This window comes from Medicago truncatula, chromosome 6, assembly GCF_003473485.1.
Source record: "Medicago truncatula cultivar Jemalong A17 chromosome 6, MtrunA17r5.0-ANR, whole genome shotgun sequence".
Lineage (NCBI taxonomy): Eukaryota > Viridiplantae > Streptophyta > Magnoliopsida > Fabales > Fabaceae > Medicago > Medicago truncatula.
In genome coordinates, this window is record NC_053047.1 from 33,116,442 (window position 1) to 33,188,374 (window position 71,933).

The window sequence follows — 71,933 nt, forward strand, 5'->3', positions numbered from 1 at the left end:
TTCTTCATGAAAGTCTCCAACATCCTAGCATCAGCATTCGCACCAGCATTTGCGTTAGGTTGTTGTCCCACAGCTTGGACAACAGCTTGTAGAGCAGCAGCTAACGCATCATCGTTTCTTCCAGCCATTCTGATATTCTACAAAAGTAGCAACAACAACATAAGATAGTAATATAAATATTACTAAGACTCGACACGACTCTTCTAACTGACCGGACGGACCGACCTGCTCTGATACCAATTGTAACACCCCGTTTTCCCAATATACAAATTTCTTAAATCATTTATCAGAGTAAGCATCATAACAACGGGATATCACATATAACATAATCCAAAACAGTTAAATAATAATTTAACCAAATATCTTAATCATTGCAGCGGAATTCATATCATAGTCATAAACCGCTTTGGCACGCAGGCCCCATCAAAACAGTTCAGATCATAATCCATATCATTATAAAAATAACATATTAGTCACGTAAGAGAATGAAGCATGCATAACATTAAACCCCATCCCGTTACGTATCAGAGCAACCTTGACGACACAGTGAAGGCAAGGCCACTCACGACGGAAACTGCACACTAAGCACGATCACCTGCAAGTTACCCATACGAAGGGCAACATTTTCAAGCAGAAGGGGTGAGATTTCATAACAAAATAATGTTAATCAAGTAATTCGAATCATAAATTAACATTAACATCATAATCATTCTTGAATAACTTTGCATATTCAAATAACAAGTATCACGTATTCACATATTCAATCGTCATCAACAACATAGCATTTTGGACATGACAATGTGACAATGCTCTTAGACTCCTTATATGCATGTGGTACCAATCATCATCATAAGTATTAATATACTTTAATCATGCGGAGGACAAAGCTCCTATAAAACGTGCGGAGGACAAAGCTCCTAATAATCGTGGTGAGGACTAAACTTAATGAAATGCTATGCATGGACTCTTATGAACAAAACATCGTAATCATCATATCAACATGCATCTAATAATTTGGAGCTAAACTTCATCATTTCATCATACTCATATACAATATGCACTTAGTTAAATAACGGCAGCAGCATAAATAAGTCACATAACAGGATGATGTCATTATATCATTAGCACAACAATTGCATCATAATTAAACTTTCATATCTTGCATAATTGTACAATACATTAGTTCATGTTCAATTAATATCAACATATCTTAAACAGCTTTACAGACTGCATTAAACGTCATCATTAGGTCTCATTACCATAATGGGGTTCACTCTTGATCCAAACGTGCGACACAGATCGCACAAACACTCAAGACACTCAAAGCTGGAAGTGCTCGCGAGGCGAGAGTTCTTACTAGCCATGGCGAGTACCAAACATTTCCCAAATTAAAGTTGTTCTGGGTCCAATCTTGCCCTACATTCATTCCTAATCACTACTAGGTATGTTCAGGCACTCAAAGGCACTCAAGGTCCAACTAAAAAGGTCGAAACACAAAATCTAACATGCACTCTGCCTTAGCTCGCTATGGCGAGTAAGGTTGCTCGCTATGGCGAGCGATACCAAAGGAACTCGCGAGGCGAGGAAAAGGGGTTCGCGAGGCGAGCGATGAACGTTCATCACTCGCGAGGCGAAGTTCATAGCTCGCCGTGGCGAGCGATGAATGTCGCTACGGCCAGGCTTCCTAATTTCACAAAAATCCGACGATTCACATGGTTCTAGGCCTAGTATTGATTCCAAAGTTTGTCCTAAACATATTCTAAGGTCCAGGAACACTTTTCACAACAGTTTAATCAATTCCTACCGTTTAATCATCAATTTTAAGGTTTTGACCTAATTCCAAAACTTTTCTAAAACAATCCTAACTTTGTCAATTAATCATCAGAATTACAACAACTAACATTATTGAATTATTAGTCTCACCCTTACCTTAATTTGCAGAAATCGCAGCTCTCCCTCTTGGTTTATATTCTCTTGACTTTTTCTCCCTTTTCTCCAAAAACAATCGTACGTACGTTATGTTTTTTCTAAACTAGGTCTCTCCTATTTATATCTCCTCTTAGTTACTTATCTTATCTCACTTTGTCCCCCAAAACTATCTAAAATATCAAAACAGCCCTCAACTAAATATTTTATATTATTTTCAAATCTTTATTTTATTTAACAATAAAATAAATCCCTTAATCTTATCAAATCTTCCAAAACTCATAACTTATCACAATATCGACTAAACCATCAATATAACGTAAATCATTCAAATCATACCATAATCATGCATATATTATATAGATATAATATAATCACCTAAACTCAATTTAAATAAACAATTAACGAAAGTGGGCGTTACAAGCAGCATCCAAAAAAATGTTATATAGTAGACTCCCACAACATCACAGCGGCAACACCTGCTAGCAGCCCTCAAAGTACAACAGATGACTTACTCAATTGTTATAATTAACTACATCACAACCAAGAAAAATCAAATCAAAAAGAAAAATCAAGTCACCATACCTGACGTGGTACTGGAAATAACGACAATTCTCACGATATTTGGAATCAAACGAATGACGACGATTCTCACGAAAATTGAAAAATGCGACAGTTGGGAACGAAAAAATTGAACAATCAAAATGGGAAGAAGAAATTTTATGAATATAACTGATAAATTTAAGGACATTCAGATGAAAGAAATTTGGGCTGCGGTTATGGTGCATAAGGAAATTCTTATGCACCCTGCATAAATTCAGAAATGGTTTCTGTGAGTTGTACTCCAAAACCATTAGATGTACTTAATGGTTTCCAGCACCCTGCATAAATCTCAGCCCATTAACCGGTAGCTCAACATAATTGCTTCCTATGCCCCCAAGCGAAACCAAACGAAACAAAACGAAACAACACTACAACCGCGGAAATCATCATTTTAGTTCAATGATGATTTAAGAGTGTTGATTTGGTTCAATGACAGTCACAAATGTCTTTATTATAGTATGTTTTGTATAAAATTATGCCAAAACCATTTTGCTGTGTAAATGGTTTCTGTCAGTTGTACTCCAAAACCATTTCTGGATTTATGCAGGCTGCATAAGGATTTCCTTATGCACCATAACCGCACCCAGAAATTTGATGTGAAATTTTAATTGTTCTAAGCCAGTCATGTAGTGTAAATTAATTAAGATTGAACACCTAAATATAATTAAGGCAAGATTACATTATGGGTCATTTATCTTATTTATTTGTAACACTTTGGTCATTTATCTTTATTTTTTTCCGTTTAGGCCCTTTATCTCTCTTAGAAGCACATATACATCTTTTTTCTCATTTTTTTTATTAAAAATGAAAAAAAAAATCCAAAAATATGATGAACATGTTCATCATCTTCATCTTCTTCCTTTGAATCTTCATCATCTTCTTTAAATAAATAAAAAATCTACTAAAATATATGTCCAAATATTATGAATTAATGTTATATTTACCTCAAATATTCTTTTAAACACAAAAATCAAAACCTTAATTTCACAGATGTTGGAGGCTTAGTCACTGGCGGAAGGGTTAGGCTTTACGAAAGTTAAGATTGTTCTGAAACAACAAAATTGATGCGCAAAGCTACTCTCAATTTTGGGATTATTTTTATGCCGGTTTGAATATTGAGTTAGAAAATAATAATAATAATAATAATAATAATAATAATAATAATAATAATAATAATAATAATAATAATAATAATAATATACGGTGTGACAACTTTTTTTTTTCTCGATGAAACTAAATCTTTTTTTGTACAGGGTTTTGATTTTTGAGTTTAAAAGAAGATTTGAGGTGAATATAACATTAATTCATGATGTTTGGAGATATATTTGTGTAGAAATTTTTTTGATTCAATGAAGATGATGAAGATTCAAAGGAAGAAGATGAAGATGACGAACATCTTCATCATATTTCTGGATTTTTTTCATTTTTAATAAAAATATATTTAAAAAAATAATATTATGTATTTTTTTTTTAAAAATGAGAAAAAGGATGTATATTTGCTTTTATAAGAGATAAAAGACCTAAACGAAAAAAAATAAAGATAAAGGAACAAAGTGTTACAAATAAATAAGAAAAAGAACTTCTAATGTAGTCATGTCTTTAATTAAATAAAAATTAAAAGTATTAAAAGTTACTTTATGATTATAATTGATTTTTTTATAGAAAAAATTGACTCATTTATGACATTTAACGTTGTAAATGTATAATACATTTTGATTAGTTATATCATGAGATGGTAAATCCTAAACAAAAGAGGGTAATCTAGAAAAAACCAGTCTAATCTTGAAAGTTTGAGACACCTTCATTGAGGATGGTCTAACAAGATTTGTTTGCTTTAAATTATATCTTATTTTATAATCATAATAAAATCATTAATTTTTATTTTTTCCTATTATGTTCTATACCACGATTGATGAATGATGTTTTAGTAAAATTACTCATAATTGATTTTTTCTATACAACATTAAATACATTTTCTTTTAGCAAATTAAATACATTTTTTAATTTACGTAAAATTGTTAAAGTGACACATAATTTACGACAATGGAAGTATATTTTGTATTGAAATAGATAGAAGTTTCATGTATTTTCATAGATACAATGAAAATAAAATTTTCTTCGTGTGTTTTCTAGTAGTGATAAATTCTACGTTGGTATGGGATTTATTTCTATAAGTTGAACCATGCTCTCTTTTAAGCTAAGTAATAATTTCTTCAAAAAAGAAAAACCTAACTAGTAATAAAATGATAGGCTAAAATATGGTTTTCATCCTGCAAATATGTCTCGTTTTGGTTTTAGTCTCTTTAAAAAAAAATTGTTGTTTTTGATCCCTGCAAAATATTTTGCAGAGACTTTTTTAAAAATCAAAAGATTTTGCAGGGACTATTTTTCTAATAAATGGGTCAGTCATCATGTGTCACGTGTGCAAATCATCACAAAAGTGGGGCCAGGGACCAAAATCAAAATGAGACATATTTGCAGGGACCAAAAACAAAACAAAAAATTACAGGGACTAAAACCAAAACGAAACATATTTGCAGGCACCAAAACCATATTTTAGCCTAAAATAATTCATGTATGTGTTTTTTTTAGGCAAAATTACACGTTTAGTCTCTTAACTTAATTTCAGGTAACAATTTGGTCCTTTTTGTCCATTTTTATATACATTTTCAAGTTTCAAATCTAATATTCTTATGCAAACATAGACGATGATCATAGATTTGAAGATTGAAAGACCATAAGAAAATAAAATCATGAATTTTAAACTTAAAAAATCATATGAAAATGGACAAAAAGGACCAAATTGAAATGCAAAAAAGATAAAGGACCAAACTGTTACCTGAAATTAAGTTAAAGGACTAAAAGTGTAATTTTGCCGTTTTTTTACGATAGGTGTTTAGAGGAGCCAAATGCATGGTTGCCATTGAAATTGTTAGGCCGAATGCAATGACTAGGGTTCGAACCCCGGTACCTCCACTTGTGTGTGAGAGAGTTTATAATGGCTTTGTCATTTCGTCTATCTACCAAAAAAAAAAAAAAAAAAGATATATATGCACTTTATTCACTTCTGATAAACCAAATCCCTTTTAGGCCATTTCAAATTCTAAGGATGAAGAAGTTGCTTTTCCTTAATGTTTTGTATAAATAAAGGTATATTCAAGTAAAACTGCAAGATTCCTCAAAACAAAAAGCACAAATGTAAGACTAGTAAATAAGAAATATAATAATTTATTGAATTCAAGGAGATATAGATAATGAATTAACGATGCTGTAATATTCTTTATTAGAAAACTACATAAGTTGATAGTTACACCATTAATCATAACAAATGAATTTGTTGATCATGCCTTTCCTGCTGAACCAAAGAGATGCATCTTTTCTGCTACTACAGCTTTCATGGCATCTCTTGCAGAAGCCATAACATTAACTAAATCGCTTTTTGGAGTATTTAGGGAGTCCATGTATGCTTTTCTTACTTCAGTGTTGACATTGAACTTTCTAACACCAAGATTTATGCATTCCTGTCATGAATCAAGAGGCTCTTACAATGTTAGCAATATAAACTTTTAAGAGCATGTTGCTAGTATTATTCAATTTTCAAATCTACATTGCCAATCACAAATAAAAGTTATTTTTATGAATAAGAGGTTCGACATAAAGGATAACGTTCAAATTTCCGGTTTGAATAAACAGCATAATTAAGTACTAATAGTAAATTTATTTCTATTAACAAAAATAAAATAAAGTCAAAAATTTGTGATATACTGCAGCTGTATCCTAGGCTCGATGCTCATAGCATGTAGATGTTACTTGAAAGACAGACAAAAAATAAAGTTAACTTCCAAAAAAATTATGTAGATTACTGTACCTTAACAAGTTCTGTGCCCAAACCAGATGCACCATGAAGCACCAGCAAAACTCCTTTCTTCTGGCTCACAGCACGCAGCTCCTAAACATTGTAGAATGTCAAAATCTTAATATGAAAAGAAACCTCAACTATGGTTCAAATGACTGTCCATTTGGACAAATTAGGCATCCACTGCCACCGAAATTTTGTTTTTTGAAATGGAAAAAAAAAAAAGGAGGAAGACATGGAAACCTAGAAAATCAGCTTCAACCAAAATAAATTCTATTAAGGCAACTCAGTATCACCAAGCCTGTAAGGATGTTACTCCATAAATACAGATCAAATGCCACATTGAATTATACATATTGAAAAGATGATTACTTTATAGAACAACTTGAGGAACTAAAAGTACTTCCTATATATATTTCAGAGGTTGAAAAAAAAGTTGTTTTCACTTCTATAATATGCTGATTTCTGTTATTATTTTTTTTTTTAATAGGGGCACTTCTGCTGAAAAGTTGATTTAAGAGCTTTTCTTTGTCTTTTATTTTTTGGTAAATGAGTAACTGAATGGATATTTTCTGTCTTTTATATTTTGCTAAATAAGTAAGTGAATGGATATTACAAGCAGGAGTATACTATCACCTTAAGCAAATCTAATCTGAGTTTTGGTCCACTTGCCGGGTACTTTCCATGCACATTACCAATACACACTGCTAAAGCATCAATGCCAGTCTCATCAATGAATTTCTCCGCCTGAAATAAATGAGACCATCATTAGTAAATTTAGCAATGGAAAGCACAGAAGAATACTTTGAGATCTTATTATAGAGGAGTGAGCGACCTTATTAATATCTGTTAGCTTGGCTTCATACTCTTCGACAGTCAAGTCATCTTCTGTCCCTGACAATCTTCCTAGCTCAGCTTCAACCAACATATCTTTTGAGTGAGCCAATAATGATATAAATTTTGTGTATTTAACATTTTCTTCGAAAGAAAGATGTGAACCATCCACCATCAAAGAACTGACTCCCTGGAATTGTTGCATTCAGACATACAATTTTACTTTAGAGAAATGTAGAGATAATAAAGCAAACTATAAATGCATGCCGGATCATCTTTGAGATTGAATTTGTGGTTTAAGTATGAGTGTTTGCAAGTAGAAATGAAAATTACCTGTTCAAGAGCTTCCACAAGATCTTCCTTTGAAGTTCCATGATCAAAGTGAACAGTGATGGGCACCTGCAAGAAATATAGGTAGTGAAATCAGAAAGTTAGTAAAACCCTCATTTGTTTTGTTGAATGATACTGGTTTCTCTTGACTCTAACACAGCATCCAAAACCATAAGACCCCGTTTACTTATTGAAAACATTTTCAGGTTTCATTTAATAAAATTTATGTTCTTTTTAAATTGCTAGAAAGGAGATGGAAGACTCATGTAGTGAATAATTGTGATAGAGAGGTGATGGAAGACACACTAATGCATTTTCAAAAACAATATATTCACATTTTAAAAATTTATGGAAATAATAGATGCGTTGTAAAAAATTGTAATAAAAAAATGGTGAGGGCAAACATTTGATAAGGCATGTCTTTGTTTGTTCCATCTTGACAAAACAACTTTTCTTTCTGATTACCAATTAGATGTCCATTCACTTCAAATGATTTCTTTTTTATTAAAAACAAAGGAAATTCAAATAAAACACTTCAAATAATATCATTGCCACTTACACTAGCGCGCTCTGCAGCAGAAATGCAACAAGAAACCAAGGGAATTCCTCCTTGCTTCAAGGCGCCGGGATGAATCTGAAAATTATATAGGTTATACAAAAACTTTAGAAACACCAAGTTTTAAAAATATTAAATAAAAGAATTTCAAGTCATCTAAGAAGCCTATACATAAAGTGATACACATATACAAAGACCGGACATACTAAATAGTAAATACTAATATGAAACAATCATTCAACAATGCAATAAAGTTTAGTTGTTTTGCAAATAATTCAAAACTCTGAATGCCATGATATTTCTGTTATTTCCTCAAAATAGTTTGAATTGTGTTCATAACAATGAAAATGAACACATGCAAATCAATATTTTCAACTGATTGCTTCTGACCTGTAATATTGCAGGACTTTGCGTTTCCTCTGCAGCAGAAACAACAGCGTCAACTCCTTCCAAATTATAGACATTAAATGCCCCAACAGCGTATCCCCCTTTTTCTGCATTCTTTATGCCAAAAAGAACAAAAAAATCAGTATTTGTGAAGAAGCAGATGCAAAACCTTGAACCATATTATCCTTACGTTTAGAATCTCTTTTGTTGATGAAATTGTTGATGGACAAGTCCAAGACTTCACGACTTGTGCCAGTGCTCCACTGTCACCAACATTGCCTACCAAATACAAATTATTTTTGAAAAAATGAGATGAGATTTAGATTGAAGAAAGATATAGATTTAATAGTACCAGATACTCAGACTTGATACAAAATGTAACGTAAAAAGAAGGAAAACGACAACTGCAAATGACATGCCTGGGAAGACAATGTAAGGAACTCCAGGATGTCTACTTTCAGGGCCTAGTTGCCACAAGGGAATACCGGCGAGTGCTTGTCCAACAACCTTGGCGCATTTTGCACCAAGGGCTTTTGTAGCAAGGTCTGAAGAGGTAATACCACCCTAGAAAAGGTACTATTTGTCAGTGTTTGATTAAAACTTTGGACATAATTTGAAAGAAAGGATAAGCAGTACATTTTTTCAGCACATAATAAATAATCTTTAAATATTATGTCTTATACAAACAAGTAACTAATTAAACAGCAGAATGCAGGTTCACTAAGTCATTTAAGTCATTTAAACGTAGATTACCTTTGCAATTATATAGCGAGGTTTTGTAGTAATTCTTTTCATTATTTCCACCAAAGCAGAACTCACTTTATAGTTAATGTCCAAACTCTCAGAGGCAGCTGCAAATTTGAAAATAAACTGGAAGATTAGAAAGAGGGACATAAACATTATTTCACAAATTTAAATGCACTAGCTTTCTTTGAATGGTCATAACAAGAACAGAGAAGCTATCTTAGAGATGATCTTGAATGCTAAAATAGTTATAAAATCTTGACAAGAAAGAAGCGGAGAGAATGGATAAAAATCACAAAGCAGAGAGACAAACATTTCCCGGTTATGAGATTTCGGCTGGTCATTACAAGCGTGTCTTTACGATTTTTAAGATATACATCTGCTAATTCAGCTGCTCTACTGATTTCATCCTCCCTCTCCTCAATAGACCCCATTGCAAGTTTTTCAACGGAAGCCTATTACAAAAGATTCTTAATCAGACCAGCAAATAAAATTTAAAAAGAAAGATTGCATTAGGCATAAAAGTGAATGTTTTCACTAAATAGATTCACATTATTGTTAACTACATGAGAGGATTTAAATTAACAACAAATGATGAAAAGAAAATTAGAATGTTTATCACCTCAATGCTTCTTAAGAAATGACCGCACTGTAATTTAAGCTGTTCAACCTGGGATTATAAGCATGAGGAAAAAAAAAATTAGAAAATGGGTTTCCTTGGAAAATTTGATATCAATAACTTGATTCAATTTTTCACCTGCTTTGTTGTTTTCGGAACATAAGATCCCACAATAGTCAAACCTCCATTCCTTTCTCTACCTATTCCTAGATCCTTTGGCAACACCGGAGGTTTAGAAATGATTCCGATACAGGCAGATACAAAGCTAGCAGCAGTCCGACACAAGAAACGTTTCCCTGACAACTCTGCCTGTTAATAAGTCAGAACAATACAAGAGCATTTTCATCAGTAAAAAAACATGCAGAAAGGGAAGAAGAAAAAGCAAAATGTAGAAGAAAGAATTTTTGCCTTGATCATTCCAAGTGCAAATACAGTCATGTCTCTTTCACTGGCCGCATTTACTATGCATACTGACCCCTGCTTAATGCAATATACGTAATCTCGGTAAGTAGATTGAAAATCTCTACTTATTCATAATATCTTGCGTAGGCAAAGAAACCCTACATGTTTTTAGAAACTAAAGAGAAGAAACCATATCTCAAATTTAACATACCTTCTTCAAACTACATAGATGCTTACAAACTGCATCTGGCCCCCCTTTCCTCAAAAGCTGGATAGAAATAGATACAACACTACTTGCAAGTATGCGACCATTTGTCTTTTCCTCTACCCACTATATCAGGACAAAAAAGCATCTCAAATCATTATTATTCTTATGAATAATATGAAAATATAAATTAAATTGATCAAGTCAAAGGAAGGGACAAAAAGCTTTACATCACATAAGTTTGAAGATTTGTAGCCAAAGGAAGCATCTTTAGCGAACTCCGTGTCCCCTGCAGGAACAAGCCTGGAGACAAAAAATAAGTAGGATTATAACTTTGTATCCGTTCAGGACTCCTTATAGCAAGATTATGAATGGAAATACATACATTTCGGAATCAGCAACAAAATGTGTATCATTAATAGTGTAACGGCCCCCTTGAAGGAAAAATGGACAAATTATCCATGCATCCATTTCACCCAATACTGAAACAACTGCATCTGTTTCCTGTAAAAGACAGCCGTGTCATTTTCCAAATTGAAGCATAAGTCCCAATACCATTGAATACAATAACTACTGATCTAAAATAAATCATCCTTGCCTCTGGAAAATGCCCGCGCAAAGTTGAATCACCCCTTAAAACAACTGTAAAATCGATCTTGTCAACTGATTTTGCTGCAGTGTCTAGATTTTTGCAAATCTCTTTTATCAATATAGTGGCCTGTCAAATATCAAATGTAAATTATGAACTTCATTGAACTCAATATTTCTGATCATTGAAATATCTAATAGTTTGAACTCTGGTCTGGAGAACAGCTCATGCATCAGGTTTCTTTTGAAGTATTTTATTATAGAGGTGTGTTATTTGAACAACCATTTGTGCGACAAATTCTGGGACAACCATAAATTTACAAAGAAAAGTAGGTATTGACACGGAAACCAAAGCAATAGAGAGAGAGAAAGTAAAAACATAATGTGAGTATCAGAGAGAAAGTTTTCACAAAAGTTGTTACAAAATGGTTGTACAAATATCATTTCTCTTTATTATATGTCACTAAGATGCTAAGTGCTACAACTATTACACAGCTCAGGTGGCTTTGGAGGTATTTTTATTGGATGGCACCTAGATACAGCTCAAGACGTTCAGCTCAAACCTTGCATGTCCATAATAAAGACACAAACACTTCCTCTTTGTACTTCGTATCGCATGCTTTACCAGTTATAGGGAAACAATAAAACACAGTGTAATGCTTTGAAAAACATAAACATGTGGCCTATTTTATCTTTGAATAGTATTTTAAATTTTCATCCATGGTCATAATTGAGAACATAGGAGTAATAAATACATCTTGTGCTTGAAAACTAAATAAAAATTTGTAGATTTATTGGTACATGAGGACTAAGCTTCTACCTTGTCAGAACTCAGTGCCCTGGAGTTTGTCAAAATGAAAAAGCATTTTGGAGATCTTTTAAACTGCCCAATCAGTGAATCAACAGTCCTGCACAGGAATATGTCCAATTGATAATAACTTGGGATTTTTACTTCTGAAAGAAGTCACTATTTGAGAAATGACAAAAGGGAATGAATAGCACGTACCATTCTGTTAATACCTCAATATCATGAACAGTTTGTGTTCCTGTTGGATCATCATCCAGAACAACTAAAATCTTTGAACTGCTTTCTTTTAATTTTTGTATGTCAAGAACATGATCTTGGGGCCACTCGGGTGGAAGAGATTGCAATACAGCATCTTTCTTGAAAGACTGGACCTTTCCTTCAACTCTAACACCAGTTAGAGTCTCATAAACCTATAAAAGTGATAAAACCATCCATGAGACTTCACCCAACAACTCAAACTTTTCAGGTAGTTGGTTAGTGTTGGTAAGCACCAATAAAGATGCAATAATACAGAAACTAGGAAAACCGTAAGTACAAAATTCTTCCTTAGTTTGAAAAAATAGTTTATTCAACTATAAGGTAAGCATATCAAACATAGAGTTACTGCTTATTGTTGAAAATGGAAGAGCCTAAAATTGTTGTTTTTGTCAAGCTAATTGCTTTCTCATTTGATTCCGATAAAGCAAAAAGAATTAAATACCAAACTCAAGAGGTTCTATCAATCAACATTAGGTTCTCATACCTTGACCACACCAGCATCATCTTTCCGTCCCCAGCCAGCAGCAGAACCTATACAACAATGTTGCAAGTATGAGCAAGTGCTTCTTATAGTTTCTAAAAGTCCTTTTTTCCCCGTTTCTACTTTGCATCATTTGTTGAAAACTATTTACATATGAAACAGGATAGGACATTACATTTTTGTTGTTTGATAACTGACCCCGACTTATGGAAAAGGACTTTTGTAGTTGTTTTTGCTATAAACTATATAGCTAAATTGTATTGCTTACATGCTTTCTATACGGGCGCCACAATAATATGAGTGTTAGAACTTAAGACCCCCGTGGAAATAATTCATTAATTACCAAGTGGCTTGGTATGTACATATCAGAATAGATGTACCCTTCAGTGCATTGAGATGCACTTGCAAGGTAGGAGTGAATAATTTGAATATTGTAAGGAACATTGTACGTAATTATTAGCATACATTGTATTTCCTTATTTTCTTGATAATAATTATTTACTTGGTGCAGTGATTATATCAGAGCTTGTAACTTTAACTATTTCAATAATATTCAGAATTTTATTTTCATATGGTATCAAGAGCTTCCCATCTTGAGGGGTAAACTAACATTCACAAGAAGTTAAACTAATTGTACTTTTGTAGTTGTTGATTATCTTAATATCAAAGGAGATGATCCGGTTGAGAGGCAAATGCTCACGGAGAAGTGAGTGGCAGAATTTTAGATGAAAGACCTTGGGAAATTCAAGTAATTCCTTGGGATTAAAGTGACCCACTCAAAACAGGGCATTTCTAAAGAAAATGTGATTGACCTTTAGATGGAAACTGGCAAAGAAGGATGAAAATCGACAGCTATTCCCGTCGAGCAAAATCATTGAATGAGCCCCAAAGATAAGAGTGTTAAGGTTGATAAAGTTCAATATCAAAGACTAATGGGAAAATTGATTTACTTGGCACACAAAAGACCAGATTTAGCATATGCAGTTAACGTAGTGAATTAGTTCATGCATAATCCAAGAGTGAGACACTTGCAAGTTGTGGATTGCATTCTGCAGTATCTCAATGTCACTCCATGAAATAGGATGAGATTCATTTTAAATAAGAGCATGAATAAATAGATCCTAAATGCACCACCCTTCATCATACCGACAAGCTCATCTCCACCCTCTTCTTTTTCTTCCTTTGGTTTAATGTAAATTGAAATAAGGCTTCCTATCCCCTGCCCCAGAATAGGATTATGCTTTATTCATATTTATTCTTTTTTTCCAACAATTAAAGTCTGCAATAGGAATGATCAAATTGAACAAAATAACCTAATAATGTATTCATCATAAAGATTCAAAGTGATATACGGAACCTGACAGATACAGTTGGTGAACGATAGTTGATAGTTGAAGTGGAACTTTTAAAGAAGACGATTCACGAGTAACAATTCCCTGTGAATGAAAATATATTTATAAAAGAAATCTTAAAATATTATTCATATCGAGTGTCTCACAGTGCTCCTATGACACAGGAAAAAATAGATTATTTCTTACCATATCTTTCACAAAGATATCAAGCGCTGAATAAGGAGTGTAATCATTGTTTAGCATGTGTGGAACACGGTTTTCAAGCATCCTGAAACAGGATACATCTCTTAAGCACGGCATTGACACTTGCTATTCAAATCTATGAATGTGTTATTATATAGAAAATAATGAAAAAAAAGGGAGTGGACAACTAGGGAGAAGAAATCGTCCAAATTAAGAGATGAAAATGACAATCCTTTGAAATATCCATGAGCAGAGCATGAGAAAGAAGCCATCAACACAATCATAACCTCAAAAGATGAATATGAAGAAAGAAAAGAAAAAAAACTTTGAAATACTTTGATTTTGTTTCTTATGTTTCCTTATTAGGCCAAGGGGAAGAGAAGGAAGGAGAGATTGATCACACCAAGGAAGAGACATACCAGGATGTTCCCCCACTAATTGTAATAAAATCAAACAACAATCTTGTATTCAAACCCAATCTCGCAGCAAATGCCATTGCCTCAGCAGACGATGCAATATGAACTCCGGCTAGCAATTGGTTAACCATCTTTATACCACTGTAGAACAAAATAGACCAAAACGATACTGTAAAATAGTTCGCATTAATTTAATCTCATTCACTTAATTTTACAGTCACCTTCTATCAGAGTTAGCATCGAATTACATGTTTCAAGCATATGGAAAGTAGTACTAGTATGAAACAAAAGGACCAAAATGGATAAAAAAATGATTGACTTATATAAATTGGAAAATACCTTCCAGAACCACAACCACCTTTGATAACATAAAGCTTTTCGCTCAAGGCTGATCAAAATGAACAACGTGAAATAACCAGAAAATTATTTCAAAAATCTGTAAACCCAGATACAGAATTGACATTATTCACTTCTATGCTAAGTACGTGTTACCTGATAAGACATTGCCGACACTCTTGAGAGCATCATCAGTCCCTGAAGCCATTATCTGAGAAATATACATGACTTCAGTGCCTCAGTTCACAAAATCAAAAGAGCAGTTTAACTAAAAACCAAAGACGTACACCATACCGTAAGTGTTCCGTCGGAGGCCCTTTGAACACCACCGGAAACAGGGGCATCCACCAACTTTAAATTCTTACCTTCATCTGTGTTATTCCATGTTAACAAATAACAATTAGTCAACTACATCCTTCGTTAAAGGAATAAAAGCATGCTGTAAAATGAACTCTAAAAATTATTCAATATAAAGAAATAACATTCCTTATGAACATCATACAAGTAACCATGAATGACCAAGGTTAAAATAACGGAACTACAGATTATATGTATATCTACTATACCATGTCCAATTGTCAGTTCACAGTCATTAGACTCAAAACAAACAAAAAATCAAGTGCGAACTTTTACGTAAACACATTTCTCTATTTGATCAAAAGAAAACATTAAAATAGAAGATTCTGCACATTTAGAGTAATGTTATCTCACATTTTTTAAGAATTAGATATATTTGATGGGAGGGAAACAAACATAAACAAATCTTCTTAAGAGCTTTAAGCATTACCATTGAACGCCTAACCAAGTACATCAAATCAAGATATTGACATTTGACACTACATATAACTACAGTAAACTATGATTTTGTAACAATACAAACTTATGTGTGTCATACTAGGACAATTAAAACAGTCTATTTCTGTTCACTCAGGTCTTCAGGTTATTCACAAGTGGAAGGGGGCAATTGTTGCTAATCGAAAATACAACCTCACGGGATGGTATACTTATCCATTTTGCATGACACCAATAAACCAGAAGCTAACATTAATCTCTTGAAGATTTTCTAAAACATAGCATGCCTTCGTGTCTCGTACGTGGCCAGAAACATTTACCCAATTGTTGAATTATACTAGTTTGCCTCCTACTTTTATTGTTACATATTCATTCGATTTACAACTAGGCTAATAAACGTTGCGATCTACTTTTACTTCTACCTGAATGTCACATGATTCAGGCATAAAAATTCAAGCCCAATTGTAACAGTTGTGAGTTGACAATCCCAAAACTCAATTGTTCTTGCATAAAAGAGGAAAGGAAAAAGAAATTCTGAAACATAATACATATTAGATAACCATCAGAATGGAGTAGTAACATACTATGCAATCTACGCTCTAGCTGACTCACATATGCTGGAGAAACTGTAGAAGAGAGAATGATAGTTGCACCAGGAGGAAGAACTACAAAGTGAAGAAAGACGGATTAGTACAGTTAAAAAGATGTATCATAGTATGGGCTATCGAGATATGTTCGCACCTAAAACAGCACCATGTTCTCCATATAAAGCATTCTCTGCTTGAACTTCATTCGCGACCATGATTATGAGAACCTCGGCATCTGTAAGCAATAATATGTGAATAACTGGTAGGTCTGGAGGACTTGAGATTGATTGACATATTTTTATTTGTATGAATCTAGAAAAGTCATTTACATAAAAAGAAAGAATAAAAAACATACATTTAAAACAAAAAGAAACAAACGGGTTCAATACTTGGCACAGACAACTCATCTGTCCTGTGCTCATGCACACAGCTAAATTACTAATTACCACAAAAGATCATTCTGTGCTCTTAGAACTTACGTAGAATTTCTTGATTCTAATAGCAAATCTATTCAGGTTTTATTTTATCATATTCCCATTTGTTTCTTCATTATCGTTGATGCAGGCAGCTTGTATCAATCATATTAAATGCTCATTGAGAATATCACCCTAACTAGTTACACAAAATGGACATATACAGAACCCAGATTACATAAATAGTGCAAGAAACCTTGAGGATGTTATTGATCCTAAAAATAATCAGATTCCAAATAAAACAGGCTGATTCATCGGCCTACTTTCTGTGGCAACATTAGCACACAATGAACTGATGGTAAGTTATTATCAATGATTAATTTATTAAAGCTTGCAATAAATTTGTCTCTTGATGCTGAATGCTATAAATTTTCTATCACTGAGCTCTACATTAAAAACTAATCCGATTTTTATTTGAGAAATGATATGACAAGTGAACTTGGATACCAAGAATTGAGAACTTCTCATCAAGTCATTAGTTTTGAAATTCATCACAGCATAAGTGTTTAGTAAGTGTCATTTAAAGAGAACAAGGTGAACTAAAAGAAAAGTATGGTAAAGTTTGACTTCATTTAGATGAGATACAGTTGGAAAACAATTCCTAGTTTCATCTTTTTATTTTTACACAAGGGAAAGAAAAGTCACTTTATTATTAATTTTATTATTCAATATTGTACTAAATCATTTGTAGCTCTATAGGTAAGTACCAATTTGTTTGGGTACATAGTATGGCATGTAAAAATTTACCTTTACTCACTTCAGCTGGAGAGTTTCCAACAAATCCACTGGCATCTGAAAATCGGACTCGAGTTGGTTCATACACCTATATGTAAAAATAAAAATAAGGATTTGAAATGCTTATAGTGGTCATTCAACTTTAAACAAATGATATTCAATAAATAATTTGATGTTTACATTAACGTCTAAATTCTAGACCGTACACAAATTGCAATCACATAAACAGGTAAAAGTAAAGAGAGATATATGAACCCAATCACACATTCCAACAATCATGATAAATAGGATAAGTTAAACCAGCTTCAGTCAGAATCAGTGACTGTCCATCATGGCTAAGATCAGCTTTGAATCTTCAATTCTGATGCATATCATGTTGCCACTTCACTGGATCTTTTCTTAATGATTACCAATTAAGTTAAAATACTAGTACCTCATTAATGATAACTCGTTATTTTCATTCAAATCTATATCAAGACATACAAACGAGGTAAACTTCAAAAACAACTCATGTATAAACTTTTATGTGCCTCCAAAAGATTAATCTTGGACCTGACTTTTGATTTTCTGATTCCTAATAGAAAATGGGAAATTTCTTATTAATACTAATGTGGTTGATGATGTGGACAAACATTTGAATCATTAATTAATAAAGCAACCAACTAACTTATATGATACCATTATCAACTTGTAAAGCAAATTTAACATTTGTTTAAGGTAATATAGATTAAGATCTCATAGAGAGAGAGATATTACATCATAACCGAAAACGGAGAACTTTGATTTGACCAACTGAGTTGCCATGCCAAATCCCATAGCTCCAAGGCCAATAAAAGCAACCCGCTTCCTACTCTCAGAAGCAGTAATGACTTCAGATGCAAGTTTCTCAGGTTTATATGCATCTGCATTTGCAGCATCAGAAACTTTCACGCCATAAACTTTTTCCCAAATCTGTCATGATAATGAAGAAGAAAAAAAATGTTAATATTGAAAGATATCAGAAACAAAAGGCATATGATGAAATCTGTGTCAATAACACAAGAAGGATATAATAAATACAATCACAAGAAACTATGATTACAGTAATTACATTACATAATGATAATAATATAAAAGAAAAAATCAGCCCATAATGTTTCTATTTACATTCTTTCTAACAGCATAGAAAAATTCACTACATGTGTATAACGAAATTAACCTTAATTAGTGCTGTGTCATCATTATCTTCATGGCAAACATGTGAAACCCCTGAAAAAAAGAATTTGCTAAACCATGTCAGCTGTAGATGGGTTTCTTTTTATAAACTTGACAGCAGATGAGTACTACTCCCTCCATGTTTTATTACATGTCACTTTGGAAAAAATATTTGTGTTTGATTATATGTCACTTTACAATACCAACGAAACATCACCGTTTCTTTTCTTATCATACCCTTTATTATTTATTACTCTCTTCTTTCAATTCTTTTAATCTCTCTTTCTCATGTCATTAATTAGGCATAAATTTGTAAAATTACTCCTAATTTCTCTTTCCAATATAAAATAAACTACATTCTTAATATGTGTGAAAATGACAAAATGACTTATAATAAAATCCAGAGGGAGTGCGTAGTTTACAGGATTCAGTACCATGAATAAGTTGCTGGTGAGCTGTTGCCAAAAGTGGAAGTGGAAAAGTAAGTGACTTGGCCATAGCCAAAATTGTTTCCTGGAATAAAAGCAAATTCAGTTACCATCGAGAAATGTTTAGAAAAGAATAACAAAAGCAAGATGTGCTACTGTAAACAAACAAAACGGTAATTTTGATAACAAGAACCAAATTAATACAATTTTTAAGAAGCTACTGAAAACAATTTTTCATTATAATTGGAAGATCATGGATTTTTTTTTTTCACATTCTGACTGTTTCTAAAAGTTGAAACGAACATACAGAAAAATCTAAAAAGTGGTTGTTATTTAAAGAAAGTGTTTTATATCTAATCTAATAGATAATTTCCATTCAAAAAGTTTCCTCCCAAAGAGATCAGCAAAAAATTAGTTCTGATTCTAAACATATGAATATTTAATTACTTCTGATTCTAAACATCTTACCATTTCCTTAACCAAAGTGTTCAGAATTTGACGCTTAACCTCTCCCTTTAACAAAAGTGGAACATTATTCTTGAATACCCTACAAAATAAATGAAATATCACTACCTTCCGATAATTGAGAGGGAGGGGTTGCAAATTAGAGAATATTTGAACAAAATTGTACATGGCACATTTTAATTATCAGCATTCTATTTGTGCAGAAACCAGAAGATTTTAGTTTATAGACATCGAAGAATATTTGTGATAGCAGAAAGCCTCCTTTTTAAATATTGTTTAGTCACTCTTCCTGCCTTCAAAAAACTTCATTTTCAAATAAATAGATAAAAAAAATGTAGTCCAAAGCATCAACAACTGTACGTGTGTATGCAAGAATTTGCTTAATGTGAAGTTAGCTGTATAATATTGACTAAAAGCATACCATGAATTTCCAGCGGCATTGGAAATTATATCATAGATTATCCATGGATGAATTCCAGCTTTTGCACCAAGAGAAAGAGCCTCCACAGAGGCAATGAAATGAATACCTTCAAGCAATTCAGAGACCATTTTAACCTTGCTGCAATGAAAAGGAGTGGTAAATATTTTAAAATTAAAAACACCCAACATAACACAAAATAGTATAACAGTAACTTTAACGATATAAAGCGACTTAGGATTACTATCTAAGTAAATCATGAAGCATGTAATTTTTCAACACTATTTGGGGGATGGGGAGCTCTGCAAGGTATGAACATATAGAACTGGCGCATTTAAGGATTTTCTCATAATGAAAAAAATTAGTTTTAGCAAGAGCAAGAAAGAAAGTGCACCTGCCAGCACCAATTTCACCCTCAAAAGTGAACAGCTTTTCACACATTGCTGTCGACAAATAAAAAATATTAACTAATATGAAGAAGCAAAAAAATATATAATATAAAACAAAGATAGTTATCTTCAATGCATATCATGTTTGTATATTGTATAACCAAACACGTCTAAACTTTACCCGAAAGAAGAGGTCGTACTCTTGCAATGGCATCTGATCTTCCAGATGATACAATCTATGTAGTACAAGCAGAAACAGTTGACACAAGACATGATAGTCAAGCAGTTGATCAAAAGCTGGAACTTTATTCTTAGTTGACAAGACATGCAACGTATGATAAATATAACAATGTTAAGACAATAACTTACAGTAACTTTTCCATTTAAAGCATCAGACCTCCCATTAGAGGCATATGCGTCAACAACATAGGATATCTTCTGCGTTTCTACAGGATAAATAAACAGTTACTTTTGGCCAGTAAACCCCTATCAGTAAATCATTCCAGAATACATGTACATTGAGCGTGCAATGGATATAGTTGATATATTTGAGAAAATGGTAAGGAAATCCTATCAGTAAATCTGTATTTGTGAATTTATATATGAAAAGAAAGAAATACAAGGAAAGTAGAGACAATGTTATCAACTCAGAGTGTGCCCTCTAAACTCCCAATTACAAAAGTAAACTTTCTCATGCCCCCCATATTATTCATTCCCTCCTCACTAAACAGACTCGGTTCGGTTGTCAACCTTAATGTTGTTTGACTTAAGCTGTAGGAAACATAAAACAGTATTAACATATGTATATCTTGACCCCAAAGAAATCTGATAGCTTCATATCCTCAAACGTTCACCTAACATGAGAACTGCTAAAAGCATCAACTGGCGGCTAATTATACATTATGAAAAGAATACGCGTGATTTTTAGGAACTCCTTTTACAAAGAACCAAACATTTAAATTATCCAAAAACAAGGAAGGTATATGTTACCCTCCAGATCTTTCTCCAGTTTATGGAGAGCTGATGGTAGTATGGTTGAACGAAGTATAAGAACGGTATCTGGTGTTAAACCTGCATATTCAAAACAAAGATTATTTTTTACATGAACCTAGATCCTTAAAAATAAATAATGTCAAAAAGTTCCATGCAGACCTTTCAAAGCACCCTCATTCCCAAAAATCAGATCATTAATCTGATCCGTGTGAGATATAAGGACAACTAAAGCTGCTACCCCTGCAAGTGAGAAAAAGATATGCATTAGTGGAGGTGATGACGGAAGCAATATTCCATTCATTTTTTGGCTATGATGACTACCCAATTATAATGGTAACATTTAATCTAAGGCTTGTCTTTCTCTAGATGATGTTTAGTAATTAGCTGCAAAGTCAGGTAACATAATGAAAGTCTGGGCTCAAAGAAACTTAAAATATGGAAAAGCAGATTGTTTCCGATACAGATGTTCACCCGAAAAAAGTTCAAAACCTAGTGATCTTTTCTTTCGTGCAGTAACTTCCAATCTGCTAAACGTAATAGGAATCTTAATATGTTGTCTAGAGAAGGATTGATTTTAGGAGAGACAAGTTTTCTATAAGATTTGTTCTATGAAATCAAAATAGTAATACGTAATAGTTTTTTTAGAAAATATTCCATCTGAAATCAATTGAACTATTTAGTTTCCAGTCTAACGGTGAGAGATAAACATCTTATGATTCTTGCCTAGTATTCACCGGGAAATTCTCCAACTAGTCCGTGTATACAAGATTAAGCTTTTGTTGGTTATAGCCACGCATAAAACAAATATTCTGTCTGCATTAGAAAAAATTTAGCTTGCAAATGATGCAAGTGCTTCTGGCCACTCAAACGATATTTATGCAGTTCATGTTCATATCCAGCATTTGATTTTAAGATATTAAAAGCACATAAATTCTGAAATTTGTATCATATCTTACAATTATTTTATGTCAATTTCAAGTGGCCTACTGCAACAAACCATGGTAAAGGTTGTCAAACAGCGTAAAGAATAACTTTGGATTACGAAATAGTCAACTAATATAGCTGAAATATCAATCACCTTTCCCTGCTTCTAAAGGGCTGGCAGATTTAATTCCTCCAAGCTTTACAAATTCCTCTATAATGGGATCACTTATCTACAGGAAAATTTATTTCAATTAAACAATTTTAAAGTAAACATAAAGTTGCTGTCAAAATAAAAGTCTAATTATATTGAAGAAGCACAAACAAATTGGAAGAAATAATTAATTATACATGATGTCTGATTTATTGGCACAAGCAGGTAAGTACTGCTGGCCTGACAAGAAGTCAATAACATTATTTCGCTAGAAAGCAATTACATTTGTCTTACCACATTCTTTGATATTATCATCATCAAGATACTCATATTCAATTTAGACCCTTGACAACTAAAAGCTTAACAGCATTTGCATTAACTTTGTGATACAAGTTTAGTGTAACCTCAACAGTAAGTTCTTGGACATTTGAAGCCATGATTTGAAGGTCTCGTATATGAATTATTGCGAAGATCAAATTTTCATTCATTGACAAATTTATACTGTTCTACCATGGTTTATTTAAAGGTGAAGCACGCATATTAAGGAAAGGTGAAAGCTGGGGTAACCAACAAAAGGAAAGGATTTGCACAAAAATTATATATATATATATATATATATATATATAAAACTATATGCTTCTTCAAGTAGCATCTCAAAATAAAGTTATCATCTAGTGAGATAAGTTTGTTAACCCAACTCTTTTTGTTTCAAACAAGCTTATAATTATAAGATAGTCTAATAAACTAGCTTTTTGACCTCCCAAACAGAGCCTTAGAAGTTAGATGTGAGTGTGCCGTTTTAGAACCGTGACCTAACTCAACCTTACAAGATCGACTTTTAAGGGGTGATTGATGTCACTTTTTATAAACTCTAGTCGGGCATTATATTTAGTCTATGTGGGACTTGGTGGTTTTTTCAATATGTCGAGTGTGTCAATTTTTTTTTAGAAAAAGTTAACATAGACCTAAAGTCTTATTTTTTGAAAATTTTAACGGCGGTCTAATTAATTTAAATTGAACACAATTCCACATGAACATTTAAAGTCTTGTTTATTTTGCGAAAATATCTTTTGTTTTTATTTTCTAAAATGTGTTTATTTTAACTTGCAAATATGCGACTCTTGAAATAAATCATTGTGATGGAGAAAAGATGAAATGATAATTACGGATTATACATTTTTGAAAATCATGAAAACAAGTTTTTGCCATTTTCATTGTTTCTAACTAAAATACAGTACGCAAATTGTTCATTTAAGAGTGTATTACCTCCTCCTTTTTTTTTTTTTACAAAAGTTCCTCCTTTTTTTTTTCCTTCAAAAAAAAATTACCTTAGTTTTTAAGAAATGATAAATAGAAAATGTTTTCATAAAATAAACAGGACAAATAACGTATGAACCCTTTTTTTTAAAAGAAGGTAGTGTATGAACCTAAAACTTATAATTTGTTTTTTTACAGGAAAAAACATATAATTTTTCATTATTCGTTGTCAATTTTTGTATTTAAGTAAAAAGTAAAAAAAAAATAAGTTTGTACCAAAAAAAGTAAAAAAGATCGATTTGCTCCTTCGTAATTATCACTCTCACAATTTTTTTTAGTATTTTAATAAAATATTTGATTTTGTTTACAAATTTAAAATAATACAAAAGTAAAAGTAATATATCCTTAAAAAAAAAAGTAAAAGTAATATAACCCAATTTTATTTAATTAAGTTGTATAAACATATAACTCTTTCTGGTCTTACCCGCAAATAATTCTAGTTACACTCAAATTTACTTAAAATTTTACAATAATACCAAAATTGCATTAATTTCTAAAAACCCCTTTTTTATTATCATTATGAGTTCTCACCCCCTTTCATCCACAGACCACCATAGATGTGCAACCAAGATCAAAGATTGAATCAACATTTTTTTTATTGATATGTACTCTATTCATAAAGGTCAGTGAATTTTATGAATTTCACTATGCAGGGTTAGTGTAAATTGAGTTTACGTATGTATATGAGAGGTTAGTGTAAATTCAGTTTACGGATATATATGAGAGGTTAGTGTAAATACAGTTTACGTGTGATTTTAGTGTACATTAAGTTTACGTATGTACAATTACTCACTATGGGAGGTTAGTGCAAATTTAGTTTACGTATATACAATTACTCATTATGAGAGATTAATGTAAATTAAATTTACGTAAGTGCGCGTGATTTATACATACACGTAAACTCAGTTTACGTTAACTACTTAGTTTGCTTAAAAGGTATATTAGTCATTCAGGGGTGTATCTTGGATTTTTTGGGGTGTGAATAGTATCATAATTGAACTAAAATGCGCCGACAATAGAAAGATTTTTACATTGTCATTCAATTATTTGAATTGGTTCACTATAAATATTTGACTTTAACTCTATTTACCTTTTTTATCCTCTTATTTTTAGTAACTCTGAATTTTAACCCCTACTTTATTATTCGGAATTTTAGCCTCTATTTTGTACTTTCCAGGAGAGTGCAACATTTTAATATATATTGCTACATCAATTAATAATGTACGTCAATTCTGTTTTTTAATACATAAATGTGATACGCATCATTTAATGCATGTGATTCTTAAAAAAAAATAAAAAAATTAATGCATGTGATCGTTTGCTTACAAGCACCCCAAAATATACTATAACAAAAAAAAAAATAGAAAAGCAAAGTCAAAATTATATAGGTAAAATTGTTGAGAGCAGAAGCTTTAGAAGAACACTCAAAGCAACAAACAACAATTAACACAGAAAGTTCAAAGCAATTTTCTGCACATTTATAATTCTGAATCAACATTCAAAAATTCAAGTAACAAAAACTGAATCATATTCTATTCCGATTTGCAAGAGAGAGAGAGAGAGAGAAAACTGACCTCGAAAGCTTGAACAGAATATCCATGGCGAAGAAGCGAAGACACCATCTGTAATCCTAATTCATCCAATCCAACAAACCCGATCAACTTCCCAGACTCCATTGTTGAACCTTCCAATTCGAAGAAATTACAATCAAATCCTGAATAAACAAACTTCTATATAAGAGTGTGTGAAAAGTGAAAAATGAAAATGAAAATTGTTAAGATGAAGAATGAGTTAAAAAAAAGGAAGGTGTAAGGAAATTACGATTTCTGTTAGTGTTCGTAAAAAAACGAAATACACGCTTGAGTTTTGTCTATATATAGATGCTTTCTTGTTCAATCAGGACACACACATGGTTGTAGTACAAGTCGTTAACAAAATTCTACCAGTAATAGTGAACTTTATTAAGGGTATTTTTGGTAAGACATAATTATGAGTTTATATCTTATAAATTTATTTGATTAAAAAAATGATATTTGGACGATCATTTTATAACAATTTTTGTGACAATTTTCTCTCTCATGCTTGCATTATATTTTTACTTTCTTTCTCTATTAGTTTGATTTTCGTGTCAATATATATTTTTCTCATCTATTTGTTTAAATAACACAACTTTATTGAAAACTATCACTTTATCATGAACTTATAGTTTTTTTACCTGCTTAAAATGTTTTTTGGTAAGTTTGATTCATGTAGTTTATAGCTCACTGTCATTTATCTCAGTTTTACCTTTGTAATTTAGTTGAGAAAAAAATTATTAAATATATCACTTTTATATCATTTCATATTTATAAAATAGTTCAACCATTAATTTTATCAAATATTACAAATTCAATCAATATTTATCCGTTATAAGCTAATTTATCATCTATTCACCGATTTTCAGCAAACAAACCCTAAAATATGAAGCAAACAAACCGAAAATGACTTATATTACAAGAGAGTAAAACACTATTAACCCTATGAATTAAATAACACAAAGAAAGATATGAAGCAAATCATATTTTTGACTAATGATACTCAATAAAGAATTGTAAAATTGTCTTATTATATTGTCCAAAAAAACATGCAATTGGTCACAATAAATCCATTTTTTTAAAAGATCGTGTTAACAAATGTCATTGTAATACTTTTTTATGTGATTGTAACACTTGTTAAAGAACACAAAAGTGGTAGTTTTGTATTTTAAAAAGAGTCATTTTTAAGCATATAAAAAGTTAAATTTGCTATTTTTCAATATATTATTTCTATATTAATTTTCTTAATCAATGTTTTAAGGCATTCTTAGCATTTTCTTTTATACAAGGATTTTTATAAGACAAAAGCAAATGACATAAAAAAGATGGCTCGCAATTAAATTAGTATCCAACTCTAACTTATCTCAAAATATATTATTAGAAAAAAGAAAAAAAAATACATAAAAAAATTGGAAAACATAAATCTAACCAGTTTATTAACAAAATGGAAATCTACCCAAACGGATAATATGAAAGTTAAAAACGTAATGCGTCATATGTATGTAAGGATTCTTCATATCTGCGTAAAAAATGCAATATGCTTATGAGAAAATAGTAATTAATCATTATGAATGACAGTGAAGCATGCAAAAAAGATCTTATCCATGATCATGCTGAGTCATTTTAAAGTAATCCAATGTTCATTTACTTGTCGTATACGCATTTAATAGTCGTATGTTGGAACCAATATATATGTGGCATCCATTCATCACATCAAGCTCGCCTCACATTTTCGCTTTTGTTGGAACTTTGCCACGAACGTACGAACATTCATGCAAAGATGGTCCAAACTTGGACAATTTTTTGAATTTTTTTTACTACAAGATTAAACTTTCACACCAAATTCTTCTAGAGAATTGTTGTTGACACATTGCATAAGGCTGAGGCACACGAATAATTTATATTTTTGTCCATTCGGCAGTTAACTGTCGAGGAATTCAAATACCAGCTACAGTTAACTGCCGAGGAAAACAATTATGGAGACAGTGGGTTCTGCATAATTCTAAAGCATTTTCAAGCCATTTTTCGGCCAAGTTTTACCTGTAATTAAACCAGAACATTTCCAAAGGCAATATAAATCATACAATATTGAAACTCGGCCATAAACAAGAAAAATACAATATCATTTACAATTGTCCATAATTAAATCAAACCGACATTTGGTTCAAATTAAACAAACGTTTGAAATTCATCAACACGTTACAAAGTGTCCATAATTAAACAACTCATTACACATCATTAAATTAAATCCCTACTTACATTCAACGCAATTGCATATGGAACGAACATACATTATATAATATATTATCTTTCACCATATTCCGAAACATAAATGCGACGTCGCTATCGTCACGAATAAGCCAAGGCATATAGCTTGCCGTTTTCCATGTGTATTCGTCTCTATCTTCTCCTAGGTCTATGCATGGCATTTGACCAAACAAGTGACGTGTATATTGATTTTCACCAAGATGCTCAAAATAAGTGTTAAGTTGTGCCTTCAAATCATCAAGAGAGTCTGTCGGCGTTATCATAACCTTAACCGTCTTTTTAAACGCGGAGTACCTAACACGGCCTTCAATTTGTGCAACCTCAGACATGTCTCACTTGACAAAAGCTTTAAGAAAAGAATCATGGATTAGAACAAAATTAAATGGAATGTAATAACGAATAAATCAAATGCGTAAACATTAATAAGCTATAAATAAGTATTTGTGCAACCACATAAAAGTCATATTATCATATATTGGCCACAAAAAATTGGCGTTACAATTTCGACCCCAAAATATACGTCGGTGTAATTTCTACCAAAAAAAAGGACTAACACCGACAAAAAATTCACTCATTAAAGACCAAGTGATTGGAGAAGATCTAGTGACACAGAATCTTCCTCATCTTCCGCAATAACTTCAAATTGTTGCTTTGGTTTTTCGGAAGTGTCCAGCAAAATAGGCGCCGCTTGGTTTGACTCCTTTTGTGGTTTCGGCCGTTTGTTTCCACTTTCAATAGCCATGATGAGCTTTCGGAACAACTCATGTTGATCCAAATACTCATCTTCCCAAGTCAGCGCATCTTCTTTCTTGTGATTGTGCCACTCCGTAGATGATGGAGGTAGTGGATAACCATTCTTCAAATAAATAAGCACGAAATGATTCAGAATTGCCCCAAGGTACAAGACAAGAGTTTTTTTATTACCCGGCGGTGGTGGCCCTCTTAGTGGGAAAAAAGATTCCGAGTTTTCAACTTCAAGATTTGTCAACACGAGCACACACCTTTTGTAATAATTAGCAACAATGTGTCCCATGTCCGGAAAAGTCAACCACTTATCAACAAGATGTGCACAACTTTTTGTATTTGCGGGAGGATGTAAGCCATTTAAAATATAGTTATAACGATCCTCACCCGCAAATACTTCAACATAATCATCTATATGATCTATCAACTCTTGAATAAGATGTGTACGGATCATGAGATGATTTTTTTCGGTCAAGCCCATGAACTCGGCTATAGCCCGGAATCCACAATGTCCATCGCCAATAACATCCACCACTTTTTCAATAAATGGAAGCATGAAACGTGGCATATAATCAATAGGCCTCATAACCGGAATACCCTTAGGCTTTGGATACCGAGTAAGTGGTGGAAGTGGGTTAAGCGATGTTTTACCAAGACGTGGGCACCTTTTTTCCTTTTATATGACGATGTTGCTGGTGATGGTGACGGTTGACTATCCGGATTTTGGGAATCAACAACCTCCCACGAAGAAGGGATCCGACAAGTCGATGTAATTTTTCCTTTAGACCTCGCAATGTCGACTTTTTTCTTGGCTCCCTTGGTTGGTACTTTTCGTGGTGGTGGAGACATCATGGTGGTTTCCGGAAATGCCAACTGCCGCAAACCCTCTTTGACTTCAAGCTTCATTTGGAAAGGGAGTTTCTTGAGACGTTCTACAATAGCCTTCAACTCAACCTCGACACAAAAATCAATGTATGTTCGTCAATAGCAACGAAGAAGATTGGGTGAGGAAGGAGAAACAAAACCCTAATTTTCTCATTTCTTTACCCTTTTATACTGCTTACATGGTTTTCCATCTAATCAAATGATAGGCCCACGTGGAATGCCAACGTGGACAAACTTAACGTTTTTTGCCAAAAACTAACAGAAGGGACCACTTCAGTAAACAGAGGTATACTTAGGGGACCAATTTGAGACAGTTTAAAATTAGGGGACCAAATTGAATCGAAAAAATAAGTTAAGGGACCAAAGCATTAATTAAGCTTTTTTTTTTTTTAAAGAAAATGTGAAGTGAAGAATGTAGGAAATTGTTGAAGATCCAAACCTATTTATGCCTTAAACCAGTCATAGGTCATAAGTACAGTTAACTAAAACGTGTTTCACATTCAAACCGTCCAAAAATGCATTAACACACTCCACTAACCGGCCAAAATTTTGGTGAAACGCCACAGTCCAAAAGAAACTGAGGGTTTTCGGATTATATAATCCGAAAATGACAAAAACATTCCGGATTATATAATCCGAACATCACCATAATGCCTATTTGGAGGGTTGTTTTAGAGGGTTCTCATGAAATATGACATAAAAAATAATTAATAAATGCATAAAAAAACAAGTAAGCATCTTAAAACAACATAAACAGCAAAATATTCTAGGATTGTGTTCGAAGAGGTGCTTTTGAACTCGAGCTAATTGGCCTGTCAAATGACATATTTTTTATCGGCACGCCAACTGGATCGAGTTCATAAAAACCTTTTCGGATTCAGATTTGCAACATAAATGAAACACAAGGTGTTTCAAGCGGATTATATATTTTTGACAACATGCTGAAGATCTACACAATGTCGTCAAATAGAGAGCTATCTATTTGCGACAACATTAAATAGATCATCAACACAATGACAAAAAAATTCATGGTTTCTTTGATGTGTTTTTTTTTTTTTGTGTTTGCAGCAAATAAACCAAGGCAACAAGATCTATCTATTAATTTTTTACAACATGCTAAAGATCTTCATCATGCAGTCAAATAGAGAGCTATATATTTGCGACCGCATGAGAAAGATCCTCAGCACAATGACAAAAAAAAAATTATGGTTTATTTCGTGTGTTTGTGTGTTTTTGCTGGAAATGAAGATAAAAACCGGAAACACTTATTTATAGAGGTATCTGGTGTGGACCGGAGAAATTTTCGGTGCAATGTGGCCCATACAAAAGAATCATATGCTGAAGGAATTCGGATTATGTAATCCGAATTTCACATACACCCTATAAAATTGAGTTGAATTCAGATGATTTTAACGTTTAAATTAGGGGTGTTCAAAATTGAACCAACCCAACAGAAAAACCGCAAACCAAACCAATCCAAACCGAAACCGCAAAAAACCCCACTTGGTTCGGATGAATTCGGATGACTTTTGCACTGAACCGCGCGGTTTGGTTTGGTTGCGGTATGCATCTCATCAACCGAACCAAACTGAACCAAACCACAATAATAATGAATATTACTTAAACATGTACTATCCCAATTACATAGCCCAAGAATAATCTCTTTTGATTCGATTTTTTCAATATTGCACCATCAGGTTCAATTCTAATTCATTTCCTTCTCTTTCAATTCATTTCCAGTGATGAATTTGTTTCCTTTTCTTTCCAATAATTTGTTTCATGCTTATGTTTCTTCTTAATTTTACCTATTTTGATATAGGCTAAAATATGGTTTTGGTCCCTGCAAATATGCCTCGTTTTGGTTTTAGTCCCTGTAATTTTTTTTTGTTGTTTTTAGTCCCTGCAAAATGTTTTGTTTTTGAAAATAGTCCCTGGGGACTATTTTCAAAAACAAAACATTTTGCAGGGACCTTTTTCAAAATCAAAAGATTTTGCAGGGACTATTTCTCTAATAAATGGGTTTAGCCATCATGTGCCACGTGTGCAAATCATCACAAAAGTGGAGCCAGGGACCAAAACCAAAATGAGGCATATTTGCAGGGACCAAAAACAACAATTTTTTTTTACAGGGACTAAAACCAAAACGAGGCATATTTGCAGCGACCAAAACCATATTTTAGCCTTTGATATAAGTTTTACCTAATATTTTATCATATAAACAACAAAATAAAATGTCCTATGTTTGTTTTGTAACAAGTTGACAATATTAGAGTTAATGTCATATTTTTATATCTTGCGATAAACCGCACAAACCGAACCAATCTAAACTGCATTGGTTTGGTTTGGTTTGGATGACTTTTTAAAATCCAACCGAACCAAACCGAACCGCATGCTTTTTTATTTCACTGTTTGGATCACTTGTATGCTCAAAACCGAACCAAACCGCACCGTGAACACCCCTAGTTTAAATGAACATCTTTGGCGTAAAGTAACACATAATGAAAATTTAAATAATATATATATATATATATATATATATATATATATATATATATATATATATATATATATATATATATATATATATATATATATATATATATAGGGTGGGGATATTTTGACTCCAAGAGTAAGTGTAATATCTTACTCCAAATCTTGACCTTTAATTCTAATATTGGTTAATGGTTTAGATTAATTGATATGATAGGCTTTAATTCCATTTTCTATTGTAGTTAATGTAACACCCCGTTTTCCCAATATAAAAATTCCTTAAACAGTTATCAGAGTAAGGAGCATAAACAAACGGGATATCACATTAAACTTAATCAAAACCAGTTAAATAACATTTTAACCGAATAACTTAAACATTGCAGCGGAAAATTATGTCATAATCCATAAAACGTTTTGGCACGCAGGCCCCATCAAAATATTTCAAATCATAATCCATAATATTATAAAAATAACATAATAGTCACGTAAGAGAATGAAGCATGCATAACATAAAACCCCATCCCGTTACGTATCAGAGCGACCTAGACGACACAGTGAGGCAAGGCCACTCACAACAGCAAACTGCACACTTAAGCACGATCACCTGCAAGTTACTCATACGAAGAGCAACATTTTCAAGCAGAAGGGGTGAGATTTCATAATACAATAACATTAATCAATGTAATTTCAATTACGTGACTATTATCACATAATCACAACTTCAATCTTCATCAATAGCATAAACAACTTTAAACTCGACAATGCGACAATGCAACTTAGACACTTATATGCATGTGGTACCAATCGTCATCATAAGTATTAATATACTTTAATCGTGCGGAGGACAAAGCTCCTAAATCGTGCGGAGGACAAAGCTCCTAATCATGGTGAGGACAAAGCTCAATGAATGTTAATGCATGGACTTAACAACAAAACACCTTAATCGACTTATCACTTATACTTCCAATAATTTGGAGTTCATCATCAACTTATTCATAATCATGCAACTCAATTAAATAACATTTGCAGCATTATCAAATCACATCAAGTTAAGTAACGAATCACTCTCAATAGGTTCTTGATCATTTAACAACAATTCAAGTAAGTATAATTCAATTCATAGTTCACTTCATAATCATTTATCAATTCATAAAGCTCCACAGTTCATGATCATTATCTTTAATAGGTCACATTAAGTACCTAAAGCTCCTATTTAACCCAACCAAACAACTCAGTTTTCGCAATGCACTAAAACACTCGATTCTGGAAGTGCTCGCGAGGCGAGAGCATCTGCTCGCCATGGCGAGTACAAGCCAACTTTCCAACTAAGGTTGTTCCAGGTTCAATCTCATTCCCATTCGTTCCCTAGTCATTAGTAGGCACCTAAAGGTACTCAAAGGCTTCTAAGGTTCAACTCAAAAGTCAAAAACTCGAAAATCAACATGCTCTCTGGTCATACTCGCTATGGCGAGTAAGGCTGTTCGCCGTGGCGAGCTGTACCAAAAGGACTCGCGAGGCGAAGGGGAAAGGCTCGCGTGGCGAGCGATGAAGTTCATCACTCGCGAGGCGAGATTCATAGCTCGCCATGGCGAGCAATGAATTTAGGCTCGGACATGATGCACTTTCTACACGAAAATCATCATCTAACAAGGTTCTATGCCTAATTTCAATCGCAGAATTCGTCCTAAACATATTCTAAGGTTATAGGACGGTTTCTACATCAATCTAACACAGTTTTACCGTTTGATCATCAATTTTAGGGTTTTGACCTAATTCCAAAACTTTTCTAAATCAATCCTAACTTTGTCAATTAATCATCAGAATTACAACAACTAACATTACTGAATTATTAGTCTCACCCTTACCTTGTATGAAGAAAATCGCAGTTCTCCTCTTGGTTCTCTCTTCTCTTGGCTTTTTCTCCCTTTTCTCCAAAAACAGTCGTACGTACTAACTTTTCTAAAACTAGGTCTTTATCTTTTATAACTCTTCCTATTTCTTATCTTATCTCATTATTCTCCCCTAAACTATCTAAAATATCAAAACAGCCATCAACTAAATATTTTTATTTTCTTTTCAAATCTTATTTTATTTAACAATAAAATAAGTCTCATAATCTTATCAAATCGTCAAAACACGTCAAATCTTTCAAATCAACTTAAATCTTATTAATTCAACAAAACTCACATATATATTATACAAATATAATATAATGGCATAAACTCGATTAAATAATTAATTAAACGAAAGTGGGCGTTACAGTTAACACTTATCACTACAAAATAACAAAACAATAAATGTCTTTTAATTGCATGAATTTTTTTCTTCTTCCATTGTTTTTTTTTTGTTTCACGCTAAAATATTTTGAGTGTTAAATTAAAATCCTTTCTTTGAAATAAAAATTTCAAGATTCACTCATTCTATTCCTTCAAAAAAATTGCATAAGAAAAAAAAAATTGCATATATTTTTTTATGCTAAAAGCATTTTTTTTTCTTCTTTTTCCTTCTCCCTTTACTTTTTTAACGCTAAAAAAATTGCATATATTTTTTTTTTAAAGAAAACAATTGTAAAATTCAAAGAATTGCATATTTATTCGTTCTCCCGTTACTATTTTTTATACGATTTTTTTTTATTTCTTCATTATAGTCCTGATCTTTTCTTATGTTTTTTCGTAAATACACATTTTTGTACTAATCTGTCACGAAAAAAAAGACAATAGAGGAAGTAACCCTAGTCTTTTCTTATATCTAATTCATTTACAATAATTGCATAAAAAAATAAATAAATTTGTGTATTTTCTTATATAAATAACGACAAATTAAAATAATCATCTCCATCGTAATTAGTTTTTGTTGTCACTGACATACATAGATGATGATGTTATTTGAGAAAGAGCTCAAGAATTCAACATAACATAAAGAAAAAAAAAACACGTGAATCCAACATAACATAACATAACATAACAAGGGCTAAAAATTCAAAAACAAATTTGCAAAAATTCCAACATCGTAAAGAAGGTATATTTGGGCACACATTATGCCACTCAAATGCTTTTAAATCACTATGTTGTGGATCCAAGCATGGCCATAAACCTGCATTTGAACATAAGTAAAATTAGTTATTTTAATCATTAATTTAAATTAAATAATAAAGACAACATGTACACATGTAAGAACACTTACCTACACGTGTATTAATCATGTTGAATTTTTATTTCAAGGAAATGATTTTAATTTAACCCTAAAAAAATATTTTGCGTGAAACAAAAAAAAAATGGAAGAAGAAAAAAAAATCATGCAATTAAAAGACATTTATTGTTTTTTTATTTTGTAGTGATAAGTGTTAACTACAAAAGAAAATGAAATTAAAGCATATCATATCAATTAATCTAAGCCATTAACCAATATTAGAATTAAATGTCAAGATTTGGAGTAAGATATTACACTTACTCTTGGAGTCAAAATATCCCCACCCATATATATATATATATATATATATATATATATATATATATATATATATATATATATATATAATTTAAGACATAATGAAACATCTTAGTTGAACAACATATAACTAACACGTAATTAAATAAAACATAAAATACGTAACTAAATGAAACATAAAACATGTAATTAAATAAAACATAACACATCGTCACAGATCATCTAAATTAATGTCTTCATCTAGTACGTCCATTAGTGCCCTGATCTCTTCGTAGTTCCTTGGCCGAATCAAAGTTTGTTGAATATGTTCAACATATCTGACCAACGATGCGTCCAACTCGACCGGCCCTCTAGTATTATACTGACCAAAGATCGAGAACATCGTTCTCACGTCGTCGTCATTCATGAGCTTCATCCGGCTTAACCGCACACTGTAACACTCATATTTCTATTAAAGCAATTAAACATGCGAATAATACATTTATTCAAGAAATAGAGATTACGTCTTATTCAAAATTCAAAAACCGATAGACATGTATATAAACCTCAACAGTTACAGCGGAATATAAATCAGAGTGATCGAATATATACATGCCATGACCAAATAAATCATATCCCAAAGATAAATCTCAAAACCCAAACATACGGGTAGTCATCAACAACAACAACAAAATGATAATCCAAAGGAAAATATAAACAACCTAATCTAGACCGACACGACAAGCCTAGATCAGAGCCGACACGACACCGATATCGGAGGAAGCTCCCGATATCCCAAGCAAAGACTCACCGAGACTACTCCTGCACAACGTCTACTCACCCATACAGGCAAGTAGGCGGTTAAAACCACTGGGGGTAAGTATTACATTATCATAATCCAAATAACAGTTAACATGAATATTTCAATTTAAACATCATGCACTTGATCAATAATAATTACACATTAATACTTACATCACACCCCGATATCTCACATCAATATTTGTCAATCATATGAATAATTATCAGTTTACAATTATTCATTCACAATCACCAATCACGTTTATCATGAATAATCATTAATCACATTTCATGAACAATCACCAATTACTTGTATCATAAATAAATATCAATTCACAGTTATTCATACACGATCACCAATCATATACATCATGAACAATCACCAATCATATACATCATGAACAATCACCGATCATATACATAGACATCATGAACAATCACCAATCATATACATCATGAACAATCACCGATCATATACATCATGAAGAATCACCAATCAAAAGTCATGAACAATCATTATCATAATTCATGAACAATTATCAATTCACAAATATTCATTCACAAACGTCAATCACAAACATCATCAATAATCATTCATCTCAATTCATCACCAATCACATATTTCACATAAGACTCATGCTATGATATGCACTTATGGACACATAAATGCATGTGGTACCAAATCTCAACAAGGTCGTCACCTCCGATGGACAAGTCAACATCGCATGTAAGGCTCACCTCTGCCTTACAATAATCTCGAAGTAAAAGAGTCATCCCTTTTACAGCAACAACGACTATAATGCATGGACATGTGTAAGAACTCGATAATGCGACAACAATTCACAATCTCAACTCAATATATAGGACGACACTCAATTATATTGATTATCTCCACAACATTGCATTATCAAGAAAACATGCCCACACAAATAAATCATAGTATTCACCATCACACATCAACATGATTATCAATAATCAACAATGTCATTCAACATCAACTATATCATATAGTTTCACCATTCCAAACAATTCTCATATCCCAAGTAAGAGAACATACAACATCTCATGACAAATATCATATCCAACATATAACCATTCAACATCAACTATCACATATAGTTTCACCATTCAAGCATTCCTTACATTCTAAGTAAGATAGCATACACATCTCATGATAAACATCATATTCAATACAATCATTCATTCATACAACTTCACTTAGTCATACAAGAATAATCTCAATAACTCACAAGACAATTTGCTTAAGAAACATTTCCAACAAAAATCCAAAACATGTGGCAAACGGCCAACATTGACAATTTTTAAAGCTAGACAACTTATTTAAGTTTGAAATCCTACAATTCAATCTTAATCAATCATGTAGTCAAGGACTTAAGCCACTTACAAACTATTAGAAATTAGTTCAAAGGGTAGCTCAAGTTCGTATAAGAAAAACCAAGACAAAACGACATTTAGCTCAAAACCCGTTTTCACCGATTCAACTCCGCCCGAAATATTTCTTAAACCATCAACACATTCACATTCCCAAATACATAAATGCATACTCAATTATTCACTCTAAGTACTTCATTAAACACAATATCAAGTTTGGAAAAGTTCCACGGCTCATAGAGAAAGTTATGATAAGTTTTCACAAAAATCCACATGACCCATGTGTAGTAATTTAATCATATCTCAATATCTAAAAATCATTTGGACGTCAAACCAATGCCATTAGAAAGCTAACAAAATTATCTACAACTTTGATGTTTACACCAAAGTCCAATTCAAAACAGAAACGTGTGAAAAAGACACAAGAACGCGAAATCAGAAATGCTGTCAAAAGGCATTTCGCTTAAGCAAACTGCTTACAGTAGCTGTTCGCTTACATCTCGCTTCCGGTTCGCTTAAGCGAACAGTCATCATTTCTGCATAATTTTTCACGGGTTTGAACCATTTTTCACCCCAAAACCCAAATTTTGATCCCTCAATGCCCAAATGTGTTTCCAGAACATGTTTATAGGTCAATATGACTAAAAAGACTTACAAAGAGACAATCAAACTTGAAAACACTTGACATTTGAGCTAACTCTTCATTTTCACCAAAACACCAACACAATTCAAATTCTCATCATCAATCCATGAATATGCATACCCAAGCAATTATTCATCAATCATAATATCAAATAACATTCATAACATCATTTGAACAAGAATCACAACTCAAATTAACAACAACTTAGGAGAAATTCACCAATTTAGCACAATCTTCATAACTTATCATTTTTGCATATATGAACATGTAATTTCACCAACAATTATACAACTAACATCAATTCATGCATACAAACATAACAACACAGCAAGAGCACGAATTTAGCATGAATTGTTCATCAATCCATTTTCATACAACATGAGAAAAATGCAAAATTATACATGATTATGGTAATCACTAACCCCCTTACCTTTGAAGTTGATTATCTCTAACCCCTTGCTTCAATTCAGCTCCTAGTCACCCACTTGATTCCGAAAGCTCTTCTCTACAAAACCCTTTTGCTCTTCTCTTCACCTCTTTCTCTCTCTACCTCTCTCTAGAAATATTTTGTGAAATGAAAATGATTTGGTTCTTCTAACACTACCCTAGTGTTATCTCTACTAATGGGCTTAACTTAGTTTCTAGTGGGCTTAACCCATTTCTATTCAAACCAAAAATATTACTACACTCCAAACGATATTTTAATTAATAACGGTAAAGTGTCACTAACGGTAAAATCTCGACTCTCTCTAGTAACTTAATGAAATAGCCATTCTCACTAATTACTAAAAGCAATTCCCACTAAAATGATAATTTTACCCATCCTCACAAAATTACCAAAATACCCTTCTAATATGAAAACCCACGTAAATGCACCCGATGACAATTAAATACACACAAGCACAAATAATCACACACAAACACATAATAAAAGTAATTAAAATAAAACTAGCTAAAAATCGGGCTGTTACACACACTCTCGGCTGAGTCAGTCGACGGACGTCGATACTAAACACCGTCCACCCTCCATTTGTCTCTGAAGTTGAGTTTGAGGTTGATTTGATTCAGCTGACTCTTCAACCCAGAGTGCGTGACATTAGTGGGAATCCTGAACAGATGGGGTGGTTTCCCCAATTGTAGTAAACTGCAACTAGCTTGGTGTTTGGATCAAAGACAGAGTTTTCCATGATTTTTTTCTTAATTACATTTTTGGTCCTCTAACTATTTAGTTGGTATCGGATTGGTCCTCTAACTAAAAATTGATTTATTATGGTCCTCTAAGTTTCTCACCGTTACTACATTTAGTCCTTTCTGTTAGTTTTATTCAAATAAACGTTAGGGTTTGTGTTATATGGATACCTGACCTTCACACATACATATGAACCATAACAGTTACCAATAATATTTGTCACTATTTAATCATAATATCTTAACAAGGAATAGGACCAAAATGATGCTAATAAATAAAGTTAGAGGCCCCACATAACACAAACCCTAACGTTTATTTGAATAAAACTAACAGAAAGGACTAAATGTAGTAACGGTGAGAAACTTAGAGGACCGATGTTATACCCTGATTTTGGACCTAAAAATACACATTCAAATTTCTTTTCTAACACTGATATTTGTCAATTTACTGTTGTTTTACTCTGAACCTTTACTCTCTTTTCATCTGCATATTTTACTGTCTCTGTCTCGAAGTGTGTTCAATCATGATTTTCTTGCATAAAACTACCAAAGTGTCTTTCTTGCATTACAAGTCATTTGAAAACTCTCTGAATCATTGCATTGCTTTTCTTGCATTTTATTTCAAAAATCAAACAAAAAGGGTATTTTGGTCATTTCCTGCATTAGAACCCATTTTAGTCCCTGTAACTGTCTCTGAGTCTTTTTAACTTGTCTGTACAAATCATTGTTGAATCTCTGTTTAAAATCATTTCAAAAATTACATCTGAGTCAGTTTGAGTCAGTTTAGTCCCTAGGGGCATTTTGGTCTTTTTCTGTCAAAATTTAGGCAGAGAGGTATTTTAAAATACCTCATTTTTGTATTTGGTTCATTTTAGTCCTTTTGTTGATTTTATTTTTTTTGGTTTCACTTTACGTTTTGTCCAATTTACCAATTTTAGTCCAATTTTATTTTAATTGCATTTTAGTCCCTGAAACAGTTTCTAAAATTGCATTTTAGTCCAATACTTTTTAAAATTGCATTTTTAGGTCCTTTTTTGTAAATTGCAGTCCAGTCCTTCAATTTTCTTATTTTTGCAGAAAAGTCCCTAAATCCAAAACAGGTGTCCTTCTCTCATTGGTCCAGAAACACACATGGCAGCCTATAAATAGTGCATAGTGCCACACAGATCCACAGAATCAGTGCCACATCACCAAAACAGAATCACAGTTTCTCTCTCCATTCAGTTAGATCAAAATCCAGAATCACAAAGAACACCAAGAACATTCATAAACCCTAATTCTCCAGAATCAAAATCAACACAAGATTCAATCAAATTCATCACGGTTCTTAGTGATTCATCGAAGAATCATCATCATCGAACCAGATTCTCTGCAATTCAAGGTGCGAATTCGCCATTGGCAAACTCAAGCACTGATCACAGGGAATCAGTGAAGAAGAAGAAGAAAAGAAGAAGAATTTGAACCGGTGAAGAAGAAGAAGGAATCAAACCAGCCAGAACCGATTTATTTTCGGATTCACGCAACAAATCATCAAACAGAATCAAGTTCAAGTGTTTCCGAAGGTCTTCTCTCAGAATCTCCAACTGAAACCACAGGTAAACACATAAACTTCATCTTTCTTGCTTAAAAACGACAACGAAGACAAATCAAATGTAGATCTATGGAGTTTTAAAGGTTTCATTCGAAAAAAACTGAAAAAAAAACCTAAAAAATTTCATTCGAAAACCGTGAAGAAATTTCCAGATCTACGTTGATTCAAGCCTTGCATGCAAAAAATAAGTTCAGATTCGTGTTTAAAACAAAAAAGGATATCCAAATATGTAAAAAAATTTGAAATCGGAGAAACTTGCTCAACTCCGGCGGCGGCGCCGCCACCCTTGGGCGGCCGACCACCACTCCGAAGAAGCAAGGTTCACCGGAGAAGATGAAGTTCATCTTCTATTTTCCAGGAACCGGCGAGGGAGGAGAAGAGAGAAGTGAGAGCTTCTCTCACTAGATGAGAGAAGAGAGAGAAAGGAGAGGAAGAAATGAAGTAAACCGGTGTCCATGTGCTTTTATAAACAACTGAACCGATCCGGTTTATTTCCGGTTCTTTCCCTTCATTCTGAGCCTTTAGATCTAGGGTTTGGCTTCCTGGATCAATCAAACGCTCCCTGTGTATCCGGATCTGTGGGTTTTGGGCTTGGGCTTTCAGTTTGTTTGTTTCTGCATTTTTTTTCTTATTTCTTGCTATTTGCACCCTGTTTCTTGCTATATGAACCCCCTGCTTGTCCAATTTTCTTGCAAAAAATTCCTATATGTTTCTTGATGTATTTTTAATACTTTTGTGATGTTTTTACATGTTAAAAAAATGATAAAAATATATGTAATATTTTCTTGTTGATTTGTTCATTTTTTGATTAAACTTGTGAATTTTCTTGCCATAATTCGTTCATGAGGTCTTGGCATGATATGAGTGATTAATATGCAATTTCATGTTGAATATGCTACTGGTTGTGTGATTGTTTTACTGTTTTAATGTGATTTGTTAATTTCTTTTGTTACAAGTAATGTGTATTTTTTTTCATTTTGGTTATTGTTGTCATTTTTACCGTTTCGCCTCGTAATTCTTTGCTTACTTTTCTTACCATTTTACACCTTGTTTTACTAACCATTTTATTTCTTGTTTCATTCACCTCATAAGCATTCTATCATTTCATCTCCATTTCTCATAGTTTAGGCATTTTTACCTTTTAATTTCTATGTTAAAATGTCATGTAATATTTTAGGTAGTTTAAATTTCCTTTTAATTTCTTGCAAGACCATAGAATGTAAATTAGGGCAAATGTAACGGACAATGGACTCTCTAATGATGTACACCGACACAAGCACCGACACGCACACACGTTGTATGTTTACCGCTTTAGATGTATGTTTAGGAAACGCGATACTTAGAAAAATATCAATTTTCCAAAAAAATAGGTAAATTCCATCACTTGAAATTTTTTTCCAAATAAACCTTGGAGTCAAAACTCCATTGAATTTTCCCTTTATTTTCTTAATCAAACTCAAATGAACTCTAATCCCAACTTAGACCTTTTTTAATAATAATTGAACCAACCATTCACCATTTTCTTCTCTCATGCCTTTACGGCCTCTTTCTCTGCTTCAAAACCGTTTTCCAAAACTTAAAATCAATTGAAACACACAAAAACATTTTTGAAAGAGAACTACATGGAATTTTGATCCCTTAAAAGGGTATGTAGGCAAGAGGTCAAAACCTCTCCAAGTCCAATAAAATAAAATCTCAAATACTCCTCCCCCCATTCTTAACATAAACAAACTTCCTTTTTTAATAAATAGCATTAAAAATAAAGCGTAGACATAAAACTAGAAAACGGTTCCTATAGAGTACTATAGTCGTTGCGGGTGCCTAACACCTTCCCGTAACGAAAGCGACCCCCGAACTTAGAATTTCTAAGGGTTTTCTCAATTTTACACTTCCCAAGAAAAAATAGAGATTATCAATGATTGAAAGGTTCAAGCCTAATTAATGACTTGATACCCCAAAATCGTGATAACAACCGAAATAAATCAATTTTTAGTTAGAGGACCAATCCGATACCAACTAAATAGTTAGAGGACCAGAAAGGTAATTTAGCCTTTTTTTTTTGTGTGGTTTTTGGTTATGAACACAGAGAGACCTATTTCTAGAGGTCTTTGGGCGTCATGGACCACAGAAACGGTTGGTGCAATGTGGACCACATGAAGAAAAAAAAAATCATGTTTCAGATTGTATAATCTGAAATATCCCTCACAAATGCACCAGTATCGATTAAATTCGGATTACATAATTCGGAAACCATGTGAGGATTTCGAATTATATAATCCAAAAATAGTTAGTTTCTTTGGTCGGTGGTCTGCACCACAAGCAACACGTTTTCAAAGGTTTTTACTAGCATTAATGGTTGGCAAAACCCTTTTGAACACGTTTTTTGACCAACATAATGGGGAGTTACACTCTATGCAACCATTCTCCCTATGTATCAATTATGTTAATAAAATGAGATTTTATGTGTATTATTTGTGTTTACATTTACATTTATTTTATAATTTTGGCATCTAAATAATATAAAATAAAGTATATTTAAAATCTGGTAAAAGGGATTTTCGGATTATATAATCCGAAAATTTCTGGAAAAACAAATTGGGATTCATTAATCCAAAGGGTATTTTTAGAATTTTGTAGGACTCGTAGAACGTAATAGTCATAAGTTCATAATCCAAATGGTATTTAGAGGATGCATCTTATTATTAATTAGTTAATTATGCTTAATATCCTCTTCCAATTTCTCATTTAAAACTGGTATGAATCCCCATTTATTTATGGGTAATTTTTTTTTTCGTTCGAGTTATGTGGTTTGTTACGAGCCGAGCTATGTCTAGTTCAATTAGGTTTGACTCATTTCTAACTCTAGAGTTATGTGATTTGAGAAAATGAATTGAAACTAACGAGCCGAATCGAACTGTTTGTGAATTTTAAACGAGTCGAACTCGAGCTTAAAAAAGAGTTCGTGTCGAACTCAAGCTGAGTTTCGAGCTGAGCAAATTCTTAACGAGTCGAGCTCAGACAGGTTCAACTCGACTCATTTCTAGCTCTAGACCCAATTAATCGTTTCACATATATCAATATAAGACTTTTTTTACTTTTAATGTCTTTAAGGATCATACTATCAAGCGACCAAATACATTGTTTAAGTAACTTAATAAGAAAATCTATCTCAAATATGTAAGTTTTTATTAGGGGATCAAACATGTAAGTCAAACACTTGCAAAAGTGACATTGTACAATTTTGTATGCAAAAGTTATCATATTTAATTGCTTAAACAATACCTTAAGGATATTTGTTAGTTTTTTCTTATTTTTTAGTTGTCCATTAACAAAAATTATCAAAATAAATTCAACATCTTGATATCATATACCGCCATTTGATTATTTAAGTATTGGGTTTTAAATGTCTAAGACACTTTTATTGGAGATGATCTTAGTCGAATAATCTAAAAGATATAAACTTTTTTGTTTTGTTAAAGTAAATATGTGAGATGTCCGAATTGAAACCTCAAATGATTTCGAGATCAAAGTTTGAACATTGAAAATATACATAGTCAAACTAAATCACTCATTTTGAAACCTGTCACTAAAAACCTAACGCTCAAATGTCGAAACGCAAAACCTAAACCTCACCGGAAAACACCACCGGAGTTTCTCCCCAGCCACCACAAACAGCTTCAAATCCCGTCCACGTTTTCCTCTTTCATCTTCCATTTCCACAATGCCTTCCTCCGACGAAGAACCCACCACAAACCCTATACCAAAACACCCCCCACGTTCATCATCAACCTCCACAAAATTCTTCGAAGAAGTACTCAACGGACCAAACCAACGTTGTTTAGAAAATTTCCGAATGGACAAAGTCGTATTCTATAAACTATGTGATATTCTAGAAACCAAGGGTTTATTACGTGACACGAATAGGATTAAAATTGAAGAGCAATTAGCTATTTTTTTGTTCATAATTGGTCATAATTTGAGGATTAGAGGTGTTCAAGAGTTGTTTCACTATTCCGGTGAGACTATTAGTCGGCATTTTAATAATGTTTTGAATGCGGTTATGTCGATTTCTAAAGAGTATTTTCAGCCTCCGGGGGAGGATGTTGCTTCGATGATTGCGGAAGATGATAGGTTTTTTCCGTATTTTAAGGTAGGGTTTTGATTAATTTGTTTGATATGCATGTTGTTTCGAATTGATTCTGTCAAATAGATGTTATAGCGTAGTGGAATTTGATTAGATCGATGGTGCTGTCAATTGTGGATCACAGGAAATAGCAGCTTGTCGCTAGGCTAGAGTACTATAGGGTTACTACAACTGCTACTACCTCCGATCACTATTATAAGCAAAAAAATTACTTTTAGATTCATTGCATAACTGATGTATTTGCTTATATTATTGACCAGTTACTTATTTTTCAGGTTCATTGAAGAACTGGTGTATCCTGAATCATATATTAAAATTTTAATATGTAGTGTAGTGTAAATTAATTTTAACATATTGGTTTACGATATGTTACTTAGTACAAAGTAGTATTGTCAATCCTGAATCATGAAAATTAGAGGCTTGTTCAAATTCCGCTGCGCTGGAGTGCTATAGGCCTCCTATAGGCGCTATTTGACAACACTCTGAAGATTCTAGATTCTATCCATATTTTAAAGTCAGATTTCTATAAATTAGTTTGATATGCATGCATGCTGTTTGAATGTTTGGGGTTGATTTTGTCTCGCCCAGTGTTTTCAAATAGGAGCTATAGCGCTATCTATTGTTCCGTTCAGCGATATGCAATTTAGTACAAAACAGTGCTGTCAATGTGGTTCGTAGAAAATAACGGCTTGTTCAAATTCCGCTATGCTTAAGTGTCATAGGGCTGCTATAGCCACTGTCTGACAACACTTCGTACTAAATCGCGTAGCGCAGAACAATAACACTTTGTTAAAGTTCCTCTATGATATAGTGTTATAGCGCGTTATTTGACAACATTGGTACCAAGTCTTCTCAACCGTGGATCACGGGAAATAAAGGCTTGTTCAAATTCCGCTACGCTAAAGTGCTATAGCACCATTTGACAACATTTGTATCTAAATCGTGTATTGCCGAACAATAGCGGTTTGTTGAAATTCTGCTATGCTATGGTGTTGTAGCATTGACTATAGCGATACTGTAGCATAGTTCAATTTGAACAAACTCGTTTTTCTGTGATCTAGGATTGACGACATTGGTCTCACTTTATTATTCTTTAATAGGATTGTGTGGGAGCAATTGATGGTATATATGTACCTGTGACCGTTGGTGTAGATGAGCAAGGACCTTTCCGCAATAAGGACGGGTTACTTTCACAAAACGTTCTCGCAGCTTGCTCATTTGACCTCAAGTTTTGTTATGTTTTAGCTGGCTGGGAAGGATCTGCTTCAAACTTACAAGTTTTTAATTCAGCAATCACTAGAAAGAATAAATTGCAGGTCCCTGAAGGTAATACTTTTATCTGTAAAATGCAATTATGATTTGATTAGCAATTGTTTTGTAGTTCTGTCTCTTGTCAAATGTTGGGTTAATGGATTTGATGTTCTCTTTTCATATGTGCATTAATTTGGTTTGAAAAGTAAAATAAAAATCTCTGAATAATTTTTTATCACCTATCCTTTAAACTGCAGTGAATTGAAGTTATATTTTTAGTTATATAGTTATCAACTTTTATTTGGTTAGTGACTTATAATTGTAAGAGATTGATAGTTACTGTTAGCAGCCAACACTCGGGTGGGATTTAGTCCCGCATCGGATAGATAAGATTCTTGATAAGAGTTTATAAAGAGAAGACAATCCTCACCGTACAAGCCGGTTTTGTGGGGATAAGTTAGGCCTCGATATTTGTTACATGGTATCAGAGCCTATCGGGTCCATCGTTGGGCTTGCATCTCCACGCTTCAGGCCCATTGGGCCGGGCTGAAGTGTGAGGGGGCTCGGGTGGGATTTAGTCCCGCATCGGATAGATAGGATTCTTGATAAGAGTTTATAAAGAGGAAGCAATCCTCACCTTACAAGCCGGTTTTGTGGGGATGAGTTAGGCCTCGATATTCGTTACAGTTACTAGGTGGTAACATCATTTAATCATTTTGGTGACCTGCATGGTATTAATATGAAAAGATTGCAACTATTATTGTTAAATTTAAGATAGAATTGAAATAAATATAATTTGTACAACAAAAATGAAGCTTGATGCAAATTTAAGGGACAAATGATTACTATACACTTATAACTCTTCAAATATTGGATTAAAACATTTTTTTTATGACACAGGTAAATATTACTTAGTAGACAACAAGTTTCCGAATGTGCCAGGTTTCATTGCTCCATACCCCCGTACTCCTTATCACTCCAAGGAATTCCCCACCGGTTACCAACCACAGAATGCATGTGAACTGTTCAATCAACGGCACTCATTATTACGAAGTGTGACTGCTCGAACTTTTGGGGCTTTAAAGGAGCGATTTCCTATATTGATGGCAGCTCCTTCATACCCATTACAGACACAAGTAAAATTAGTGGTGGCAGCTTGTGCGTTACACAATTACATTCGCGGGGAGAAACCAGATGATTGGATTTTTAAGATGTATGAAAAGGATGCATCATTGACAATGGATGAATCACTGCCTCCAATAGAGGTGGAAGTAGATCCGACATCGAATGTTGAGACCCAAAACCAGTATCAGGGTCTTAGTTTTGATGCTGAAGAAATTGCACTCGCATCACAATTAAGGGTCTCTGTTACTGCTGAAATGTGGAACAAATTTATCCAGGACATTTCCCCCATGTAAAATTTCTTTAATTAAGTTTATGGTCTCAAGTTTGGCTTGAAGTTTTCTCAAGATATTAAGGATCATGCATCATGCATGTTGATCACATTTCATCATAGAAACTTAGGCCTTTAACTTTTATATGGTGGATTATACCCTTCAGTTTAGGGGCAAATGAATTTTCCATCCTTCCCAAGGGATTAACATGATAAGGATATTGTTTATTGCAGTAAAAAATTCAGAGAGCTCATGACCAATACAGAGATCATGTGGCAGACCATGATATTCATTGTATGGTTCAAGCTCTGAAAATGTACTGTTAGTGTATAGTATACTCCACTAATTTGTCCATGGGACCATGTACAGAATCTACTGGTATAGATAACTTGCATACGTGACATTAAATGCCAGAGAAAACGAAGGTACAATGACAGGAAAATGACTTAGGTTGCAAGGTTAATCATGTTAATGTCATATTTTGGAGTTTTGGTACTTGAGATTCAGTATGAACAATATATCTGTGTGCCAGGAACTTTACACATGAATCAGCAGCGCCCAATTGAACTGTAATGTTCAAGTGTTACCCTTCCCATCCCAAAATAATGTTAGAAAGAGATTACCAATGTAGGTACATGTCAAAGTAAACCATTTTACACCGTTATTCAATCAAACTTCACAACTTCATTCACCACATAACCTTGATCGCATGTTAGCTCACAGAATGCACGTAGCGTTTGTCTGATCGCATTAATCACTGGCTGCAGCAATCACACAATCGGGGAGATCGGACGGGTCCAAATCTAGACTGTCCAATTGCGATTAAACAACCACTGCATTCTGTGAATTAACATGTGATCTGTTGTAATTTCCTTTTTTAAAGTTTTTTTTTTTATTCTATAAATGATTCATGGAAAGTTTGTCTAAATGATTACTTGACTAGTTCAATACTCTAACTATGTCTTGCCAATTGTCACTTGTAGTTGGATGATAGTGAGAGAAAGTTTATCAAAGTGAGTAGTTCATTAAGCATTTATTCACCTTTTAGTTGGGTCATGTAGATTTGTTGTACTATAGCAGTTGGGATATTACATCATGTGATAGTCCTTTCAAACCTAGCTTTGACTTAAATTGAACATTTTGAAACTATCATTTTCGTTTAATAATTTACTATTAAAAATAAACAACTAACAATTTTAGAATAAAAATACATTCAAAATTGTTTAATCCTTTTTTTTTAGTGAAAGCTTGTTTATAAACTCAGACATTAACTAAAGTTTTTAATTCATCTTGTACTAAAGAATTTTTTTTTTAATTCATCTTATAAATGAAAGATGATTAAAGTGGATTCTTTTCCACAATCAAACAGCATATTTTTCTCTTTTTTTCACATGCTACTACAACTATAACCTTCAGCTTTGTAAACTTTGTTACAGTTTTCAAGCATCAATAATTTATTATCCCTGCTTCCATTTAATTTATCAACAACAGATCTTAATAACAGTAGTACTATATTAGATCTGGTCACTTTTAAAAATTAAACATTTGTTTGCATCAATGTTCTTTCTGCTCATAATTAATGTTTCAGATTTTAATATTAAAATTTAAATCGATCTCTTCAACATTTTTTTTTATTGAAATAGGGTGTGGGAATCGTGTCTATGTCGGAAGCAAGGGAGACCTTCAAGCCTTTAGAGCATTTACAAAGATATTTATATATTTTTTTTGAACAAATAAAAATGGAATATATTGCTCAAACGATCAGTAATTCACCCCGCACAAGGCGTGCTAAAAGTGATGAATCGCACAATATCTGTTACAAGAAAATGGCCCCAAAAATCAAAGGTTGCCTCCACCAAAAATAAAACAACATTACAAGACACCCATACATAACAACGGATGCCTCCACCAGTCATGGAAACTAAAAGCAATAGGAACAACATTTGTAGAAAGCCATAGAAAAGAATTACGCTTTACTCTTTCAATGATGTTGTGAGGATCGATGACCGCATTTGTAAAGACACGGTTGTTCCTCTCCTTCCAAATTGCCCAAGAAGAAGCTAGCCAAATTATTTTGAAGAAAACAAATGAAGATCTCGACATACCCGCCAAATGAGTGAATTGGAAGAAATGGTCAGTAATTGAACCAGGACAAACAAAATAAATCCCGAGCCAATTATATATCAATGCCCAAACTCTCCCAAAAAAATTACAAACAACGAACAAATGATACCTCCTTCCAAAGGCGGACTCCATAAACTTTCGGATTTAAAGTCTTTTGATTTTTTTTTTTAACATTTACTTGAAGCATGTTATAGTGGTATACTAAAGGATATCAATATGCAAGAATGTATAAATTGATCTCCTTAACCATTCTTAAAGCATACTGTATTATAGTGTTTCATAATTTGACTTAATTGCACGTGGTGTAGTTGTATTCTTCTTGAGTTTATAAGTAGGGGCCTTTTGCAACTAGTCTAACTCTACAAGTGAAATGTCCAAGTTTTTCACCCTTTTATTCACCCAAAATTAATCGGAAAAGGAGGCTAAGTAATTTATCAGAAAAGCTTTAGTAAATTGATAGGTGTTAGATTCATATCTTATTTAATAAAATCTTTGTCCTTGTAAAAAAAAATGTTAGGTGATAGATAGGGCCATTATCTATCATTGTCAATTTTTTGGCTAGATCTATCATTATCATCATTTAGTAAATTAATTCAGTGATGTCTTTTGTACATGGTGTTCTTATCTAGATGATACCCTTATAATATTTGTTGTATACTTAGTGCTAAAAATTGTTGTATATTACTATGATTTATTCTAGTACAGAACTTTATATATAAGCCAATAAGGCTCAAGGCCTTCCCTTGACATTTTTTTTGTTGGTCAAATTTGTTCAAAAGGCTCAATATTTAACTATATTTTATTCAACTAACCAAGTACAAATGGAAAGAAATTAAATTAAAAGATTAAATACAGATTAAAAGATATAAATCAATTACTTGTAAAATAGACTAGTGTGCCTCTAGTGTAGTGTGGTTTGAGTTCTTCCCATCATCTTCCTCCCAAAGTTGAAACATTCATGACACAAGCTGTGTAGCAATAATATAATCATTTCAAAGTTTCAAAGTTCAAACACAGTCCATTCCTTTTTCATAAATCTCCAAACATTTCCTCTCTCATCTATTCTCCCCTCAAACTATGATTAGTTAGTACATATAAAACCACAAACTCAACACATATTCATACTCCCACTAACCCCTTTCCCCTAAAACCTCCAAAATCCACCTCTCTCTCTCTCTCTCTCACCACAAATCCACAACACAACAATGCTAGATCCAGCTAATGATTTGGTTCCACCACCTTCTTCACCCTCCATCTCTTCCATTTCTTCCTCTGATCTTGACACTGAGGTATCAATATTCAATTTCATCAAACTCTATCTCACACACACACAAATTTCTCAATATTGTAGTTTTTTTTTTCAATGAATCAAATTTTGTCATTTAATTAACACCCTACAATTTCAAGAATCTAAATTTTCACTAATTTATTTAGTAGTAGTAGTATTCAATATCATCAAACTTCTCAAAAATTTCCATTTTTTTTAACACCCCAAAATTTCAAGAATCAAAATTTCACTTATTAATTTAATATTCAATATCAACAAACTCTAAATCACACACACACACACAAATTTCTCAAATTTTTTTTTTTTTTTTTCTTCATTTTTTCAAGCAATCAATATGATGATTTTTTGAACACCCCAAAATTTTGAATCTTTTTTAACTAATGAATCTAAAAATCTAATTTTTTTGATTTGGGTATTTTTTGAATTATACAGTCCACAGGATCATTCTTCCATGATAGAAGCACAACATTAGGAACACTAATGGGAGTGAGTTTTCCAGCCATTACATTCAGAGCACCATCACAGCACCGGGACCCACATTCCGGCGCCGGTGGATCCAAGAGAATTGCATCCAAGAAGAAGAGAAGGCCCGCCGCCGTGGCGGCGGAACGGCGGCGAAGGTGGTGGCAGCTGTGTAGGGAAGGTGATGCGAGACCGGCGTCGTTAGGAGATTTTTTGGAGGTGGAACGGCGGTTTGGCGACGGCGCGTTTTACGACACGGCGGTGGAGATGGAGGGTATGGTGGTTGGTCATCAGGAGAGGAATGGTGGGAGAGAGCTTTTTGCTGATGGGAGGGTTCTTCCGCCGGTGGGAGATGTTGGCGGTGGAGAATCGCCGGCGGTGAGTCTTTGTAATAGGTTTCCGGCGTCGCTCACCGGAATATGTAGCGGTGGTGCTGGGTAGGGGTAAAATTGGGATTTTGATTATTTTAAATATGTTCTCTTTTTTTTCTCAGAAAGAAAAATTGAAAATTTTTGTGCCTTTATTTATTTAATTTTAATTTTTGTTAATTAATTTAAGATTCTTTTTGTTTGTGGATTAAGTGCAAAAAAGCATGTTTTGGCTTTTAACTTTTTGTGTTTTCTTTTTCTTTTTCTTCTTTTGATGGAAATGGAACCATCAACCATGTGTATCATGTATATGGTGGTGGTCCACATTATGATCTTATCATATGAAATTTAAAAAATATCAAAATGATTATTGAAATGAGGATGAGTAACAAATTTTGGTTGATTTTTTTTTCTTGACAAAAGGAGATATGTTTCATTTTAGAAAAAAGAAATGAGAATAAGCTCTTGATTATGACCACCCTTTTAAGGGCATTAGCAACAATATTGACTAGTCCTCTTCATGAAAGCTACATTGATAATTTGAATGAAAAACAAAGTCAAGATTGTCTTCTTGCATTTGTTGTACACTATCATCAAGCACAACTTTTGAATCCAATTCAAAAAATGACACCACATTTACTTCTTGCTTTCTCTAAACCTTAAGGTGAACATTCTTGCATAGTTTATGATTTGGATCGGATCTAAAGATGGCGGTCGAAGTTGCTGAGATACTTTGGAGGACGACGGCTACTCAATAAAGTGGGTTGGTGTATCTTTAAGAACTACAACGCTCAAGTCAGTGACGATTTTATGAGAGCCATGAGGTTTAGATGCATGGGGGAAAATGTATTTTTCACAAGGGTGTGGGTCGTCCCTTATATAGATGATGTGCCAAGAGCTTTGAATACCAAAACAATTTTGCAGTTGCGAGAAACCTGACACGAAACATAGACTGTTGTCTGAAGGTTACCAAAGGGTCATGATTCGAACGAGATATGACCGCCTGCAGCATTAGTTACACCGTGGCACATGTTACACCTTTTGCCATACCGATTGGGTCTGCGCCCAGCTCGAAACAGTTTACATATAAAACCATTAACATGAGGAGGAACTTTAAATTTTGAAATCAAGAACTATGGTCTATAACCAACTTGACTGTAAAACTAACGAACTGAAGTTAGCCTCCAAATCAACTTGTCTCATGAATTGTTGGTATAAGAGAAGTATTAACTTGAATAGTGTCTTCATCTCATTCACTAGCATTTTCCCTCATCAACTCTCCATAAACCAATATAGTCTCATCATTTAAAGATTAACTTTTGGAAGAAATGACTGACTTATCTTCTTATCATATTATTTATTTTTTACTTATTGATTAGCATAAAAATTGGTAAAAGTAATTAAAGATATTTTGATAAAAAATAATTAATGTAACAATGAAAATCGTATCAGAATAAGGTGTTGGATATCAGTTTTAGACGTTGAAAAATATTTTCATAGAAAAGGCAATAAGTTTTTTCAAAAGTGTCCTATAAATGCAAAGGTCTCAACTACTAACCTTTTTATGCAGTGATTGGTCTTAATCATATGCTTCAATCAATGAATAAAGAAACGATAATTAGTAGAGGAAAAAAAAAAGTGAAATGCTAATTTGAAAGAGATTTTGACTATTTAGCACAATCAATAATGTCCAGTCTAGTTTGCAAATAAAGAGTTGTTATTGCTTAGAATCCAAGTAACATATTACTCTAAGTTTATAGTACAACGTTTAATTTTGTAGTTAAATCACTTCAAGATTCATTGTGTCAAATTTGTAGTTTAATTGTGCCTAATAAAGAAGAAAAATAGTATCAAATACAATACTAAGTGTCTTGTAGATTTTTTTGGTTACAAATGAGTGTCTTAAAAATAGGATTAACTTTGTTCACTTCATTAGCAATAATAAAATTAGATACAAAGTGGCGTTTCAATAAAAAGGAGGACATTAGCTAAAGATGTAGCCTTCTTTATTAAAATATGAGTTACTTCATTGGCATGTCTCCTAATAAACTCGAGAAAAAAAACGTCTACAATCAGATGTTATAACGCCTAATTCAAAGACATCCTCTGCTGGAGCTTTAGATTTACTAACCACATGCTTATAATCAAGTATGAAATCAACTCCATCCAACCAACCAGCCACAGATCGTGAACCCAATGAATATCAGTTACCAGACGACAATCATCTCCCATCCACAAACCAAATATAGAAGAAATCGTTTGGTCTTTGCAAGCACAAAACTCTCATCTTCATCTCGGATACACATACCCGCACCAATCCGGTTAAGAGAAGAAAATCAAACTTAATTTGAAAATATAACAGTGGTTAGTCATTGACACTAAAACTTTCTGGATCAAAAAAAAGAAAATCAAACTTAATTTGATTGTAATAAGTGGAAATAAAGGGAAGGATAGGTGCTCTGAAAAAATGCAGGCATTACAGTCCATTCCAATATTTTAGAGAATTCCATGAAACTAAAAAAAATACATAAAACTTTCGTCCTCATTGTGTCTTCCACAACCTGTGTTATGAGAAGCTACTCAAAAGTACAGGGACACATCAAATATTTACCAAGCACGCTAAACAAATAATTTCTAAGCAAAATAACTGCCTAGCAATCTAAAAGTATACTACAAAGGCTGCAGTTTCAGAAATTAATCTGTTTATAATACAGATAACAGGAGAAAGAGAAGAGTAGGATTTATGAACCTGCAGCATCATTTGAATCATGTCAACATCTTTCATTGAGTTTTAGTTCTTAACAGTGTTGCGTTTTGCGTAGTGGAATTTGAATAGACCGCTATTTCCCACAATCTGTGATTGACTTAACTTCAGAAAAATCAACTAGAAATTATGACTTAAAGCATTATATTAACTTTTTTTATATAGAACAACCTTTCTTCAGATCCCGCATTCATAACAGCTATCGAAGTAGTATTCAATTAGTGCATTTATATTGAACAACGAAATCCACAGATTGCCAGCATGAGCATGTACACAACAAAAAGGTGCATCCAATATGCAAAACTGTGATATAAAAAATATAGGAGTGAAAAGCAAAGCAAAATATTAAGTTATGAAAACTGTAGAATTGGCAATAGCATTGGTCTTGTTTAGTAGTAAAAAGGATACAGAAATAACATATCATTAGAGAGAACAAGAGAGCAGATTAGAAATAGCAGCACATAGAGACTTAATGCCATTGTCATTGTATTATAAGAGGGATATTTACTTGCAAGCATAAAAAAATTATATATCGGCTACATAAGAAATCCTAGAAACAATTCATAAGCAGCACATCAGGAGCACATTTGCCAAAGTTAATGTATAACAACGATATAAAGACAATAAATCAACCAATGGCAACAACCCAACGCTAAAATAAGCTCAAAGGAAACTTGCAATGCTAAGCATTTAAACATACACATCATAAGTATAAATTTCTGTGTAGCCAAAATATATCAGTAGGTTTTACCATTTGTACAGACTACAGACCACCAACAGCCATTTCTTGATGCAGTTCCTCTCTCTTATCAGTTAGCACCATCGCCTTTTATTTCTAGACAGAAAGCTACTGCTTCTACATGGAACAAACCTTAGGAAAGTCCACTGGTTATGGTGTTATATGTGTTGTCTTTCAGACAAATCAAAAGATCCTGAACAATCTCTTATGCGAAAATATCAATCTTCGACCTCTGTATAAACCATCAATTAAATAAACAGACTTTTACAAAAAGCATCTAACAATGTATACCATCAGTTAGCTCTCATGCATTTGGATTCTCCAACATTTGCATAAGCCTGAGCCTTTAATTAGAAAACCATGAGTGTATACTTGATAGTATCAAGAATCATATGGTTGTGACACATCTTTGAAGAGATTCATGACTTCATTCATCCTTCTCCAAAATTCACTAATCAAGATGCTATGACTATAATCTTAAGAAGTCAATCCCATTTCCAACATTAGATTGAATAATGCAATTGCCTAAGCAACATCTTGTGCTTTGCAAAAAGCATCTAACAAGACATTGTAAGTAGCAACATCAACCGGTGGTCCACCAACATGCATCACTTTGAAAAGCTCCCAAGCATCGGAGATTCTCCCAGATTTACACAACCCATCAAAAAGAGAATTATAAGTTATAGAATCAGGAGCCAAATTTTTGCTTTGCATTACACTCAAGAGATTCATGGCTTCACGAATCCTCTTACTCTTGCAATACCCATTAATCAAGATGTTGTAAGTCAAAACAGTAGGTGTCAAGCCCTTTCCACACATTAGTTTAAATAATTCAATTCCCATGTCAATATCTTGGATTTTGCAAAAAGCATCTATCAAGATATTGTAAGTGATAACATTAGGTGGTGGACCGTCATTGTTGATTGTACTAAAAAGCTCCCATGCATAAGAGATCCTCCCAGATTTGCACAAACCATCAATAAGCGAACTATACAAAACAATATCCAGAACCATATTTTTGCAACGCATTTCATTGAAGAGACTCACAGCTTCATCAATCCTTTTACACTTGCAATACCCAATAATCAAGATGGTATAACTCCAAACATCAGGCAGAATACCCCGTTCAAAAACTGTATCAAATAATTTTCTTGCCTCAAGCACATTACCATGTAAGCAATGTCCACTAATTAAAGTGTTGAACGTAACAATGTCTGGTTGCTGGCCTCTTTTAACCATCAAATTAAACATTCCTTGAGCTTCTATCATCTTTCCTTTTCTACAAAATGCATCAATTAATACATTGAAGGTATAAACATTTGGGTTGATATTTTTATTAACCATTTCACACATCAATTGCTTAACTTCTCCCCATTGACCCGTTCTACAAAAACCACGAATTAGAGAAGTATAAGTTAAAATATCAGGATCTATTCCCATGTCAACAATTTTCAAATATAAATCTCGAGCCTTACATGTAAGCTCGTCTTTACAAAAACTATCAATGATCATGTTGTAGATTACTATGTTAGGCTTAACCACTTGTCCTTCCATCTCTTGTAGCAACTGAAAGGCATCTATTGAACGTCCTATTTTACACAAGCCATTGATCAAGGTCCCGTAACAAACTTCATCCAACAGCATTCCTTGTGCTGCCACATTGTCATGAAAGTCCATTGCTTTCTGAACCTCGCCATTGATACAAAGTCCTTTCATGACCGTCGTCAAGGTTATATTATTGGGTTGATAACCCCGCTTCAAAACTATGCCGAGTACGGAAAAAGCAAAACCCATCTCACCCAAATGGCAGTAACAGTTGATCCAAATACTCAAAGTGAATATGGAAGGAGTAACTCCTTTAAACACCATTTGTTTCAAAAGAGAGATAGCAACAGGACAATGCTTCATCTTCACTACTGACCCTATAATCGTGTTAAATTGTATAACAGAGGGAAGCGGCTGCATATTAATCAAGTGATTGAATAATGTAACAGCATCATCAATGCCATTAAAGGAAGATAATATTTTTGCATTTTGTTTCGGGCAATGGGAAAAGAACCTCAGAAATTTGTGGAAGGCATACCTTAACCTTGTTGTTGTAGCAATACACAACATCACAACCTTCTCCCCTAGCTTGAAGAAGATTGCATTTTTTGGATAATTCCATTCAACACTTCTTCGTGAAACACTCTCTCACACTCTTCTTTTTTCAGAATAATTCTCTTCTTTCATTTCATTGGAAACAATCAAATAAACAATCTGCACTATAACAAGCAAAGTGGAACATCAATCAATAAGAGGAAGTAAACATGTTTAGGTAGATCACAAAGATAATATTGGGAAATTATCTGTCTAAAAGTGAGTTGAAGGTAAAGTGTTTTATGTTGGATACATTCATGTAAATGTGATTTAAACAATAAATTGGTATCTAATTTGAACAATAAAATTGTATCTAAAAAATCAATTATAGAATAAAAAATGATGGGGAAAAATTGATTCTAAACATGTGTTTGGTTGTGCGTTGGAGAGAATTGATTTTAGTTCAAAGTAATTCTAATTAAAAGTGATTTGTGTTTGGATACATTTATGTAAAAGTGAGTTGAATTGTAAATTTGTGTATGAAAATCAATTATAGAATGAAAAACTACAAATCCGCTTCAAGTAGAATCAATTCCGGAGGCAGAATCAATTATACTCGATAGCAACCAAACATGTCAGAATCAATTATACACATCCAGAATCAATTTTGGTTCCTCTAGAAGTGGAACCAAATTTTGGTTTCAAGTTTGGAGGAGGCAAATTTGATTCTAACTTGAAACTAGGATCTGTAGCTTTTGACTCCAAACGTGATTTTCATACTAAAATTCATTGTTCAACTCATTTCTTATGTGAATGTATCAAAACACAAACCACTTTTGACTAAAATCAACTTTACAAAATCAATTCTGCAGAACTAAACACACAAATTCAAACTTAAGTTTGCTCCACTACTAGAGGGGCCAAAATTGATTCTGACATGTTTGGTTGTTTTTGAGTAATAGTAAAATTGATTTTGCCTTCAGAAATCAGAATTGATTCTAATTAAAACTAGGATTTATAGCTTTTGATTCTAGAATTGAATTGTACACACAAATTTATAGTTCAACTCACTTACATAAATGTATCCAAACACAAACAACTTTGCCCTCAACTCATTTTTAGTTGGAATCAAATTTACAGAATCAAACATACAAATAATCAATACTAGAATCAATTCTACTTGAGAGCAACCAAACCTATCAAAATAAATTTTGGCTCCTGAATGTGAAACTGAACATAAATGATATAACTAACTTCATAAGAACATCTCACCGTTGCTGATGGTAGACGGAGGCCAACTCCGGCGGCTTTCCCGACGAGGTTTTATTTTTACGGCCAGTTCAGTTCAGTGCAGAGTTGTTTTTGATACAAAGCACTGAAGCAGTAGCGCATGCATTTTTTGTTCTTTGAAAATTAAAGTTTGTTAGGGTTTTAGTTTTTCGTTAAAACAGAAAAATGTGTTTATATATGTTTTGTTTCTTTTTGAACAAGTTTTTATATTTTTCTTTAAGGAATAACAAATTTTAATATATTTTGTTCAAATTATCCTTAAAAATAAAATAATATTTTGCTCAAATTAAGAATTTTGTGGTTTGTAGAATAAGTGGAAATTTTATTGTAAATCTTAATTCAATTATTATTGTTTAAAATTCGTTTTATCTTTTAATTTTTGTTTATTCATATAGACATAAAGTTCAAAAAAATGATTTTAAAGCATATTTATAATGATAAAATACGGCTTTTCACATAAAATTAAGAAAATCACTAAAGGACGAATTAATTATAAAATTTTTAAAGTGTAAAAAACTCAAGAAAAAAACAACAAAATCCTCGACTTAGAAATTAAATTTTGAATTGGTTTTTTGCAGACATATCTATAAAAAAAATATAAAAGAAATATGCAAAGTTTTGTAGTATTATGAAGAAGTCTTGATTTAGAAGTCTTGATTCTTTTCATAATTTTAATAGGTTATTTGTAACTTGTAAGAACTTTTACCAAAATTTTTTAAAACTTTTAAACAAGTGAAGAATTAATTATGAATTATTTAAAAAATTTATAATGATGGAGAACAAAAATTCAGCAGACAAATCATGATTAACATCTTAATCTAGAACTATTATGTAGAACTAAAATTTAGAGTAAGAGATTATTTTGTGTTTTTGGCTCAACTAAGGAATGCTATAATAGTTAAGTACACGTTTAGATCAAAATGATTATTTACTAATATTTGAATGAAATAATAAGAAATCATTCCATTAAATCATTATTTCCTTACCCTTTTATAGAAAACAAATACTCCCTCCGTCCCTAATTATAAGATCCTTTTGAGAAATTTTTTTATCCCTTTTTATAAGACCCTTTTGTTATTTCCAACTACATTAATTATTTCTTTACATACATACCCCTATTTATTATACATCTTTTTCTTCAATCAACAATAATTAACATGTTGAAAACATAAACTAACCTTCTTTCTTAAAGGATAAAATTGTAAAAACAATAGTGATTACAAACAACTTTAATACAAATATCCACTATCTTAATTCCCGTAATTTTGGCAAAAGGGTCTTATATATAGGGACTGAGGGAGTCATTACATGAGTGTTGTTTGCACTCAATAAGGGTAAGTTTATATTTTGTTTGCTGACGTGGACTCGTTTTATCCAGTCATTGTGTCACGTTGCTAACCACCATCAACATCATTAAGAAAACGAGATTAAGACAAAAACTCAACTGAATATTTGCAATAGTTATTTGAAAGGATTAACAAATTCGAGAACGAAAAACTCAAATTGCATATATATATATATATACATATATGCGGAGACTTTTTATTGAAGGACGTATTTGCAAAGACTTGATACATAATTTAAGCCAAAAAATTAATATTTCTTACCCTTCCGGGAGGTTTACTGAAGCTACTGGTGCTCTCGCACACATCATATTTCACCCCATAAACCCTCTCTTTGCGATTCTTCACCTCTCTCCCTTTTCTCTCACCCATTCTCCCAATGCCACCAACCACCTCCGCCGCCAGAATCCTCGCGGAGCTCCGCCGTATCTCCACCTGCACCGGCATCAGCTCCGATGTCCGTCCATTCAGCTCCGCTGCTGCAGTCTCTGATTCCGACCCAACACTTTCTTCTTCCTCTGATTCAAATGGTAAGCACTCATTCGTGTTAATTTGATGAATTCCTCATGTGGGTCGTTCTTGTTTTTTTCAATGATGTTCCCTCTAATTAAAAGTTATTTTTTTTTTTTAATTTATGTTTATTGATTTTTATTTATATATTTTTTTTTGTGTGAAAGGAAAAGCTTCTAAATGGTGGTTGTATTTACCTGGAGCAATTGCATTTGGTCTTGGGAGTTGGCAAATTGTTAGAAGAGAAGATAAGGTGGGTGGGTGTCTTTTCTCCATTCAATTCATTATAACAATCGTTTTCATTTGTATATACTGGCAGTGTAAAGCTTATTTACACATGTATCCGCTTAAATCATGCTGAGGTAGATATTTATGGAGAAAATTTAGGAAATAACATATAAAAATGACACTGTGATGTGAGTTGATTGGATGCTCGTGTAAAAAGGTTTTGCACCGTCGATGCATTGAATTAATCTCTATTATTTATACTAGAAAAAATTATACTTTCATATAATCGTTGTTCACATCTACGAAGCATTAACACTAACACAATGCTGACACATCGACACCGGTAATAATTTAAGAAAATTAGTAGAATGTTATCACATGTTCGGACACCGGGCATGTCTTCGATAAAAAATGTTGGTGCTACAAAGGTTCACATTGTCGGAATGTATGAAATTTTGTTATGAGAAAGGGGGAAGGAGAGATAGAGAGAAGATACTATTATAAGAAAAAAAGTATACTTTCACATAATTCTTGTTCACATGTATTAGGCACCGAAACCAAACACGATGCTGACAAGTCGACACTGGTGATAATTTAAGAAAATTAATCAATTGAATATTGTCACATGTACTGACACTTGTCAGACAATAGAACACCTTTGATCAAAAATTCGGTGCTATTTAGGTTCACATTGTCAGAATGTATGAAAATTTGAATCATTGATTTTGATTATACGAAAGGGGGAAAGAGAGATAGAAAGAAGGTACTAAGAATTATGTAGTGAAAATTGGATACAGATTTGGTGCATTGTTAGCGGCTCTATTTCGACACAGCGCAGTGTAATTTGGACTGATTGCTATTATTTTGTGATACACGATTTAGTGCAAAGTGATGCAAATTGTGGCTAAAGCAGCGGTTTAGTGTTGTAGAACAAACCACTATTTCATGTGATCCGTGTTTGACAACACTGTCACTTAATATATTTGAACTCTGTTAAAAATCATACATCTCACATTTTGAGTTTGTGTTTTGAATCCATATTGATGAAGTGAGAAACTTCAAATTAAACCCGTCGCTCTTCTTTATTTGATTCACATTCACTGAGATTCTGGCCTTAGTATCGACAATATTTCTGACTCCAGCCAATTCAGATCTAGTGGAAAATATGTGAATGCGGCATCATCTTAATAACTATATTTATATTGTTTTTGGCAATAGAGTTTTGTCATGCAAATCAGAAGAAATTTTTTGTTCTGTGTTTGTGGTGAGGATCAAGTAAATGACTTAGTCTATAAGCTTGGTGTGTGATGATAGTGTTAAAATATGATGTGCTGTGCTATTTTACGGAGTGTGATGATTAATCTTTTGACACATGTGCCTATTCTCCTTCTCTACTGTAGCCGAATATGTTTATTATTTATTTATGACTGTCAAAACTCAAAATCGCGTGACATCGTTCCATTATGTTAGTGATCTAGATAACTTCCATAAGTTTTTGATGCATTAAGGCATTACATATTTCAGCATTATGTTTTCCATCTTTTAAATTTACTACTATTACATTACATCTCTATATGTTGTTCATCTCTCAAGTCTTAACCCATCAAGGAGATTTCTAATCATAGGCTCATGTTGTGGATTATTTGCCTCCTCCATTTCCTTGATATGTAGATGGCTTAAAGATAATCATATTTTAAGAATTTTTTGTGTGCCTTTGGTAAAGAGCTCAATTTAGCGCTTATTAAACAAGTGTTCATGTAGAAGCTAATTAGATAATCAAAGAGTGAACGTGGTTAAACTGAGTTGTAAGATGTTTTCATAATCTATCCCGGGGGAATAATATGTAAATAAATGACTTATGGACATATGATGAACTAGTATCATATGCTTTCTCAAATTTTTTACATAAGTTCTTATAATTTTTATATCTCAATGAGAATTCTTTCCATCTTACAATGTTACAGATTAAAATGTTGGAGTATCGAGGGAAGAGGTTGCAAATGGAACCATTGAAATTCAGTGGTGCGTATCCGTCAAGTGAGGAGTTAGATTCTCTGGAATTTAGAAAGGTTGTCTGCAAGGGAGTTTTTGATGATAAAAAATCAATCTACGTGGGACCACGTTCAAGAAGCATTTCAGGAGTTACTGAAAATGGTTACTATGTTATAACACCTCTTATGCCAGTTCATGATCATCCTGACAGGTAAATCAAAATCATTAAGAGCTTTGTAAATTAAAGTAATGCATCACATCATTAGAAATTTTTAAAATTTACGCTTTACATATGATGAACGTTTTCAACACTTAAACTCTTAAGTTTTTCCTTTTGATTAAGGATTATCCCTTCTTGCGGCTCAATATGTATGTTTCAGTTTCACTAGACTCTCGAATTTAAAAGGCTTCGGATTTATTCTCATCACCCCATAAGCTCTAAATCTTAACTTTTATAACATAATAACATCTGTATCATGTTATGAACAATACTTTTTCTTGATCATCAGTTATCAATTACTTTTGGCAGGCTACACTTCCATGTTTTTGAGTTGGCTGTATTATTTTTTCCGAGTTTCTTCAATTTCATATCGTGTATTGCTTCTTGCAGTGTGAGTTCTCCAATTCTTGTTAACAGAGGATGGGTTCCCCGCAGTTGGAAAGACAAGTTTTTAGAGGCTTCACACGATGAACAGTTTGCAGATCCTCTTCCTTCCCCTTCACAAGCTGACGGAACCAGATCGTGGTGGAGATTTTGGTCTAAAGAGCCTGTCAGCAGCGAGGTTGTCTCTACCTCTAGGCTCTAGTCATTTTCCCATCATATCGTTCCTTGTTTAATGCTTAAATTTGGAGATTCAAACTTATTTTCAATGTTTCAAAAAACCAAACCAGACAGCGAACCGGTGATATCTTTGAGTCATGGTTCAACTATTTCAAACCACAACTAGGACGAAACTGCAGTTGAACCACTCAAATAACCGAACCACAGACAGTGTTGGTTCACAGTTCAGGCGGTTGAACGCGGTTGAACCGTCCGGTTTGATTTTAAAACATTGCTTATTTTAAAACGTTGCTCGTTTACAGGACCAGGTCCCGTCTATAACACCTAATGAAGTGGTCGGGGTAGTTCGTGGAAGTGAGAACCCAAGCATATTTGTTCCTGCAAATGATCCCGGGTCTTCTCAGTGGTTCTATATTGATGTTCCTAGCATTGCCCGATCTTGCGGCCTTCCAGAAAATACTGTCTATGTTGATGATATTAACGAGAATGTTAATCCAAGTAATCCTTACCCTCTTCCTAAGGATGTTAATGCCTTGATTCGAAGTTCAGTGATGCCTCAGGACCACCTAAACTACATATTAACATGGTGAACTTGCTTTTCTTTCTTTGCATGTTGAGCATTGTGCATTTTTTTGTCAAGTTAAAATTTCTTTTGTTGGTACATATCCTTATTCTACTTTGGCTGATGAGATATGTATCAACATCACTTCAGATTGAAGGTGTGTTCCATGTCCAACATGCATCAGTGTTGGACAGACACGACACTGACACATGCTTATACTTATAGTGACATTCTTTAAATCACTCTGCAGAGACTAGAAGCGCCTAGTTTTTGTAAAAGATGGGGACTAAAAATGAATAAAAAAATTTACTGACTAAACATGAAAGGTCATGATTTTTGTAGTGACTACAAACATATCTAATCCTAAAATAAAAGATGTAATGTTCATTGTATTAATAAAAATGGTTGGCGTTCTTTCTAACAAAAAGAATTGTTTGTATTTGGGACAGGTATTCTCTTTCTGCAGCAGTTACATTTATGGCTTTCAAGAGGCTAAGACAGAGTAACAAGAGGAGATAGCAAATTTGTTACTGTTATAGGTTAATTACGCAGACACATTACATTTCAATTTACCATATCATATGTCTATCTCATTGGAGTATTGTCTTCTCAATCTTCCAATCTCAATTGCCAAGGATCATTTTCCAGCAACATGTGCTATTCAAGTGAAGTCTTCTCAGAAAGTTACTTCTCACCACAAAAACACTTGTGGAATGGAAATGAGGTGACATTTATTGAACAAAATAATTTAGAAATTTTGATGCAAGGGGAATGGATATCATATGCTGATATTTATTATCTTTTGGTCAATTTTTTATTAGAAAAAGCTACTACTATTTTGTAAAATTAGTGTTGGATTAGAGGTGTTAGATGGAAGCAATAAGGGCAATAAGTTCTTTATACTACTTTTTTTTCTTTCCTTTCTCTCTTCTATTGTTTCCTGCTTTTCCCAGTTCAAGTTACCTAACAAAATTATTCATAATAGCAGATATGATGTCATGCCACACGAATTTGACAACAATTTAGATGATTAATGCATTTGAAATATGTAGTTAATTATGTTCTGTGTATGGTTAATGAATATAATCAGTTGTTGTAAGTAATTAATCATCAACCAAACGTAATTAACCACGTTTTTGAACGTCTTTAACAACAATTTTCAAGATAAAAATTATATCTATTAGGAATCCAAGTTGTTTTTGCATGTGATTTTTAGATGTTCAACCATACATTATATTCATATTCATGAACCATGATTTATGTTCAAATTTACACACGAAAATTGTGGTTAGTGACATTTAAAATCGTTTTTAACTGTATTTAGCCGATGATTAATGAATTGACGCATTGTTTTATCCATCAACTATCTATTGAACGTAATTAATTGTATTAACCATCTAAATTGTTGTTGAAATTTGTTGGAAAATCTGTGTCAAAATAACACACCTCTAATAATAATGTGTTGTATATTTCATAAGAGGTGCTTTGAAAAAGACTGTACAATCTTAAAATTGAAAAACCATCTTCAAAAAAGAATTAATAGAAACTGGATATAATCCACTAGTTAATGGCAGTGGATCTCTACTACTGCAACATTAAAAATAAAAAATGCATAGTATTGTTGATAGTTCTGAATTCATATTCTTAACTCCTTTTTAAATATGACATCAAAATTTACATAACCAAGCTTCAAGAGAGAAATTTCAGCAGAGAACAAGTTCATACATAAGGAATGTTTTTGACCAGTATCCCAAGTAAGCCTACTATGCAGAAAATAGTAGAGTAGTAAAAAATGCAACAAATGCAGGTACACCAAAATAAGTGATTCCATATGGAGTAATCAGTTTTGCTGAGCTAGTTGATTCTGCAGAAGCTTCTGTAGATGTTGAGCTAGTTGAATCTACAGAAGCGTCGTTAGATTCTTTAGATGCTGAGCTGGTTGATTCTGCAGAACCTTCTTTAGAAGCGCCTTTAGACGATGTTTCTCCATCAACTGAAAGCAATAAATAAAATATTTATCTATTACATCTCGATATTGAGGTTGCATATTATCCAGTGATTTAGATTCTTTGTAGTCTGTAGTCATGGATTCTCGACTATTAGTTGACTATCAGATTGTTCGTATTATGAGATATCTTTTAAAGTCAATTTAGTTAAACCATACGAGTCATCTGGTCTTCACCCAATGACTATGATCCCTTAGCTATGAGACAACATATTTTTCTTTACTAATTGAATCAACCATTGAGAATTCAATAATTTTGTAGTTTGTTTTGTGGTTTTAAGATTGTTGCATGTTCCATGTCTTATTCAACATGATATGAAGGGTGATCATAACTGCATTTTTTAAATGCAATTTTTTCAGTTGATTAGGATATCATGTAGTGGTTTGCATAATTTCATTATTAAGGAGATATATATGACCCACTAGATGGAAGGTTAGATCCAAAAAATTCCTAAACCAATCAAAGGTAAAAAAAATGACAGCCAAAGATTAAAACCACTAGTCTCTCCTTCATTGTCTCTCTAACCAAAACATGCCAACCATTAAAAAAAAAATCTCTCCCAAACACACAAAAACATAAAAAAAAAAAAAAAATTACATAAAAGAAAACATTTTTAAAAAATACGTAACATGTTTGGACAAGTTTTTATTAAGAGTCATCTTGAAATAATCAATTTTTGACTTAAGTAACTTATAAGTAAATCTCAAAAAAATTTAATTAAAAAATAACTTTGATTTAAGTTTAAACAAATGAGCCATCAATGGGAAAAAACAAGGTTTAATTTCATGAGTTTTTATTGTTTTTCCATTTTGCAAAAATATGTTGCACATGTTTGCATATGAAATTAAACCAATCAACACAAATTAATCATAAATTAATTACCTGCATTGGCATTGCACTTGGAGATATCAACCTTTATACCACAAGCTTTTGGAAGCTTCATGATATCATCCTTAGAAACTTCTAAGGAAAGAATCATTGTAGGATTGTTAATAAATTGGCAAAGGCAATCGGATGAATTGGTTACCATCTCCTTTAAAGGGTCACAACATGTTGGAGGAGGATCATTTGGAGCCTTCAAAAATGGTTGACAAGGAAGCAATTGGTGCATGCATTGTGCATTTGCAATTGCATTTTGTCCAAGGCCAGGAAGAATTTGGTCAAGATCGACGCTGCCGCTGCCGCCACCGCCGTCGCATAAACAAGGGTTAAAAAATGAAGATAAATTTATGAGGAGGAATGAGAGGAAGACCTTGGAAGCTGCAGCCATGGTTTTCAATTTCAACAATGAGAGACAAAAAAATTAATGAAACAATTTATGTTAAAACAAAAGGAAAAATTGGTTTTTTTTTTTTTTGTTCTTCCTCTATTCCCCAAGTGTTTATGGTTGAAAGTTTGTTATTTAATTGTTGTATAAAATAGAGGGAGGTTCTATTTTTGAAAGGTAGTTTTTTTAGTTGAAATTGAGCCAGCCATCTTGATCATAGCCATTTATAAATATAAATATATTGTGGTTATTCTGTTTCTTTGCTATATCATTTCACACTTAATTTATCTACAATGCTGGAATTTACAAAATTCAAGTATAAAATTTTACATATATACACACTAACCTTTTAAAACAGAAAATAAATAAATTAAAGAAGATAGTTAGATCTTTTGTGCTGTTTTTTTTGTTAGCCGTTTCTTGTTAAATAACAAGATGCATGAATTTTGGAATTAATACATAAGGGTAAATAGGAAAAACATTTTAACTTTTTCTTTGGTAAATAAAAATTTAGATTATAATGAAACACCTCTCATGCAAGATCAGAAAGAACCAACAAATCACAACGTATGTGAGCAAAAGATCCAACCATTTGTGTCAGCCGCAATTGACACCTTTTTTTTAACTATAAACTTAAATAGCATGTTCATATTGTAAAAGCCAATGAGGTTTCCTAAGGTTTTTTTTTTTTTTTTTTTTTTTTAATATATACAAACTTTGTTAATTAATTCTCTCTATTCAAATGAACTAATTAACGGTTTCTAAATATAGTTTTAGTCTCTGTATATATAAAAAATATCAATATTTTGTTTTAATTTAGAAAAATTTGACTCAAAATATGGATAAAACATGTTTATGCTATCATTATAGACAGTAATTGGAGATATTAAATACATTTAAGTTTTCTTTCAATACTTTTTTTTATAAAGTAATACAAATTTGTTCTTCTTTTACTCAAGGTTTTGTTTTTTGGAACAAATAAAAATTTCTTTTACTCAAGGTTAATTCATATCATTGCAAATAAAATTCAGAATACATTCAAAAACATAACGAAAATCATCTCGAAGAAACATAAAAAATAGACGCTTTTACAAGAGCATAAGCGCTACTATTAGCTTCTCGTCTGGTAAAAACAACTTGAAAATTGTTGTTAATGGCTAAAAGATCCCTACAATCCTAATAAAAGAACCATAATGAATCTAAATATTATTCACTATTGTATTTATAAAGTGAATAATTATACAACATAATGAAATTTTTTCAAAAAAAATATATCATATGACAACATGCTAGATCTTCATAATGAAGTAAAATACTACAAAAAAGTGGCTATGAAAATTCATTGCCAATGATCAAATTAAAGAATTGATCTTACAATTGAAAAAGTATATATATTATCTAATCACTTCCATACATGTTCTTCTTAAAGGCAAATTGGTTGGTGGTTGAGTACTTGAACCAGAGAAATCAATGGAGAAACTAGCATTGTCTGATCCAGTGCTGCATTCAGGTGATATTTTGCTCATATAGTATGGTGATGTGCTCATTGCCCTAAGTAAGTACAAAAAAAATGCATCAGCCTCAATGAGTTTTATTAAATTAAAAAATTATATAAGTTCTTTTGCGTCGGTCTATTTATGCTATGTTTGTTTTCACATTGACGAGTTTCCGCGTCTAGGTGACACATTCAATGAATGAAGTTTATCAATTTTCTATACCTAATATCGAAGGCTCAAAAACATATTGAAGTGATGAAGAAAATTCATTAGAACATTACCTTTCCTTTCGCTTCTCCAAAAACCGAGTTAGCGATGCTTTTCGCGCTTGAGGCAAGCCAACTAGAAACACAACAAAACTTTGCTAATTATTATCGTGCTTTACATAAATTAGAAGAAGTACTAGCTTTTATAAAATACAAAAATGCGAGTGATACACTCTTTTTTGAACACTTTATAATTGAACGAATTATTGTCAACTCGACCTCTCTATTCGTTAACCGCCATGCAATTTCACCATAAATATAACAAATTTTGAAAATAAAATGTTAAAAGAATGTATTGATAGTATTTTTCTAAAAAATAAATAGACCAGATAGGCATAATATACCTGGTTGAATCACATTTGTAGGTGTTAATCCTACAGAAGTAGCAACAATAGGAGATTCCAAATGGTTAGTAGGGGCATTTGAAGGTCCTAAAGATCTTATTATTGTAACTTCATTGTTGCTACTTGAACCTCCCTTAGGATAAGAACTTGCATGAGAGGTCATTGGGAGAGGACTTGGCAATGATGAGAGATGAGATAGGTCATTGTGAGAGGACTTGGCAATTGAATGTCCTAAAGTTCTTATTATTGTAACTTCATTGTTGCTACTTGAACCTCCCCTTGGTTGAGTACTTGCATGAGAGGTCATTGGAATAGGGCTTGGCAATGGTGAAGGATAGGGTTGGCTTATAATGAAATTATCCTTTTTGGAAGGAATAGAGATTTCTTGCTGCATTTTAGTTCCATTTCCAGCTAGTAACATGATTGCCTTGGCCTAGTCATAGAAAATAAAAATCATTAATATACATATAAAAGGGATTCAATGTTGTCGATCGCAGATTGCGGAAAATAACAGTTTGTTCAAATTCCACTACGCTATTAAGATAAGTTTAGGGTGAAAAAAGTTACCTTCTCAGGAGAGATGTCATCATACACGCAAACTGTACCACCATAAAATATGGTCAACTGAGCAGGTGTAGTACCATTGGATTTGGAACAATTCCTACTCCTATAGAAAACAAAAGAAAACAAAAAAATTCTTAGTGTTCCACTCTACATTGCTCCACAATATCATATCATAAAAAAAAAATCTTGATAGTACACTTTTAAACTATCAAACACGGATACAGACAAGGATATCAGACACAAAACGAACACCAATACGCCGACACCGCTAATAATTTGAGAAAGTTACGTAATTCAGTATAATTAAGTGTCCGACACCGGGACACGCCTAATATGAGGAGTGTTCATGCTTTATAGCTTTTAAACAAAATATGTTGTCTGAAAGTACACTTTCGAAAAACATGTGTTTTAAATTGGTCGCAAAAATATTTTCAATGAAATAAAAAAATTATTTATTTCAAATGTTTAAATTTATGATACCTTAAGTCAGTAGAGCCAACTATGGGACCTTTTGATGGAAGAACAGATAAAGGTGTGGCAGAGGATTTTGAACCAAAAGTTTGAGAGTTTGTAACTGAATTAACCATGTTGATTCCAGTTATAACATGATTAGATTGGTTTGAAACTGAAATTGTTCTTGCTTCTTGATTGCAAACTGATTGTGCATCAGAACTTTGTATAGGATAAATTGTAATTCCATGCTTGTTTCCTACTTGCTTTATGGCCAAATTTTCCTGCAAAATATCAAAAGAAGTTAAAAAAATTAGCTAAAGAAGAAATTATAGATACACACTTTCAATGTGTATTAGGTTATGCGGCGGTGAAAATTGATTTTGATTAAAAATGAATTGAATGTAAAGTTGTTTATAATTAGATGCATTCACGTAAAAGTTATTTTTACGAATTTATATGTTGTTTGAATATTTTAAATCAATTATTTTTTTGAGTGTGTAATTACCAAAAAAAGTTTTAGCATATATATATAAATTGAAAAAAGCTAGAAGTAATTCAACTTCAAAGTAAAATAAAAAAGTATATGGTTGGTTCCACTCTTGGAGGAATAAAACTTAATTACAAAGATATAAAATTGATTTTGACCTATTTAATGTTCTCGAGTAGAATTCATTTTAACTTGAATCTATAATTTCTACATTTTGTCTCTACAGTTGATTATTAGACTCGAATATATCATTTAATCCACTTTTACATAAATCTATCGAAACATAAATCATTTTACATTCAACTCACTTTTAATTAAAATCAATTTTTATCACCATCAAATCAAACACAAACCAAATAGTTGTTTCACCTAATAATTAATCTGAAACCAAAATTGTTTCTCAATACAGACACCAAGTCTGTATTGAGAAACTCAAGTCTCACCTTAAAACCTAACGAGCACTCAATGTTCTTCAACAAGGTTAAATTATTTTGATATATGAAACTACCCCTTCATTTTTAAACAAAGGATTCTAAAGTTAAAAAAAAATAAAAAATAAAAATCTTTATTAAGAGAAAAAACCAACCTGTGTCACACCCAAGAATGATTTCTGATTAGAATCAAAAGCATCTTTAGTTGAAATAGTCATATATCCAGATGAAGCTACTGGATCCATAACATTGTTTCTTGACCTATCTTCATGAGTGTTATTCTTGAATGACATGAATTGAGGAAGGTTTGAAACCTTATTTGAAAATGACCACTGCATTCCTGAACTCCTAACTGCATCAAATTTAAGAACATAATTTATGTTAACACCTAAATCAACATTTAAAAAAAAAAAAATATTTGAAATAACAAGTTTGGATCGATTTAAAATACCTTTTTAAACAAAGAAAAAGCACAATGATGATTATATTGACAATGATCTAAGTTACTAAGAAATTTTTGTTCATCAAGCTTTCTAAGATCACAAAGT

At 32.7% G+C, this 71,933-nt stretch overlaps 7 protein-coding genes across 16 annotated transcripts in view; 3 read left to right on the plus strand and 4 right to left on the minus strand.

The window, feature by feature from the left end:
- Positions 1-5,734: 5,734 nt before the first annotated feature.
- On the minus strand, positions 5,735-25,720 carry LOC25496623 (uncharacterized). 3 transcript variants are annotated; one of them, XM_039826921.1, is made up of 43 exons: positions 25,572-25,719; positions 25,325-25,464; positions 22,437-22,512; positions 21,518-21,598; positions 21,356-21,436; positions 20,735-20,811; positions 20,547-20,601; positions 20,371-20,419; positions 19,980-20,117; positions 19,562-19,640; positions 19,100-19,178; positions 18,670-18,719; positions 18,228-18,422; positions 17,484-17,559; positions 16,418-16,498; positions 16,261-16,341; positions 15,179-15,255; positions 15,041-15,095; positions 14,888-14,936; positions 14,552-14,689; positions 14,136-14,217; positions 13,955-14,033; positions 12,601-12,647; positions 12,057-12,268; positions 11,871-11,958; positions 11,061-11,180; positions 10,848-10,966; positions 10,693-10,765; positions 10,469-10,588; positions 10,264-10,332; positions 9,994-10,164; positions 9,859-9,906; positions 9,550-9,691; positions 9,246-9,343; positions 8,912-9,056; positions 8,683-8,771; positions 8,496-8,606; positions 8,109-8,183; positions 7,553-7,618; positions 7,221-7,409; positions 7,022-7,132; positions 6,398-6,478; positions 5,735-6,050 (listed from the first exon to the last, which is right to left on the minus strand). In XM_039826921.1, exons 2-43 carry the CDS (start codon positions 25,424-25,426, stop codon positions 5,871-5,873), a joined length of 4,134 nt encoding a protein of 1,377 aa, XP_039682855.1. In that variant the 5' UTR covers positions 25,427-25,464; positions 25,572-25,719; the 3' UTR covers positions 5,735-5,870. The 3 variants fall into 3 exon arrangements, 2 of the variants coding, with proteins under 2 accessions (XP_039682855.1, XP_039682856.1); XM_039826922.1 differs by having other exon boundaries at positions 25,325-25,434; positions 25,572-25,611; XR_005642215.1 differs by lacking the exons at positions 5,735-6,050; positions 6,398-6,478 and having other exon boundaries at positions 8,496-8,599; positions 25,572-25,720.
- An 18,585-nt stretch (positions 25,721-44,305) lies between these two features.
- On the plus strand, positions 44,306-47,961 carry LOC112422489 (putative nuclease HARBI1). The gene is made up of 3 exons (XM_024785433.2): positions 44,306-44,902; positions 45,997-46,222; positions 47,048-47,961. Exons 1-3 carry the CDS (start codon positions 44,474-44,476, stop codon positions 47,563-47,565), a joined length of 1,173 nt encoding a protein of 390 aa, XP_024641201.1. The 5' UTR covers positions 44,306-44,473; the 3' UTR covers positions 47,566-47,961.
- Positions 47,962-50,561: 2,600 nt separating this feature from the next.
- On the plus strand, positions 50,562-52,186 carry LOC11416158 (uncharacterized protein At3g17950). Its single transcript, XM_003619799.4, has 2 exons — positions 50,562-50,954; positions 51,386-52,186. Exons 1-2 carry the CDS (start codon positions 50,871-50,873, stop codon positions 51,854-51,856), a joined length of 555 nt encoding a protein of 184 aa, XP_003619847.2. The 5' UTR covers positions 50,562-50,870; the 3' UTR covers positions 51,857-52,186.
- A 1,497-nt stretch (positions 52,187-53,683) lies between these two features.
- LOC11418245 (pentatricopeptide repeat-containing protein At3g22470, mitochondrial) lies at positions 53,684-58,837 on the minus strand. 7 transcript variants are annotated; one of them, XR_003013212.2, is made up of 3 exons: positions 58,638-58,835; positions 55,299-57,550; positions 53,684-54,637 (listed from the first exon to the last, which is right to left on the minus strand). XR_003013212.2 is itself a non-coding variant. In XM_024786119.2 (3 exons), exons 2-3 carry the CDS (start codon positions 57,451-57,453, stop codon positions 55,812-55,814), a joined length of 1,518 nt encoding a protein of 505 aa, XP_024641887.1. In that variant the 5' UTR covers positions 57,454-57,545; positions 58,638-58,837; the 3' UTR covers positions 53,684-55,811. The 7 variants fall into 7 exon arrangements, 4 of the variants coding, with proteins under 4 accessions (XP_024641887.1, XP_024641886.1, XP_039691150.1 ...); XR_003013211.2 differs by having other exon boundaries at positions 53,684-54,850; XR_003013210.2 differs by having other exon boundaries at positions 54,719-57,550.
- Positions 58,838-60,233: 1,396 nt separating this feature from the next.
- LOC11417653 (surfeit locus protein 1) lies at positions 60,234-65,023 on the plus strand. Its single transcript, XM_003619801.4, has 6 exons — positions 60,234-60,528; positions 60,676-60,761; positions 62,701-62,939; positions 63,339-63,510; positions 63,812-64,095; positions 64,521-65,023. The coding sequence occupies exons 1-6, from the start codon at positions 60,378-60,380 to the stop codon at positions 64,588-64,590; spliced, it is 1,002 nt and encodes a 333-aa protein (XP_003619849.1). The 5' UTR covers positions 60,234-60,377; the 3' UTR covers positions 64,591-65,023.
- Positions 65,024-65,060: 37 nt separating this feature from the next.
- On the minus strand, positions 65,061-67,348 carry LOC11417654 (non-specific lipid transfer protein GPI-anchored 3). The gene is made up of 2 exons (XM_039827083.1): positions 66,960-67,348; positions 65,061-66,079 (listed from the first exon to the last, which is right to left on the minus strand). Exons 1-2 carry the CDS (start codon positions 67,345-67,347, stop codon positions 65,835-65,837), a joined length of 633 nt encoding a protein of 210 aa, XP_039683017.1. The 5' UTR covers position 67,348; the 3' UTR covers positions 65,061-65,834.
- Positions 67,349-68,358: 1,010 nt separating this feature from the next.
- The window catches only part of LOC11427839 (protein TIFY 6B), a 6,548-nt gene continuing 2,973 nt past the window's right edge, over positions 68,359-71,933 (minus strand). Inside the window, exons 1-7 of one of the 2 annotated variants that reach the window (XM_039826733.1) lie at positions 71,837-71,933; positions 71,541-71,737; positions 70,495-70,748; positions 70,018-70,117; positions 69,451-69,883; positions 69,122-69,182; positions 68,359-68,895 (exon numbers count right to left, since the gene is read on the minus strand). The exon at positions 71,837-71,933 is cut by the window's right edge and continues 42 nt beyond it. In XM_039826733.1, coding sequence (XP_039682667.1) covers positions 68,739-68,895; positions 69,122-69,182; positions 69,451-69,883; positions 70,018-70,117; positions 70,495-70,748; positions 71,541-71,723 — 1,188 coding nt within the window. In that variant the 5' untranslated portion in view covers positions 71,724-71,737; positions 71,837-71,933 and the 3' untranslated portion in view covers positions 68,359-68,738. The remainder of the gene's footprint in view (positions 68,896-69,121; positions 69,183-69,450; positions 69,884-70,017; positions 70,118-70,494; positions 70,749-71,540; positions 71,738-71,836) is intronic. The other variant, XM_003619803.4, reaches the window with a different exon arrangement.

Coding starts and splice junctions, on each gene's coding strand:
- LOC25496623 (XM_039826921.1), bottom strand. CDS start 25,426: ATGGAGTCTGGGAAGTTGATCGGGTTTGTTGGATTGGATGAATTAGGA. Junction 10,967..11,060: donor TGCGCGGGCATTTTCCAGAG/GCAAGGATGATT, acceptor TGTCTTTTACAG/GAAACAGATGCAGTTGTTTC. Junction 7,410..7,552: donor TTGTGGAAGCTCTTGAACAG/GTAATTTTCATT, acceptor CAACAATTCCAG/GGAGTCAGTTCTTTGATGGT.
- LOC112422489 (XM_024785433.2), top strand. CDS start 44,474: ATGCCTTCCTCCGACGAAGAACCCACCACAAACCCTATACCAAAACAC. Junction 44,903..45,996: donor GGTTTTTTCCGTATTTTAAG/GTAGGGTTTTGA, acceptor ATTCTTTAATAG/GATTGTGTGGGAGCAATTGA. Junction 46,223..47,047: donor TAAATTGCAGGTCCCTGAAG/GTAATACTTTTA, acceptor TTTATGACACAG/GTAAATATTACTTAGTAGAC.
- LOC11416158 (XM_003619799.4), top strand. CDS start 50,871: ATGCTAGATCCAGCTAATGATTTGGTTCCACCACCTTCTTCACCCTCC. Junction 50,955..51,385: donor CCTCTGATCTTGACACTGAG/GTATCAATATTC, acceptor TGAATTATACAG/TCCACAGGATCATTCTTCCA.
- LOC11418245 (XM_039835216.1), bottom strand. CDS start 57,401: ATGTTGTGTATTGCTACAACAACAAGGTTAAGGTATGCCTTCCACAAA.
- LOC11417653 (XM_003619801.4), top strand. CDS start 60,378: ATGCCACCAACCACCTCCGCCGCCAGAATCCTCGCGGAGCTCCGCCGT. Junction 60,529..60,675: donor TTCTTCCTCTGATTCAAATG/GTAAGCACTCAT, acceptor TTTGTGTGAAAG/GAAAAGCTTCTAAATGGTGG. Junction 64,096..64,520: donor CTAAACTACATATTAACATG/GTGAACTTGCTT, acceptor TATTTGGGACAG/GTATTCTCTTTCTGCAGCAG.
- LOC11417654 (XM_039827083.1), bottom strand. CDS start 67,347: ATGGCTGCAGCTTCCAAGGTCTTCCTCTCATTCCTCCTCATAAATTTA. Junction 66,080..66,959: donor CAAGTGCAATGCCAATGCAG/GTAATTAATTTA, acceptor GATAAATATTTT/ATTTATTGCTTTCAGTTGAT.